This window comes from Haemaphysalis longicornis, unplaced genomic scaffold (genome assembly GCF_048455015.1).
Source record: "Haemaphysalis longicornis isolate Haplotype H1 unplaced genomic scaffold, Haemaphysalis longicornis Haplotype H1 scaffold_10, whole genome shotgun sequence".
Classification (NCBI taxonomy): Eukaryota; Metazoa; Arthropoda; class Arachnida; order Ixodida; family Ixodidae; genus Haemaphysalis; species Haemaphysalis longicornis.
In genome coordinates this window covers 109299668-109369249 of record NW_027526204.1, presented here as the reverse complement: position 1 = coordinate 109369249, position 69582 = coordinate 109299668, and the positions used below count along the sequence as shown (strand labels likewise).

The following is a 69582-nucleotide window of genomic DNA, read 5'->3' as shown; positions in this document are numbered from 1 at the left end:
GCACTTTGCACACCCTGCTGGGGCCGGCGTATAGCGTCAGGCTGTGGTTCAGGTCCAGCACAAGCAGCATGCCGAGCGAGGGTAGGTACTGCACGTCGAGTGCCGGTATCGACTCGCACGCGGAAAGGACGGGCCGTGCACTGGGACTGACTTGGGTGCAGCTGACGAGCTTCAGTGTCTTGAGGCCCTGGAGGTGGTAGCAGAGGTAGCTCTTCCCGACCATGTCTCGCATCACGAACGCCTTGCAAGCTCGCTCGGCCGCAGGCTGCGGCTCGCACCACAGTTGGTCGAGGCAAATGTCCGGGACGAGTGGCAGACACGGTGCGGCGGGCACTTCGGTCGCCAAAGTGGTTTCGCAGTTGGAGTTGAACAGCCCTGAGCGCGACGGCGACTGTGATCGACTTAACAGAGCCATGTGCCCCAGGGGCGACTGACTCCGGTGAATCGGGCTTGACATCAGCTTCAACGCGGCGTTCGAGCTGCGCGATAGATGTGGCGAGCTGCAAGAAGCGGGCGTCGACAGCGACGAGCTGTGGAAGACGCTCGGCGTTCTGTCGACGTCGCCCTGGCCCCCGATGCCGTCGAAGAACTGGTCCTCCTCGGCGGTGGTACGCCGAACCTCCCACACACTGTGCGCCCCGTGGCTTCGGTTGTACATGACCAACAGCGACGGCATTTCGCTCACGTGCACGACTTCGGAGTCGGCGCTGGGCTGCAGATAATCGAGCTTTGGTATGTGGCCGTGCACGCTGGTTCGCGTCACCGCGGGGATCACTTCGTCCAGGGGGTGAAGAAGGCTGAACAGAACGCACGTAGCCGCGTTCTCTTCCAACGGTACGCAGGAGGCATACCGGGCGTCCGCGAGTGGCGACCGACGTTCGATGAGTAAACCGTATCGCATGGGCCACAGCCGCGAGACGATGAACGGAACAGACCTCGAGTAGTCTTCTCCCGAGCGCGAAAAGCAGCGCAACGTCCCCGAACCTTCTTCGAAGAGGCAGACGCACGAGACCGCCGTCTCGTCCGGCTCATCATCGGTGCTGCCGGTGAGGCGCCTAGCCTTGTAGTCGGCCGTGAGAAAGTTGCACCACAGGGCGTCCTGGATCCGCCCGCCGATGCTGAAAGTCCGCAAAACTGCTCGAACATCGCCGCCGTTGGACTTGCTCCACACGGCGGTGTCGCCCGACGCGTAGAGCTCCTCTTCGCCGTCGGAGTCGTCGTCCTGGGACGGGCTCTCGCGAAGCTTCCAAAACGGCGCAGTCCTTTGCTGGAAGCTGTCCTCGTCGCGTTTGCCGACGCCTAAGGACACACCTCGAAGCGCTTCCGAGAGCTCGGCGGCGTTCGCGCCCGCACGCGCGTCGCTGTCACCACTCGCGTCGTTGTGGCGCCGGATGTTCCCGGGATGATGGACCAGGTACTCGGAGCCGTATGGCACAAACTCCAGGGGCTCCCCTGTAGCAATCATAGCCGCCGGATCATCCAGACTTGCGCTTACTGAGTTTGGCGGTCGCAATACTTAAATTTTTGCCACCGAGCAGCGCCGGAGCCACACGTTCAAAGCCGGGCGCGACGCACACCATCGACGCCGTAATTTATGATGATGATGATGTCTGACTGTTAGAGCTTGAGCTGGCTGATGTTGGCTTTACTTACAATCAAATTGGCCGCTGTTGGATACATGCTTTCCGGACAAAAGCGTTCCTTCTGGTGAAAAATTTTGTTTACAAGCTAGCAATCCGTTATTAAAAGCACTGTGGTTCCTTGAATTAGTTCGCCGAGCACCATGAGCAATTTGAATACTTGCGATTGTAGCGCCCCTAAACGGATTTCCCAGCTTTTTCTTCAGATTTTATGTATCGATGGTTTCGACATAGAGAAATAAAAAATTAGAAGAGTGGACACACGGGCTTATCGCGGCCGAGTGGCCTGACTCGCGCGCCGTCCGGCAGTCGGCGCAAGTGGTAAAAAACTCAGTATTTAAAATTAAGATAACACACAATATTATACTTTTAAAATTTTGTTACACATTAGACTACACATTTTTCTTTGTGTAATAAGTTGAATGGCTGTCAATGTAAATTTTTGTGGCTTCTTTGCACCAAGCCTGGCCAAGCCGCCAAGCCGCAAGCGCAAGCCGCCATTTGGCTCTTTGGGCAGCGTTTGCACGTGCGTTTCTGCAGCCTCGTGCTAACCTCTGTTGTTGAGGAGGAAACACCTAGCGCTTTATTTGCAACATCGGTTTTGCATCCTGACCGAAAGGTAAGACTTTCTTTTTTAAAGTGCTGGTGTGGCGTATCATATTTACGTTTCCTTGTACTGCAAACGCTGCGAGCACTGCGTAACCTCAGGGAATCAGCATAGCTAGTGCTGCGTCTTTAGGATAAGCGCTTTGGAAACGCCCCGGAAAGGCGTAAGACACCATTTTTTAGCTGGACGTAATGGTATTTTAGGCTGGTTGTGCCGTTTTATCTAGCGCTGAGGGATGCCAGCGGTACGCGCTGGTCGTCGCACGTAGCGTTTACGTGCCGCAAACGACGGCGGTGAGTTGCGGAAGTGGCCGGCCGGCCGGCGGTCCGTAGGCGAAGCAGGCGTTGTGCGCTCTCGCTGCACTGAATTACGTGAGCCGCAGGCTGCGTTGTATTATACTAGCTAGCCATTGCTAGCTTGGCCAACTGTTATTGCTATTGTGGCCGTGATGCGCTGCAAAGCCGTCCGGGCTAACGTACACGGCGAAGTAGCCGTATCTGCATTAATTTGGCTTATCTGGGCATAACCAGCAGCCGTACACTCATCGGAAGTTTTACACATGGGTACATACCAAGCTGACTGCGTACAAAGCGAACCCGCTCGCCGACGCCGATAACGCGCGCTCGTCGCTTCGCTTTGGCGCGCCAGGTACGGTAAAAACGCGTCTTTCGTCGGCAGATAACAGCTTTGCTCGAGGCGGGGTGAGTGCGCAGTGCATTGAAACCTTCAAATTTGGTCTTCGTTCTACATCGTATATCAATTCCGGTATCGCAGGCATTGCATACAACTGTTCCCCACTTGCCGTTTTTTCAAGCGTTTGCTCTCTTTTCTCTGGTCATATTTTGGCTAGTTTCATTAAACGCGTATTGCGCAGATTGCACCTATTCAGTCGGAACTGTGTGTTTCTTGTCATATCTTTTTAAGGCACGGCCTTTGGCGGTCAGTAGTACTCAGTACGACGCTCACTGCTGCTTGCCATGGTGCCCACACAGTGCCCAAATATAATTTCGCCAGGTGCCAGTTCTCGGGATGCGTTTCTTTCGCGAGCCCGTGGGGCAACAGGTTTGTTTAACGTTCAGCTCGCTCTCGCTCTTCGTCCTGATTTTACAAAAAAAAGACAAAGGGATTCAGGCTATGTGAGCAGCGTTATCATTCTTGTTAACCCAAACAATAGGTGAATTGCATTAAGAATGTGCCTGACCAGTGTTGCGAAATTACAAAGACCCATATTTTAAGTGTTGCTAATAGCTTGACCGCATGATTGCTGAATAGAATAAGAGAACTTGTGTTTTAAATAGGTGGCATGCACTGGAGGCAATACTTGAATACTAGTTGCAGTGAAATTTGCAGACTATTCGCATATCATCTGTCATTGCAAGCAGTTTGTGTACTATATCACCTATCACCTGTGCAGGTCTACAGGTGCCCTCAAGACAGAGCCAACCAGCCAGCTGCATTCGTCATACCAAACATGGTGCAAGCACTTCATGAATCGTGCCCTCACAGGACTCACAAAAGTGGCCGTGCCAACTGTTCTCCCAGAGTTATTCAGTTGTATTGATGACTGCCTGAATGCTTCTTGCTACCTTATTGATGCTTCTGATGGATACCGCAACTGTATTCCATCTATTGAACCTTTTCATTAGCACCTAAAATCTAACGCGTCTCGGCACTCAATAAGGCGTGACCACTGAAAAGACTATCGTTGACTCAAGGAACAAACGGTTTTTTATAACTGACATGCCTCATATCATTAAAACCACTAACAACAGCGTATACAGTCTCCAAACTCCACTCGCAAGTTATTGTTGCTGCTAGTTCTAATATTGTGAAAACAGTACATTCACAAAAACCCTTTCACATTATGAAGACTGCCAGGGTAAGAGGTCATGCTAAATGTCGTTTGTCACCATACGTGCTGCCTGTTGTCGGACTGGCCTAGATGAAGAGAACCATGTTGGGACCTACGTTGTCAAATGCTTATGGGATTCTGTAATGTGCCACCATTGTCTCATACACGAGAAGCATATACTGCTTCCCTGTTTCTTATATAAGACTGTTCGTATTGACAGCGGAAGGCACGAATTTGTGTGCCTTAATCGAGCCTGGAACCTGTCGGTTGACTACGTGCACGTACCTTAAATATCCCCGCCTGGCCCTTTGCCTTTACTGGGAAGGCAACGCTTTCGGAAGGTAACCCGGCTTCTTGGGAAAATGCACCCTTGCAAGGAACCAATAGGAAGGTGATTTTTTTCCTCTTAACCTTTTGCGTGTGCATCTCCACATAAATGGGATTTCTGTTCAATTACTGCTACTGATTTGAAGTTGCCCCGAGGCAATAGATCTCATTAGCGTTCATCAAATAAGCGAGACCATCAAAGCCAAAGTTATTCCCTTCTTTCACATCCTAACTGGAGAAATTGCCAGACTAAGAAAATTATCTGCGGAGATAGTGGTTGTAAACAGTTGCAAGTATCCGAGTGTCTAGATTATGTTATGGTTGATATTTTTGTATGACTGCAACAGCGCACAGAGTCTGAGGGTGTCGTAGATACAAGTAAACCTGTGGATGGCTGAGTTTCTGGGTTTTCTGCATTTTCAATTACCGTGGAGAAAAAATCCTTTGTGTGGTTGTGATACCTTTACTTGTGCATTTTTTTTTTCATTCCTGGAAACGAATTTTCCCCTCACTACTGTGTATTGTCTCTGTTGTGTATTACTCACTGTTTATTATTATATGTGTGTTGCAAAGAATGATGACAATTTGAACTTGTTCCGTTTAGTGCCATGCAATAAATATTTCTTCATTTATGGTGTGTCTTTTATGTGGCTCGGCAACATGTGAACACTCGACAGAATTCTTAACCAAGTGTGAGTGGTACTGTAAATTGCAATTTCACGTTTTGAGAAAAAGGTTTTTTTTTTAGTAAAAGCATACGGGCACTAAGCCTGAGAATGATATATTCAAATAAACACTAATTATTGCATGAAAGCGTCCGAATACCGTACCGATGCCCGTCACTGTGAGCAGCGCTTTCCAGTCCTTCAAACTACCCGCCAAAATCGGTGTCCGCGAAACCGAAACCGGAAGTGAACGTACGGAAGTATGGTTAGAAGTTTGGCTCTCCGTCCGCTCGGTGCGCTACACTACAGTACAGTCATTCGGCCGCAGGGCTCTATGGGAGTGTCCACTCTTACCAGTATTTCTTTCTCTATGGTTTCGACCACTGTCCTTGTTATGTGACTGCGACTGTGTGGTCCTGGAGGCTGTGGCCAAACCGAGCTGCAAAATTTGTTGCGTGTGTGCGCAACATCCTGCCTGTTCTGTGTGTGTACCGTTTGCGGCAACTCAGATCGGTTTCTGAATACTGCAACCGTTCGTGGACATGTGCTTGTTACGCCGGTAAACGTGCAGCAACTTCGCCGTGAGGTGAACCCGCGCAGCAAGCTCCGTCATGAGTGCCGGTTTAACACCGAGCAAGAGCACGGTATACGTGAGCAATCTTCCCTTCAAGCTCACCAACAATGACTTACACAAGCTGTTTGAGAAGTACGGAAAAGTTGCTAAGTAAGTATGTACCGCGCCGCGTGCATTGCGTACATAAAAAGGCTGTGGCAACTAACCTTTTCTCCGCAATGCGACCTATGTGGACAAATCTCAAGTTCTTGGCAAAGAAACAATTGAAGTCTTTTTACAATAACGTCCCGCAACGTGATTCTGCACTCCTAGTGTGTATGTATGCAAAGCATAGCCTCCCTGGCATTACAGTGTAGCTGGTTCAGCCCTTCGCGCCTTGTGCGTCATTCTGCAGCGGTAGGTGAAGCAACAGTATTGGGCATCCTCGATTTACCAGTCCTAGACGATCCGCGGGCAGTCCGAGGACTGCGTTCGGCGCGGAAGTCCCATAGGAATACATCGGAAAATTGAGCGCCGGATCGCGTCTCGGGCAGCCCGCGGACGATCCGGGACTTAAATCGAGGAGGACCATTATTTCAACGTCGCTCAGGTGATGCAGTTGACAGACCTTGAATGCGCAGGGCAATGAAGCGGGTGACGGAAAGCCTTTTAAATGAGCGTTAGGTAAACGTGAAAGTGTTGGCTACCTGTCGGGGAACTTTTGTGGATTTTAATGTTTGATGTCCCCTTCGAGTTCAGGCAGCCCACAAATGTTTTTCTGTTGTGCATTTTTAGAACCTAACATGGTGATTGTACCTGTAACTAAGATCTTACTGCAATGTAGAAGAATAATCGCCCAGTGTACCTACATACCTTTGGTACTCTACTCATTCTTACTGTGGTGCTCTTACTAGTACTCAGTCTTGTTACTCAAAAAACCACACCCATGGCATTTGCTCCTGTCATGGTGAGCTGACAGCGTGCATGGGGAATCCTGGGCATTATTGGCTGGACCTGTTTGCATCACGGCACCTACAGCACTGTGCGAAGTTTATGAAATGGAGTAAAGGTAGCGTGCACTGGGCCTTCAATTGCTTGGCAGCACTACTCCGGTGCCAGACCTCCATGTTTGCCGTTGTGCTCACGTGCAGCGTGGCAGTTTCGTATGCACTGATTTCCCCTTGTAGCCGTTCTATGTCAGTGTTGCCCGCCTTCTAAAAAATGATATGTGTTCGTTCAGGCTTCATTTATATACATACTTTACTACAGCATTGCGAAGTCCTTGTGGGCTTGTCAACACCGCATTGAACACTGACAACCTGTCTTTCCCTGTGTTGCATACAGCGGTGGTCTTAGCAATACCAGAGAGCGACAGCGACCAATCCACTGCAGGTTTATCTATCCATAACATGGCATCACTCACATTTAACAAATGTACAGCACGGCTCGAGGGTTTTGTAGACCGAGCCGATGTCAAAACTCAACACAGACGCTCTCTCGGTACGATGTGGGGAGGGCCTATCCGTAGTCCACATACTCATACAATGCAAGGCACTTGACACAACACGACACAAACACTTCAGAGAACTCTACAGACAACATATTCCCCTACACCCATCGTTGTTTCTGGGTGACGATGCCATGGTTTCTGTGAAACGCGTGCTTAAGTATTTGTCAGATGTCAAGTTTTTAAACCTCATCTCCTATCATGCATAATCAAATCTGGCCCTATACACCAGCCATCACCATTATCTTTATTGATCTTACTATGTCCAGTTTACACGTTTTATACCTACCTTTTGTGGTAATCACTTCTTTTCATTAAATAACTTCTCTGGCGCTCTTTGCCCTCGTCGGCCTTGCGCCATTAATTGCCAACCATCATCATCAATACGATGGTCAGGTAGGGATAGGCTGGTGTACTACAAGGATATAATTTACCATTATAGGCTAAAAAGGGCAAGATACCCAGACAGGACACTGAGCAAATGGCAGTCGGTGTTGTGGCAACGGCAGCAGAGCGATTGTTTCCCCAATTTAATGGCTTACGGTCAATTGTTACCCGGGGCTCCGGTCACATAAACGCAAGGCATGTGGGGACAGGGCTGACTCTCCAAAGAAGTGACCCACAAAAAAGTAAAGTAGAACAGCCTTTACCCAACGTAAGAACAAAGGAGCAGTGAAAGACCCGGCTTGTCCAGATGGCCACGACCGCCGCCAGGGACCGAGGGCCTCTTGACTGATGGCTAAACAATAAATCTGGGCTAATAAAAGTTAATCAATCAATTAATCAATGTCCCGTGCAGTTCTGTAAAGCTTGCTACTGCCGTAGCAGCTTTAAACGCAAACATTCCACTGCTCATTGCAAGGCATGCATTTCTCTTAAAGTGAGGCGCATATTCGGCAGTTTTGCTTGCTGCCAATAGTTAACCGTGGCCATGACTTGTACTATCGTGATAAATTGAAATACAAACAACAGAGCGCGTGGCTTTCAGTACATGCAGTGCGTATGTGCAGTGCGAATAAGTTACGAGAGTTCGTGACCAACCTTGATATGGAAAGACCGTCGTATTTCCATCGTCTGTTGGGCACTCAGCACAAAATCAAAAATAAAGAAATATAACTGCATGCGCCATTTTCACTTATCGCAGAAAAAAAGTTGGGTAACGCTTGCGTGAGCGGCGCTGAATGCGGTGGGAAGACAAACCAAAATTCTCACACGCCGAACTACAGTGTTTCCATATCAAGGTTGGTCATGAACTCTCGTAACTTATTCGCACTGCACATACGCGGCCCATCGCCGGGATGCGTGGCATGTACTGAAAGCCATGTGCTCCATTGTTCATATTTCAATTTATGACGATGGTACGTAAGGTCCCTTTTTGCGAAACAAGAGCTTGAGAAAATTAGCTTCTTGCGCTGCCTGTGTGCAGAAACACAGCAAGCTGCGCCTCAGTGCTGTGCACTCTTATGCCTTAAGTAAATTTCAAGTATGCGAAAGCCGTGCCAGCTGCGGAAGTCTTGATTCAAGTGCTCGAGTAAATGTCACACAAAAGCATTCAGATCGAAGCATAAAACTGCAGCTCCTTAGGGCCACCACGGAGTTGATTGACAAGTGCATACCATTTTGTGGACAGGTTAGAGTGTCAATCTGGGTGAGTACAACCACACTCGGGCACAGGGGACTTGGGTTTTTTTCCCCGCCGACCAACTATGTCACTACTGTCACCAAATTTGTTGTCTGTTGAGTGTGACAATTAAACTCAGACCTCAGCACAAAAATTTGGTGTGGGAATTTACAAACAGGTCGGTCAGAGTCATTTTCTTTCAAAGCAGAACATGTATACGGGAAAGTGCATTAGATTTTGATGAGGGTGTGGCAAGCGGCAGCATGCGTAGCTGCTAAACAAGCCTTCGAGTGAAAGCTAGCTTTGAAGTAAAGCCAGCCATGGTCAGCTGGTGCAAATGCTTGTTACCAAGGCCACCACAAAGTCGCCGTTTCGGAATTCTAAATTGCGGCAAAGGGAGGCTGGTGCAGACTGTAGGCAGACGTGGAAAGACAACCAGAAAGGATCCATCACTTGTGACGTCAGTACTGCACGTGCAGAGCTAGTGAACCCTCTGTTCAATAACGGACGGGAAGGTGCGAAGGGGGCCGTGGCATTGCGTGAAAGTTTAATAAACAGGTACTGGCCGACAACTCTTGCTCATCTCATAATGCGCTTTGAAACGTTATTTGTCATTTTCTTTTAAAGCGATAGTCTTCCTTGGGCTACTTAATCGCAGAAATGTTGGTCTGTCTGTCTGTGACGCGATTCAGCCACCCGGCCAAAGTGAAACTCAATCTGCGCAATAGTCTTATATACCGACAGCCAAACCTAAACGCTTAAGTCTGGGGGCAATCTTCGTACTTGTCAACATTTGTGAGCAAGAACAAAACATTACGCTAATCTGAGGCTGAAAATCAATTCGTAAGTGATATTTGCAGTGTTCCTTTGTAAAAAAAATTCATGGATGCTTGGTTTTTGCTGAAATAACTACAACAAAAAAATTTATTCCGTCGCCTGCTGTTGTCCGCGCCACTATAGCTTCTGGCGGCGTCTTAAGGAATCAAACGGCAACAGTAATGAAAGGTTCCACTGGATAGGTTCCACATTCTGCTTGGAATGCTCGTGGAGTAGGGCAACGAAATTTATAAACGTTGGAGTACGGTGCCTCGATTAATTCATGCGCGTCTCCGCCGTACAGCACCGCAGGCACCCGATTTGGAGCAGTGGAACACGGTAAATTTAAATTGACTTGAGCAGACCTCTAGTGTGTTATCTTGGGAGGAGCGAGATGGGAGAGGAACAGCATGAGAGCTGAGCGAGAAAGAGAAGGGAGGCATTTGCTTGCCAGGGGCGCCAGTCGACTATCATCTTTCGCCGACATTTGCACCGAAAGGAGCAGATACGTGGCCATTTTTTTTTCTTCAAATGAACCTTTCTGTTGCGCTTTGTGTAGTGGGAGTAAACCCCTTTGTGTCGTCTCAATCTCGCGCTGCAGGGTGACCGTGATGAAGGACAAGCAGACGTGGAAGAGCAAGGGGGTGGCCTTTGTGCTGTTCGCCGACAGCGAGTCCGCCACCAAGTGTGCCAGCGCCCTGGACCAGCAGGAGCTCATGGGTCGCACCCTGCGGGCAAGCATCGCCAAGTACAACGGCCGGGCGCCCGAGTTCATACGCCGCAAGGAGTACAAGGACAAGTCGCGCTGCTTCGAGTGCGGTGTAAGCGAGACGTTTGGGAAAGCAGTGCAAGAAACGCCTGATTCTGTCTTGGTGCCTGTGTATGCTATTTCTAAGTCTGAGGGTAGGGGATCAAGTTCTATCACGTTTAGAAGCCATGATAGCAAATTGAATTTCGTATTGTGTTTTGCCTTGCCCGGGTTTTATATTGGACGGTGAACATTACATCCAAGGCAGTGCACATACGTGATACAAATTCAGGAATAAGGTCTATTTAGTGGTGCAGGAGACACGTTTGGGGTAATGAACTTGGTCCAAGCGGCAGATCAAATCACCCCCGACAATAGAAGTCTCAGATCTGGTTTTCAGTTAGAAATGATATACGTAATAGAGTTTTCCTTCAGACGCATTAGCACTCCAGCTGATATTGCACCCCTGAGCCTGGAGTGTGCATGTGTTTGTGTGTGTAGGTACATTTGTAGTAGTTGTGCAGTTTTTTATTTATTTGCTAAGTGCCTACAACCAGCGTGATGGCTTCAGTGGGGTTCATGAAAGAAGCCAAGTAAAGGGATATATGTACGACAGAGAAAGAAGAGCAAAAAAGCAAATTAATGCCAATGGAACAAACACTACACGGGTGATGAACACATGCTTCTGCAACACAAAGGAATACACTCGGTCTTGGGGGACATTTTTTGCAGCTTGAAAAAAAAGTATGCAACCTATTCATAGTATTACAGTGTGTGGCCTATCCATACATGTGACACACAACCTATCCATAGTGTGACTGGCAGAGTGTGACGACAGTCAGATATTTAGATCAGGTGCCTCCAGTGAGCTGTAGAGGAGTTCTGCTCTCTGGGCAGGACTTTTATAATTAATGGGAGAATGAAATAGTGATGAGGAACATGATCATGTGGGGACACGAAAATTGATGGAAGTGAGCAAATCGGCACAGTCAATGACACCATGAATGAGCTTGTGGAGAAAGGACATGTTGACGATTGCTCTTCTCTCACTTAGTCTGCCTAATCCAGTGTGGTGAAATATTCTGTCGTAGGTGTAATCTATTCTCCCGAAGAAGAAAGGCTCATAATAAGTTCGAACAAATCTAATCTGGACTCATTCCAGATACAGTGACAAGTAGTGAGGAACGGGGTTCTATACCACTGAGCAGGACTGTAGCCAAGCACAATGGCACAAATGAGCGACAAATAACGGGTAGGATCAGTGAACTCTTTCAGGGTGCAGGTTATGATACCTGGTAACTTCATTGCCTAATTGCCTGTTCTTTCAATGTGGGGTTTTAAACTTAGCAAGGCATTAATCTGCACCCCCAGGTCGGGGACTGGGGATCACTGTACAGCGTATTCAAAAATTGAATTTGCACATGTCGATGATGGTAGTAAATCAAGTTGATGCAAAGCCCGTGTGCTGAACACCATGTTGATACGGTGTTACCAAATTTGCGCTATTCTAACGCGCACCTTTTTTCACGAAAAGTAGCCTTAAGATTTGTGCGCGCGTTACAATCGGGCTCAAATCCAAAATCGGCTTTCAATGTTCCCCGCTTTAGCTTTAATTAAGGCTCGCAGGAGCTAGATAAGCAACTTCATGAATCACCAGGGATTTTTAATGCCACAGTTGCAAACATCAAATAAAACTTGTTCCGTCAGGCACGTGGTGTCGTGTTTGACATCAGCATGCTAGAAGTGGCGTCAAGTTATTTTTTGGAATTTTCATAAGTAAACTCACCTGTGCGCTACAATAGGGGGCACGTTAAAATCGTGCAATTGCGGCAATGTCACACCATAGAAGACGGCACTCGCCATCCCTATCTATAGGCCGGAAGATCTTTATGTTATCAGCAAAGAGGGGCATTTCAGAGTGTTGCATGCATTCAGCCAGATCATTAATAAAAATCAAAAAGAACAGCGGGGGGCCCAGGTTGCTTCCCTGGGGCACAGTTTGTCATAGAAGGACAAGGATGTCATCACTGAAAATCTCGGAGCCTGAGGTTTGGCCCGTGTTGCAGAGATTTCCGTCTTCTTCATGCAGGAGGAAGGCCACCTGAGTTACCGGTGTCCGCGGAACTCGTTTGGTGATCGTGAGGCACCGCAAAAGAAGAAGAAAGCACGGAGAAAGGGCCAACAGTGAGCCTCACCTTGTTGTTGTTTGCTCGTTGCTGGGCGTCACAGATGTGTCTGTGCACGGTGCTTTAGAAGGCACTGCGCAGAAAAGCCATCCTGAATGCAGTCAACCTAAATACTGCTTGATTATATATAGGCTTTCATCATCATTATCATTACGATGCACCTAAGTACAGCACGCTTGTTTAAAAAGATCAAAACAGCAGGTTCAGCTAACATCTAGTGATTTTCGCCAGCTTTTTGTGTCTGTAGCCAAGTCGGTGTGGCCCCCAGCTTACCTGACTTTATTGTATTCTGAAGCAACAAACTTAACTGATGAAAGCACATGTAAAACTTACATTAAGCTGCACTGTCTTTTAGATAGTACTACAGTTAAACCTGGATGTAACAAAGTTGACAACAATTCACGAATTTTTATTACATGCAGGTTTGAGTTAAGGCTCGCATGAGTGCAGCAGAAAGGAAACCAAGATGCTAAACATTAGTGATGGTGAACTCATCCTTCAAGATTTATTTCATAGTGAGACATGGCATGATTTGCTCCTGCTGCTTTCCCACGAGCTTAGTCACTGCCCGGCCCTCCAGAGAAGCAATGTCACTTGCCCCCATATTCAGAAACATAACTTAAGTATCACTTTTGCCTTTTGAGACTTTTCGGTGCCCTTTAACGTGTTTCAAGAACCAAACTTATGCCGAAAGGGCGGCTTTTTGTGAACTTCACGCTCTTTTCCGCACTCAAAATTGGCGAGAGGGTGCTATAGCTGTTATACTGTACCGGCGGCTACGTTCTTCTTTCTCGCCGGCGGAGATGGCATTCAAAATTGCGAGCTTGCCTCAGAAAGGCAAAAGTGTTTATTTTCTGGCAGCAGAACTCGCCACTGACGAACCGACATCACAGATAGCAGTGGCACGGCCGTGGCAGTGGAGACGCGCGCTGAGTTAGGCCTAGCACCTCACGGCACCACGCTTACATGTGGAAACGCACTGGTGCAGATGAAATTCGCTGCATTTCTCCAGCTGATTTTTCAGAAAAAGTGCAAGAAACAATGGGGAATTGAAGAACTTCGTTAAATATGGGAATTCATTACATGGAGGTTTCTTACGTCCAGGTTTAATTGTACACGGTGGACAGTGGTCAGCATTAGGAAAGAGCGTGACAATTTGAAAAAGCTCTTCAGGCAGCATTGCTTGGACTCTCTCCTCGGCTTGTTTCAGGCCAAAAGAACAGGAAGCCGCTGCTGCCTCAGAGAGTGAGAACGAAGAAGGGGAGGACCCAGCCCTGGAGTCACTCGATGCTGCAATCAAGTATGAGGTATGCCAGCAGGAAGTAAGAGGGGAAACGGGAACGTAGTTTGTCTCTTTCTCTGCTTCTTTCTTGGAGTTGTCTGTACTCCAAAGAGGTGTACATCATGCACTTGATGATGCAAATATTTGAAGTACTAAATATCGGTTTTAAACAGGAAATAATTTAATTGCTCTTTTTTTTTAAATAATGGACGGATACTGGTTTAGAAAGGTTGGTTTTCTATAGCAAGGCAGAAATGAGCTTAACGGGAGGCACTGGTCTTGAGGACCGCAAATTTGAAAAAAAAAATTAAATTTCTGTATTGACTTTATTTGCAGTCCACAGGCAGGTCCTGAAGAATGTACCTGCAAGATGTCATAGCTGTATCATAAGTATTCACGAAGCTGTTGCCCTTTGAAGTCGCTTAAATGACCATTTTTGTCTATGTTTGCAAACTTCATGCCCTGTTTTTTCAGAACCAGTTTTTTTTCCCACAAGGTGAGCTGTCGGGTACAATATCTGGGGATGTACTGTTTCGGTTTGCATCATGTTTGCTGCATTCGAAAGCTTATGAACTGAACAGTGCAATAGAACCACAAGAGTATAGAATTTCTTTTTTCCTGGCACAAGATTTTGTGCAGTTGGTTTTACGAAAACATTGGTAATTGATGACCTGACATTTACGAAGTTTACAGCATTTGCAGAAACAATGCTAAAATTGCTGCTGTGGTATAGTTGCACTCCCTGGTCCTTCTGGAGTAGAAGGGATGAAAGCTATTCGAGTATTTCATAGGTAAACAATGAAAAAATGGCCCGAAACGGAGTGGCTTATCATGTTGCACAACACTAAGCTTACATCACATAGACGAAAACTGACTGTATATTTGTGCTCAGGATCTTAAAATGCACTTAATGTGTAAATCTCATGCACATAGGTTAAAAAATAACAGAAATGTCCTTAAGACCAGTGTCCCCCTTTAAAAGCAGAAGTGTTAGTTGGTTAGATTTGCTTAAAGAAAGCTTATGTGTGCGCACTGTAGAGGAGCCGTTGCTGAGCTGATTTATTTTAGTGTGGTTTTTATATTCTGCTACCAGAGTTAACCCCCCCCCCCTCCCTCTCTCTCAGCAACAACAGCGGGAACGCGACCCCAGCAGTCAGCGACCTCGGCCCGAGTCCTCTTCGGAAAGTCGACGCCGAATACGCCAGAGTGCTTACTTCAGTGACGAAGAGGAATTGGATGAAGACAATGCCTGATTCTTGTGGACTGCCCATGTTCTGGTCCACAGGTGTCGCGTTTCGTAGTGTATATAAGCGTAGGGGTTGCCCCTCATTTTGTAGACACAGATGAGAATTCATGCGGGAAAATCGAGAGAAGCTGAACTGCTCATCCTTTTTTTCCACTTTTGTTGATCATGTGTTGTCCCATGTAAATTACCTTTCTTGGCGCGACTGGGTACATACTTTCTTGCTGCCCTCTGTTTTTGTTCTCTTAGCGAGGTCAAAGTCAAACCTGTCTCGTCAGCATTCATGCACTGTGAGAGGTACCTCATTGTTTTGGGCTTCTACATACTTTAAACCCGGAAATGACGAAAGTCTTATTTTTGTTAGAGTACTCCTTGTTGATAGTGCTCCTGAGCATGAAATTTATTTTATAATTTGTACAGCTTGGCTCACATCCTTGGGGAAGTCCGACTCATTAAATCATTCACGTTACAATAAATGGATGTCCTTGTCATTCATGACATGTGCCACAATATGTAAATATCTTTCTGTTAAATAAACTACTGTGTGAGCACGCAGTGTTACTCTGTGGTGGGAGATAGTGTGTTTCCAGTGCTCTCGGCTGCTTAAGAAAAAGTCTAAACAAAATATATGCGAAATCTATGTGTCACCTGCATTGTGTTTAAGTGGTTTGTTTGTTTATTGTTTATTGACAGAAACGATGTTCAATAGCGGTCTGTCTTGGTGCCAAGGCAAGAGGCGGCATTGAAAGCCACCTGACTGGGCCTTCGGCACCAGACAGTACACGCTGCAGACAACATGAGCGCGACATACTTCAAACCAGATTGCTGGATCTCAAACGCTCAAAACACACTAAATCATCAAACATCAAACATTGCATCGAATCAATCATTACATCGAATAAAATATAAAATGTTCAAACGCATTGCAGATTATCAAGCGCATACAATAAAAAAAACACATACAGAGTGTCAAACACGAGTGTCAAACACGATAAGGCAATATAAGTGAAAAAGAAATGACAGAATTTGTGGTCAACACATACATCACCAACATGTCACATAACCATTAAGGCCAAAAGAAGAACATGTTCTTTAGGACTGAAAAACAAAATATACAAAAAAGTCACGATTGTTCGAGGAAATAAGTTTTACTAAGTTTTCTGAAGACAAGCAAGGAGGGAGAACTGTCTATTGTATCCAGAAATGCTGGATAACAATTCAGAAGGTTCGGAATTTGCCATTTTAATAATTGCATGCCGTATTTAGTTCTCGTCTTAATTTTGACAAAGCCTTTATTTCTGAAATTATATGGTGTCTCCGTGTTTGTATATGTGTCAAAGAAGAGCTCACGATTTGCTTTGAATTCAAGAAAAACCATTTCCAGCAAACGCTGTTTGTACAACATTTCTATATGAAGGATCCGGTTCTGGGAAAAGTATGGAAATGTGTGATCATGACTAGATAGATTTTGAATGAATCGTATACCTTTTTTCTGCATTATATATAGTCGTTCCAAATTATACTTCAATGTAACCCCCCAGACTAATAAACAATATTGTATACGGGAATGCACTGTACTAAAATAAAGTTGCCGTTTTATTCATATTGGTAACAACGTCCGAAATCTATTTAGCATACCAAGTGATTTAGCAATGATACCTTTTATAAAGTTCACGTGACTTGTCCACCGAAGATTTTCATGAAATAGTACCCCTAAAAACTTGTATTCTGAAGTCTGTTCTAGCGGGCATGATTTAAACGTTATAGATGTATTAAGAAGACAATGTACTTGGTTTTCTTAGCATTCAATAAGAGCCTATTCGCGTCTAACCAGCAGGACAAATTTTGAAGCCATAGATTGACAGTAGGAATGAGAGAGGAAAGGTTATTAGACGTGAAAAAAACATTCGTAACTTCGGCGTAAAGGACAATGTCTGAGGTCAGTGGGATGTTGACAATATCGTTTATATACAGTAAGAATAGTGTTGGTCCTAATATAGATCCTTGCGGAACTCCGTAATTTATTAATTCCGTATCCGACTGCAGATTATTAATCACAACGAACTGTCTATGATTAGTCAGGTAGCTATGCAGTAACTGAAGTGGAACTCCTCTTATTCCATAGTACGGTAACTTTGCAAACAGTATTGGATGTTTAATAGAATCAAAAGCTTTGTTAAAATCTAAAAAGATACCTATTGTGTACAGTTGATTTTCTATATTAGTTGCAATTTTCTCTCTAATGCTTAATAATGCTGATTCAGTAGATTTACCTTGCTGAAACCCATACTGATATTTGGTTATTACTAGGTTGTGTTTACAAAGATGCTGAGTAATTCTAGTATTTATAATTACTCAGCATCTTTGTAAACACAACCTAATAACCGAATATCAGTATGGGTTTCGGCAAGGTAAATCTACTGAATCAGCATTATTAAGCATTAGAGAGAAAATTGCAACTAATATAGAAAATCAACTGTACACAATAGGTATCTTTTTAGATTTTAACAAAGCTTTTGATTCTATTAAACATCCAATACTGTTTGCAAAGTTACCGTACTATGGAATAAGAGGAGTCGCCACAAAACCAAAGTTGTACCAGGTAGTCGCCACAAAACCAAAGTTGTACCAAACCAAGTCTGCATCTTGTCATACCGTGAAAGGCAAGTGTATGCCTGACACCCTGTGTGCTTTGACCAACTTAACCGGCCTCAAAATCTTCACAATATGTACTACGAGAAAGCGTGCCCTCTGCTGAATGAACAATATTAGGGAGTTGTAGCCTTCAAGCAGTGACTTACCAATTACAATGGTAATTATCCAGGCAAGCTTCCCGGCCTGTCACTGGTAAAAGTTCACGCACTTTTGGTGGTACCAGAGCGACTGAAAAAGCTATGTAGTGGCTCTAGTCGGGCCTGCAGTTCTGCTGTTCCAAGAGTTCAGGTGTTCCATGGCCTACAAGTTACGTCCAGTGTTATAATCGCTGGCATGGAATCTTCAACTCCATTCGTGTTTAAGTACCGCGTAATGAAGCTGCTTGTTCCTTACCTCTGGTGATAAATACTTGAGCTGATAGAAGGCCTGATACCTACTGCCTTGGTAATGCAACTGGCTGAATTGTTGGATGTAGGTGCTGTTGCAATGAGTCTGAAGATGCAAAAACCCGGCTGGGAATTATAAAGGGGCATTTGATGTGGAAGGTCGAGGAAATCTACGAGTGTCTGCAAGTGAGACTGATCCTTCTGTGCCACAACTAGGTTAATGTTAGCCCTACATTTAAGGTATATGGCACAGCTAATTTAATTTTCTTTTTAAATGCAGAGCATTTCAGTAACTCACGATGTCACCCGCGTTGTCCCGTCGTAGTCCGCACCGTTGTTGTCCGCACCCCTCCCCCTACACTATATAAAAGAAAATACTATCCGGCGCCAGGTTTCGATCCCTCGACCCTGCGGGCGGAACGCAATGTACATGGTGCTCTACCCACTGCGCCACAAAGCCGACACAGAACGGGACGCTACGAACGCGCCTTATATCATTGACTCATTCAAATTACTGCTGACGAGCGCTCTCTCGTCAGCAATTGCCACAAGTGCAACAACATTAACGTAACGCAAACTACTTAACGTCATGCGCCCTTGGAAATGCTCTGCATTTGATCGTGCCCCTCGCAAGGGGGATGTTTCACTGCGTCTTCCTACTGGCCAGCACACTCGTCGCGTTGCCATCTGTCGGATGTTGTGCGAACCCTTTGCGGCTGATGGCGCGCGATTTGAAACGACATTTTTTGGTTAGGTTCTTCCCGTTCTTTCTCTGCCAGCTCAGTTTTGGATTACAAAAATTTGGTTTCCCCTTACGTGCTGCTTCCCCCTGGAAAAATCTTTCTGGCATCCAAGAAAACAGGAGTTCATGGGATGTGCACTGCTTGATTACAGCATTTTCAGGTCTTTATTACTGGGTCTCCTGGATTCGCAAGTCTTGTACAGTCCACAGACTTGCCCAGTCCACAGTCTTGTACAGACTACCGAAATGACAAAGGGGGTGAGTGTGGATGCGCTCACGCTGACCAGCATTTGTGAGATACCTACATGGACATACGGAAAGAATCAACGTCTGGAGGCCTTCGTAGGACTGGAGGTCCCATATGAGCACGGAGGAAAAATGAATGCTGGGTTGGTTCTCGGGCAGTCTGCAACTGACAGTCAGTTGGCCGCCGTGCATATCTTTTTTGCACCACAAATCCCCGTGACTGAATGTTGGTGCAAGCACTTGGTGACTGAATGTTGGTGCAAGCACAGCCTGCCTGCAGCAGTCACTAGCCCGCCAGCTGCTGCAAACAACCTTGCTGGGTCCTCGGCATCATTACCATGGTGGTCATCAAAGTCTCTTCCATCATTGATTGACGGGCAAAAAACGCTGGAATTGCATGGAACCGGCAAGTTTTATATTATCTGTCTGCCGTGTCCTGTAGTTACACATTTTCTCTTCCCAACCGCTGATGGTTGGCCAATCCCCTAACTGGGTATGTGCCATATGCTAATTAACATCATCATTGGCATGCTAACACGTTGCATATATTATTTGCAGCTGGTTGTTGGAAATTATTATCTTCATTATCATCATCATTATTACTATTATTATTATTAATTACTATTTATTGAGAAGGGGTGGCTCAAGGTCTAGTCGGGGTACGGGCAAGCGGTAAAAAAGGTGAGGACGTCTACAGACGTCTATATTCTCGTGTATTTCCGTGGTACCTGCAAAGATGAAGACGGCCAATCCAACCACCGAGCAGTGTATTTTTTTGCCCACCAGCTTACCGCTAACGCCGCTCGATCGAATGACTTGGATTGTTTACTCGCTCCATCAAACAAAAACAGCTCGACTCGACAAAATATAGAGCCGGACAACGAACACGAGCGATGGAAAACAATTAGGCTGCCTGCAACACACATTCGCGGGGGGAAACGGAAAAGATAAATTCTGACACGGTTACAAGCCGTCGCTCTCGTTATTTGTCCTGCGCGGGCAATAATCTTTTGGTCACGTGACGTCTGACGTCACGATTTCCATGACGCACCGCAGTCACGTGATGCAAACGCTGCTCTGCTGGAAAAGCGACCCTCCGTGGTCGCCCGCACGTCAGTGCATCCTGCCCATGATCGACAGGCTCGGATGGCCGCCTACAACGCAGTGCCGTGACCAAAAACATCGGCTTTCCACCTCGATGTCAACAACCGGCGCCAACATCAGCGCTCGCTGAAAGCCCACGGCTGCTCACGGGACGCGACGATCGACGTCCGGCCAGCCGAGATCTCCAGTCGGCTTCGCGGTAGGCCTACTTCGAACTTGAGTCCTGCCGATTTTTTGCTACGTTCTTTCGCGGGCGACACGCATGATTCACTCCCGTGACCTCACCGAGACCCCGTAGTAATCGGATCACGAAAGCGCGGCTCCATCAAGACGATGAGGCCACCCGTTCTCTGTACGAAACTGCATGCCTGGGGGGCTGTCATTCGCAACGCCCATTTACCGTCTTCCGCTGCGACGGTCGGGCGCTGTTTCCCGTGCGCGTGTTCGCGAATGATGTGGTAAGGGAAAGTCCTTGGCGGATTCCTCCAAATCGGCATCACGCCCCTGACACTTGCAAGACGCGGCAGCCATGAGCTATCGCTGTTCGGAGATAATAGTTTCGCCGGTGATCACCATCTGGGGTGCAGAAATGGTGGTCGGATCTCTTGCTCGCCTCCACTCAGATAGACAAAAAATATCCCATCACGCGCCCAGATACCCTTACCCGGTTGCCGCAGATTTGCATTGTTGGCGCAAATAGGTAATGAAATTTCGCCCCTGTGTAGTGCCCGTTGACGAGCTCGATCAAGCACGGATTAAACCCGATCGAGCAACAGCTGCCGGCATCGGGTGACTATTGTTTCCGGAGCTGCTCGTGTTGAACCAACTGCCAGTCTTGCGCTGCATCTATCTGTTACGTAATAAATGCTAATCTGGAACACGGGGCCTAGCCATCAAAACGAAGTAGGAGCTCTGTTGCCCCGGCCTTTTGTCTGAGCTTCGTAGAAGTGTATCTCCACATTGAACACTGCTACTGTCATGCCGTGTTCTGCACCCGTCGTAATGTTTAATTGTAACGACTTGTCGAATCGGGAAATGCAACTCAAATCGGTCATGCTTTTCTGCGTGAAGCCAAGTGTTGATTCATGCTGCATTGTCTCCTGTTTTTCTTTCTTTTTTTTTCGTTTTTCTGCCAGTATAGGAACATATCTAGAAGACCAGCTACTGAAATTCCAGGCAGGTACACCCGTCCGCCGTCACAATGACTGGGAGGTACGCAAATTACAACGCTGGAACTGCGAATGCAGGTGTGTGTGCGCCCCAATTATTTCTCTGCCCGTTTGTCGTTCTGGCTCCAACTCCACTGGTTGGAATGCTGAGTGCGTGTCTCACTCGCAGGTTCGTCAAACACTGATTTCCAGAGCCTGGCCCAGACGATAGGAACCAACGTCCAGAAGATCAGTCAAAATGGTGAGCGGCTACGTTTTAGCAGAGACTTGGTTGCATCCATTTTTGTGGTGTGGTGTGGTTTCACCGTGAAAAACGAGTAGATGCACCACTACATGAATCTGCTCGCCTCTGTTTTTTTCCTCCCCAGTGGGGTCTATGAAAAAAATGGTCCAACAGCTGGGAACTTCACAGGACTCCGAGAGCCTGCGATCACAGCTGTAAGTGCTTGCGTTTCTTAAGTTTGCTTGGGGACATGCAACTTGCATGGTGCCTACGTTATAAGTTCAGACAAAAAGAGAACCGAATACTGATTCGTTTGGGTGTTGACTTTCATATATAGAGCTTCATGTGCTATATAATGTAGTACTTGAATATTCTTTCAGCTTCACCCTCTCTCTTCTCACGATATGCCCGCCGCGGTGGCTCAGTCGCTAAGGCGTTGTACTGCTGAGCACGAGGCCGCGGGTTCGATTCCCAGTCGCAGCAGCCACTTTTCTGATGGAGGCTAAAAGCATGAATGCCCGTGTGTACGAGATTTCGGCGCACGTTAAAAGTTCTCAGGTGGTCATCAATCTTCTCGCTACATAGACAACTTTGTACCGAGTACCAATGAAAAAGGAGGGGAGAGGGGGGTGCTGCAAGCTTTCCTTTTTCCTGGAATTCAATGGCTCCTAAGCTTGGATTAAAAAATGGTTGATTTGTCTTCGGGTTTGAAAATACGTTGAATAATGTTGTGCACGCACCAATAGAAAGTTAGATTTTCTGGTGCAGTCTCAGTGTTACACTAGATAGTAGAAAGGTAGAGCTGTTGTATTCTGTTTGCCTGGCCTTCAGCACTGGTGTAGTGCAATGAATGTTCAGCAGGGTGTGTTAGCAGAGGTCAATCAACTCGCCTCTGTGCTGCTTTCCCCATTTTTCCGAGCAGCCTGAGTCACGAAGAAAAAGTAAAGTAAACATGTTGCGCAACTTTTGTGTTTGGGTGTAATAGACGCGACAATAGGTGTGCGAGTGACAGGTTGTTGCTGGGCTGTGACAAACTGCCCGCTCCTTACCTTTTGTAAACTGTGATTCCAAACTCGTTCCATGCATATTCTAGGTGTCGTGTATGCTTAAAGGGGCCATGCAGACAAAACACAAGTGTGGTTCATTTGAAAGATGGCCTCGTTAGAATCATACTGACACCACTATTAATGCACACTTCGCTCAAATAAACCATGTGATTAGGAAAAACGGGAATGGCCATGTAGCTCATTTCCCGCAACAGAACCAATGATAACGTATGTGCCCAGCTGTGCGATTGGCTGAGGCCGGCAAAAAAACGCAAATTAGGCAGGACTTATAAGCTTGCCAAACGAGCTATCTGCGCTTAAATGTATTGCATGTTCATTTTACAGCAGTAAGAATAGTGGACGAAAAAATGAGTTATGATCACGTAAACATTGCAGTGCCGAAGCGCACTGCTGTTGGTACTGGGCGCACCATGCTTGTTTTAGCTGCACAACAGGCCGCTGCTCTGGAGTTGTCTTACATGACACTGGCCGATTGGCATAAGCGAAGTTTTTTACATGACGCTGTTTGTCCAGCATACCCCATGTTCCACGAAACGATTACTTTCCACCGTAATGAAAACAAGCAAGGTGCAAATACGGTCAAAAACAAAGCAACGGCAGACAACGGTCCGGAGCTGAGTATGGTAGCGCCATCTGGGACGACTGACAACAAGCAAGGCTGCACAGCCCTATGATGCACTGGAAGTTCATATGAATACCCGCTCTGTGACTTCATGGCAGACGTCGCCAAAACACACAATTTAGTGGGAGAATCAAAATTTTAACCTAAACTGATTAATTTCTCATTGAATAGGGCATTGTTTGCTGCCAGACAGGCGCTGGGGGCACTATAAAAGACGGAATCTTTCGAATAAAAGAAACGTGTGTTTTGTCTGCATGGCCTTTTTAAACAAGGTGATTTGGAAATGTGGCTCAATGAATATTTAGCACATGTGCCAGAGAAAATACGCAAGGGTCACAATACCAAATGCACTAGAAAGCTAGTTATATGCATGAAAACATACACATGTTCTACCTTAGCAAATGGCTGGAATTTGTCAGTTTTCAGAAGCCACAAACATGTCTACAGAGCACCTCAGGTGCTTTAAGTACTTGCTGTTTTGTTGAGTCGCTCATTTGTAGCTTGACCAAGCAGTGAAATTTTTTTGCAGGTAATGGGCTCCTGTATCCACTTGACTAATTCTACTGGCCAACTAGTTAGGTTGAAGCATTGTAATTTGCAGAATTGCATATATCGCAATGAAAGGGTAGCGCGGACTGTGAGCAGCATGTCAACGGACCCTCATTACGTGAAAAACTTGATTGCAATTTTGCCCTTGCACTTTGCACTTGGTCACTTCACTTGCTCAGCAACTGGTCACTTTACAAGCACTGCGTGTTTCGGTTGACCAGAAAATTAATCCAGTACAGAGGGATTGGATAAATGAATGAATAGCTGAAAAACAGTCTTGGGCTTGTTCAATTTCAGCAGTAGGACCATGCATAGCAGCCCTTCCACTAAATGCTACCGCTCATAAACAAAAAAGTTAGTAATGTTGCGATGTTCCATTTTGCAACGTTGTTCTGTGCGTAGATGTCCATGTTTTTATTGCCTTCGAGGCAGCGCCTACGCTGCCCAGAGGCCCGAGTGCACCACCTGTTTAGGCTTAGTGTTAGGCCTAACCCCCCTTCTCCTCGACAGGCACCAGATCCAGCAGTACACGAACCAGCTGGCCAAGGACACCAATGGGCAGCTGAAGCAGCTGGCGGCCATGCCCCAGGGGGAGCAGGGGGCCGGCCGGCTGCTGCGCGAGAAGCTCACCAACGACTTCTCCGAGGCGCTGCACCACTTCCAGCTCATGCAGCGCACCGAGGCCGACAAGGAGAAGGACTCGGTCAAGCGCGCCCGCGCCGCCTCGGGCATCGGGGTACGATGTACTTCTTCGCTCGCTCTTTTTCTCCTCCTCCTCCTGCACAAACGGAGGTTCTGAAGGCAACCTTATTTAATTAGAAAGAATGGGACTGTGGTATAGCCTAGAGCCACTAGATGAGGTTTCAGAGTATCGGCACTCTTTTCTGTCTTTGTTCTATGCCGCCGACAGCGGCCATTGGTTGAACCGCGCCACGTGACATTTGTTTACTTCGGAAGACCCATGGGCGCTGACATTTTGGTGCCTCTGTGTTGCCGCGTGCGCGTGCTGCCCTGTACTGGGCTGTTTCAACCGGTGGAAAGGTGGAAAACGCCTGCATCGCTTCTTGCTAAGAAAGAACGACAGTGGCCTAGCGTAACTTATAGCCAGTTAAAAAGCGTAGCTTAATTAGTGGGTCTAGCGTAACCTACAGCCCCTAAATGAGCTACGCTAGCGTAACCGAGCCTGTCCCCAACGCACCGGCGCACTGTCCCTAAATCTTTGAAAAGTGAACACAGCTGACATGGTTGCCAAGCGGTGCCCGGACCAATCCGCCTCTTTCACAACCCCACTGCGCATGCGCAATCCCCTAGCGGCCAAGTCCCTAAGCAGTCCAGTAGGGGCAGCAGACGACATTCCCCACAGCTCCCGCACAAGCGGAAAGGGGTCGTGGTTGTATTTACATCGTTTGATTTTTTGTGTGTGCTCGTTGTGCGCGGAACAATGCCCACAACTTGTGCTACGTTCCGCTGTAACTCGGAGTGCCGAAAAGGGAACGGTGTCGGCTTCTATCGCTTCCCGTCGGCCGCACGCGATCGGCTACGGCGGCTTGCGTCGCTCGCGTCGGCTCGGCATCCTGGCGGATATTTGATCGCTGCTATCTGTGCAACTGCGAATGACAACCCGCAACACAACTTTTCACTACACTATCATCCCCTTTCTCGCATGTGGAACTCTATTTAAGTTATAACTGCCGTTTGAGTGATCGGTGACCGAAACATCTGCGTAGCCTGTTTCGATGCTTCCGCGCAGGTATCGCCATCTCTCGGCCGCTCGGCGCACCGCGCGCCGCGGCGACCGGTCAGCGTATAGGCTTGCATCACGGCAGATATATCTGATCGCCGCTTTTAAAATAAGCCCTGACAACAATCCCTAGCACAATTTTTCACCACACTAACACCTACTTTCTCGCATGTAGAACTTTTTAGCGATCAGATTGATTCAGAAGAGCAGCGACAAGCGCGGTTGCTACCGTTGCTACCGTGGTCTGCGCCGGTTCGAGCCGCTGAGTGTGCCGAGCTGGCAGGCGCGGCCGGCGTGTGCGCGGACTGTTTCCGAAGGCAGAAAACGCTTCAAGATTGCTTGATTTATCCATTTCTTGCGAACAAACGCGCAGAATCTACAAATTCAGCTCAGCGATCATCGTAGTTGACCATGGAGCAAAAACAGTGGGCGGAGCGACGCCGACGACGCATCTCATGTGCGCATCGGGCCGTCTCAAATTCACGCGTACGACTAGTCGTGGCGACAGTCGTAACGATCAGTCGCATGCGAATCGCGTGTACCAATCGTACATGTGTCCAGCGAACTGCCGGCCTTTGTTGAGTTGGCGATCGCACTTCATGCCAGACGACTCCAAGTACTGCTCGCTCTGCTACTCGGACGGCACACGGATCTGTCCCGAGATTTCTCTGCCAGCCCTCATTCAGTGATAAGAAGCCGCCTGGTATTATGTGATGACCAGGGGCTGTCGTCTTAAGGCGTTATAACACAACACAGAAGAAAAACTTCGGCTGCTTCTCGCCGTAATGTGGGATTGCCGTGCATACAACGAGAACGCAGCCGGAGGAAACGCCAGCAAACCCTACAGCTTCAACTTCCGCTAGGCACGCTAGGTGGCAGCACACCGCAATGAAAGAGGCGGATTCCGCCCGCCAACGTCAGCCGCAATAGGTCGCATAAAGCTGGCCACTCTGGCGTCGGGCACCAAAATGGCTGCCGCCATTCGTCGGTGTCGTTCCTGTTAAGCGTAGCTTATTTAGTGGCTCTAGTATAGCCCACTCAGCTCCGTTTCAGCCACAGAGGATGTTGTTTTTTTTCTTTAATGCAGACGCCATGAAAACTTCCAAAGCTTCCGTAAAAATGCTACAAACTTCCAAAGCTTTCATGAAAACGCTACACAACGTCAGCAGTGATGCAATAGAGGGAACGCGAAAACTGTGTAGTTATCAGTGGGCTAACTGCACGTTAGCATTCAAGTGACACGATTGCGCAAAACTACCGTGTAAGTCGGAATATAGGTCCCGGTTTTTCCCTAAGAAGTGTGGAATATGTCGGGTTTTTGGGGGCAACCTAGCCAGTACTCCGGCGTAGGCCACCACACCAGCTCCTGGCGTGTCAACCAGGTGGGCCCCCGCACCTACGGTGGTCCAGCGAGGTTTGCCGCTTCGAGAACGCGGTAGACAGTGGTGCCGAAGCACAGCCGTTTATTTGGGAACTCCCGAAGCATGCGAACACAAAGCCTGACGGCGTTCACGAAACACTCCGTCCTGGTCGTGGTTGCGAACGGGAGGCAGACACTCACGGCCCGCGACAACAGTTCCCACCTGAGATACTTGGTCCGCCACAGCAGTCGTTCCGCCAATGTCACCCTGACCGGACCTCCGATCAGACTCCCTCTGTCTTGTGCACACATGCTCGCACAGCCAGCGCACCTTTCCAGCACACGAACCAGTTGTGCCATCTCTTGGGGGCGCCGACGAACCAGTGGAGCGCCGGACCGGTTTTAGCGCAACTCGTCTCTACCCGCACGCACCAGCTCGGGATTGCGGGTCGCGGTTGTCCACGATTCCCACAAAAGTTTGCCAAAAAGTCACCCCTTGACGTAATATACTGGTCATTGGCTTAATTTTTTTCTAATTTCTCAGCCGCAAGATAAGGGGGTCGACCTATATTCCGACTTATACGGTAGGAGCTGACTACAATCAGTCATGTTTCTTGGTCGGTGGCTGACGATCGTGCAAACAAGTCCCTGTGACGACGTAGGGACCTGGCAAGAAAATGGCTCACCAGTTGCTACTGCTTCATCCGTTTACTTTAATATCTCTGTCATTTGTTTTGAAGTTTAAGGTAAAATTGGTGTCATTGTTGTGGAGTCAAAGTGGCCGTTTTAACAAACCAAACTTCTATTTTGTCTTCATGGCCCCTTCAAAGGGATACCTCTAGAGATTTGTCACTCTTACTTGGGGCGGCTGCATTCGGTACTTTGATTTGTATAACTTGTTATTAGCAACTTAAAAGTAGAAACCCAGATCCCTAGGTTATTTGTAGAACCAAGGAGAAAAGGGAACACTAGGTGCTCGTAATTGTCACCCAGTGATCTTGAAATGTCTTGAGGTGAGGTGTTGTGATGAAGGCCGGGGTCATCAGAGGGATGATATTCTGTTGCAGAAATGAAATATGAAGACACCCATGCACTCAGCACTTTGGTGCACGACGATGGACCCCAAGGTGGTCTACAGATCCAAGGCCCTTGCTATGGTGTGCCTTGTAGTTCTCATCATCTTAGTGCAGTGCGGACAGGACTAAGAAACGGGAAAGACGGGACAAATCGTCCCGTGTATCGCATTCCTTAGTCCTTTCCGCATTGCGCTGTGACGATGAAGTTATACCACATCACTCGATTCTCTACACTGCTAGAGTTTTTATCGTATAGCTTTTGTTGGAACCCAGTGCACAAAAACAATCCACGTCGTGTAACAGTTTTGCAGCGAGTTTTATTTCTTGCACCCAAGAAACTGCATTAACATACGCAAGGAGTAAGCATATATTCAGTTTGTGGTCAACAAATGTGAAAGAGGGCTTTTGTAAGTGTTGGAAAGTTGGGGTTCCTTTCCAATCTCTTGGCCTCGCATCTTTAAGGTTTCTGCTCATTTTCATTGTTTTATTTTTTTACCACCTCATGAAATAAGAGCACGGGACATACCCAACTTAACACGTGCTGTCGGGAGCAGAAGTCCAGATTCCATGTGAGCGGCCGCCGAAATGCATTGCAGCGCCACCATGCGAAGCTGCATCTGCTGCCGATACACTGGTTGTGGGCCCTATTTTAACCGCAGGCATCTTCGCTGGCTCACTCGAGCTGATATGCTATTAGTAGACAGAAGGACAATGTTGCTTCACTGGTGCATGTCGCGTCTTTTCAGAGCGTTCTGGCCAAGCCAGGCTCAGTGGTGTAATTAGCGCAGAGAGATTCATTGAACGAGTGCGCCTTTTTTATTACTGCTTATCACGAACTCCAACAAAGACCGAGCATGTATTAGTTCACTCTGGAGCACCAGATTATCTGGGAAGCACAGTGATGGTAGGAAGGAGTAACGAAAAACAAAACAAAAACACAGCCAAGCATTAATGCAACCACAGATAGCAACAGCAAACGAGCATGCGTGCAGTTAGAATAGGTCGCGCTGCCGGTACATTGTCAACAAGTGGGCTTTGGTGGGTTGTGGCCGTGATGCATTTCGGCCACCGCTCCTGTGGAATCCAGACGTCTGCTCCAGACAGTACATGGGGGAGCTGTTAAGAAGACTGTTTTGGCCGAAAGTGCTGGTGACTGTTTTTGGTTGTGATGCTTTAACGGGTGTGGCCCACGTTGTCACCTGTCGACGATGCTGGTTCTGCTCCGTTTTTCACTCTGCTGTGTTCCCTTCTCCACTCGTGCAGTTGGAGTCGAGCAGCCGGGGCGGAGCAGGCAACCTGATCGAGTTGGCCTCGCCAGTGCAGCCGACGCAGCAGCAGGCGCAAAGCTATGCCCAGATGGATGAACAAGTCAACCTGGAGATGCTGCGCGAGAGGGAGCAGGCCATTCGCAAGCTCGAGGTGAGCCGACAATTGAATTGAAGTTCCACAACGATTGAGCCGCAACTGAATTTCTGACAATTTAATAGTAGTTCCACGACAACTGCGCCGCTATTGAAGTTCTGACAGTTGAATTGTAGTTCCACAACAGTTGAGCAGCAATTGAAGTTCTGACAATTAAATTTTAGTTCTATGACAAGACAATTGAGCCGCAATTGAAGTTCTGACAATTGCAACCTCAACACCACCCTAGCTTGGCAACTGTAGCTGCCTAAATAAATGTGCACCTAGCGGATGTGCCGCAGCCTTTGAGTTAGAAATGTGTGTTAGAGCCAAGTTCTGAGGCTTGCATGCCTGTTTAATTTGAGCATGCCGATTGCGGAATTATGAATTCAGTAAGTAGGAAAGTATTTGCGAGATGTTCTCCTTGATTGGTTATGCCATCACGGGTGTCTGCTGATTCGTAGGATCAAAGAGAAGGAAAAATACATAAAAAAATCCTGGCCCATCTCCACTAACGTGAAACCTGGGGAGGGGCGAAGCATGCAGTGTATAAGTGTGTTCTTGGCACCATGGTGTTTTCGCCAATGGAGATGAAACCGTTTTGGGGGTAGATGTATACAGCTTTGGCTGTGAACGTCTCTCGTCTTTGAAGCAAGCACAAAGTGTTCTAGTACGAGGCATAAATGAGTGTCCCGGTGTTTTCTTAGCACGCATTACTTTCTAGCGCGAAACGTAAACGAGTTTCCCTGGTGTTTTAGTACCAAGACTACACAAGACGACGATTACGACGAGAGGAGATGTCAACAGCCCGAGCCTCTGAGGGGCTTCGCCCCATAAGGATGATGGTGATAGCGAGAGGGCACGGTCAGCAGGTGGACCATCATAAGAAGTGCCTAGGTGTCCTTGTAGTTTCTGATTGCTGTGTGCTTGTTTGAGGTGACAGTTGCCGAGACAACTAGAAGCAACCGTCCTATTCTTGTTTTGTGTCCCTTCAAATCTGTCTTTCTCCCGTGTGCCCGCAGAATGACATTGTGGACGTGAACGCAATATTCAAGGACCTAGCGACGATGGTTCACGACCAGGGAGACATGATTGGTAAGGCTTTGCGGTGTTGGTACGTCCTGTAACGGTGCATAATTCTGAAGCAGATCTAGCCAGGTTTCCACCAACCTTGAAAACCGGGAATTCTCAGGGATTTTGAATACTGTGGAAAAACTCGGGGAGAACTGAGGGAAGTTGTGCTTCTATCAGGGAAAATTAGCTGTACTTTATAAAGGGAGTGAAATTCACGGTAATGCTGGCTCAAGTAACAGCGAGTCAAAAGTGGACAGCCCTCCAGAGCCGTCGCTGATGGCGCAGTCTGAAGTCACTGGTTCCAGTCAGAACTCTCTTCGTACAGCTTGCAAGAGTCCGGCCCCCCCTCCCCCTCCCCAACCCTTGTATGCTCCCCTTGTGTTCTGGCGTGTTTCCCAGGCTCCTGAAAGGCAGAAGAAAACGTTGTACGCCGTGATAGCTTGTTGTGGCAGCTTAAAGGGGTCATGAAGACAAAACAAAAGTTTGGTTCATTCGAAAGATTGCCTCATTAGAGTCATGCTGGCGCCACTTTTAACACACACTTAACTCAAATAAGCTATATAATTAGGAAAAAAGGGAATGGCCATGCGACCCACTAGCTCATTTCCTGCAACAGAACCTATGATGTCATGTGCCCAGTTATGCGATTGGCGGAGGCCAGCGAAAGCAAACGCAAATTAGGCAGGGCTTATAAATAAGCTTGCTGCATGAGCTATTTGCGCTTAAATTTAGGGCACATTCTTTTTATAGCAGTAAGAATGGGGGGGATAAACAGTGGAAGTTATGAAAGCACACTTAAACATAGATGTACCGATGCATACTGTTGTTGGTACTGCGCGCACTATGCTTGTTTTAGCTGCATAGCAGTCCGCCGCTTTCGAGTTGTCTTACACGCACTGGCCGATTGGCGTAAGCGACGTCTTACGTGACCCTGTTTGTCGAGAATATTCCATGTTTCATGAAACGATTACTTTCTACACTAACAAAAACAAGGCAGGTGCAAATACGATCAAAAAACAAAGCAACGGCAGACAGTGGTCCATGCATGAGTATGGTAACGCCATCTGGGAAGACTGACTGCAAGCAGCGCTAAAGCCAAATCATGCAGTGCAAGTTCGTTTGTACGCGCGTGCTTATCACTTCATTGCTGACGTCCCGAAAACGCATGATTTGGCGGGAGAATAAAAATTTTAGCCTAAATTGATTAATTTCTCAGTGAATACGGCATCATTTGCTGCCATACAAGCTCTAGGAGCTCTATAAAATATTAAATCTTTCGAATAAAACTAACTTGTATTTTGTAAGTATCGAATGTAGACATTGTACTCTGTTTTTAAGAGTTACTTTTAACAGCAAGCCGGCACTATATTCTCCTGCGTAGGAAGATGGCATGTTTCGGTTCCGTAGCTTTCGCTGCGCGCCTAAAGCGCTTTACGTGGAGCCGCCATAGCGGTGTATAGTTTAGGTGTTCCTGATTTCCAGTGTGAATACCAAATAAACTCTTCCTGCTCATCCTGCGCTGTGTTTTGATGCTAGAAGTATGGCGGCGTTAAAGGGCACCTAACGTGACAGCTGTTGAAGATGCAGGTGTCCCTCATCCAAACTAAAAGGAACTTTTTGAAGCAGCGAAATACAGCACTGAGGCATTGAGTGCGAGCTGAGAACATGGCAGTATAGTTTTACCATTCTTTCTTCGATATTTCATTCACTGTGGATTTTACTACCACTCTTTTGTGTTTATTTTTGAATGAGATTAAAGCTACTCATTAGCATTCAAACTTTATGATGTCATATTTTGTTTTATAACAGGCTTTTTTAGAGGGGACAGCAACTGGTGAAGTGATGTCAGCCTGTGTTGACGTGAAACAGAGTTCTGTGTCACTTGGGGAATTTATCAAAAGACTCGGGGAAAGCGTGGAAAACTCGGGGTATTTGAAAATGTCAACTTGGTAGACACCCTGCTAGCACATTTTGTGGGAGATCACTTTGTCGGTTCATCTCCATTTCTTGTCATTGAAGTCATCATCCTGTACATGGCTATCCTCAGTGCAATCCAGTTAATGTCCATCTCCATTTCTTGTCATAGTTCACATTCTATACACTGCTATCGTCGGTGCAATCCAGTTAGTCAAATGTGCCGTGAAGAGCCTGAAGTTTCTTGGCAGTAAAGCAGTGTTTGGTGAGTCCTTGCACTTGCCAAATGTTGTGCAGGTTGAAAGGAGAGGTTCAGCAGGTCACCAGAAATCGAGCTGCAACTCTTTCTGATAGGAGTGGTAGAGAAAGCTTTTAGCGCGTTTACAGTGGAACCCCGATAACATGACTGATGACTTGTATCAGAGCTCGAAGACATCCAGAGGTGACTGAATGCACCGTCCACCAATCTCTCCTCCCTCCCACCCTACAGACAGCATCGAGGCGAACGTGGAAAGCGCAGCTGTGCAGGTTGAAGAGGGCGTTCAGCAGGTCGCCAAGGCAAGACAGTACCAGGTACGCTTTATTTAACTGTTGTGGTGTGTGCATCGCTGTTTCCCCGAGGTTTCCCCGACCGCGGCGGCCGCTTTTCTGATGGAGGCGAAAAGCAAAAACGCCCGTGTGTACGAGATTTCGGCGCACGTTAAAGATCCCCAGGTGGTCAAAATTAATCCGGAGCCCTCCACTACGGCGTGCCTCATCGCCTGTGTTGCGTCGGCGCGTTAAACCCTAGAATCAATCAATCTGTGGGGTGCTCCAGGCACAAAGGTGTCTTGTTGCTTGGCCAAGAGGCGCGTCGCTGGCGAGTGGCATACCAAGGTCAGAGCTAACTACATAAGCGACACCTTAGATTCTTAGTAACTGAGAGAACAGGCTGGGTTTTGTTCAACAGTGGATGGTATTCGTGCCGAATACCTGGTGGTGGAGCAATTCTTGGGATGTAATAAACTGCTTATAGATTGCAAAACAGCATTTGCTTCATTAGACGCTGCTGCAGTACTGAAAGCATTGAGGGATGAGGGGGTAGAGGTGACTTGCATGCGGCTCTTCGAGAAGTTTGCAAGGTATATGCGGGTACGGTAACCCTTCACAAGAAGAGGGATTAGGGGACATCAGTTCTATGGAAGTATTTGTGGCATGCCTAAAGGAAGCTTGATTGAGAGAAGTCGTGTGGCATGCCTAAAGGGGGGCATTTAGGAAGCTTGATTGAGAGAAGTAGGGGGTGGGAGTAACTGGAGAGTGTTATTGAGATTTGCGGGTGACATCATCTTGTTCAGTGAATAAGGAAGGCATGCTGAGGATGCTTCAGGAAGTGTACTCGGTAGGCTCAGTGGTAGGGTTAAGGAAAGACGGGAAAGATTAAAAGAAATGTTAGAGAGACATGCAGATACTAGGCGGGCGAATTCAACGGTCTCGGACAAAATGTCAGTGCCGATCCAAACCGCGAGAGGGAAATCAGAGGTAGAATTAGTGTGGGCTGGAGAGCATTTGGCAAGCACTCCAGAGCAATGAGCAGTAGGCTAGCTCTGTTACTAATAAATAAAAAAAAGTGTGTACAGTTAAACCCCGCTACAATGAACTCCACTTCATCGAATTTCCATTGCTGTGAGATATTTCCATTTCCCTGTCAGTTAACCATAGAAGTCAGTGCATCAAAGTCCTCGCCACAACGAGCCATTTGTCAGGCTTGTTTTCACTTCAACGAAATTTTAGCTCAGAGGAGCTGGGCTTGAAAATTTATTTTAAGGTGAAATAACGGTAGCATTTCGGCTGGCGTACCCGCAAATTTTCCCGCCATTTTTCTCGCGGAGCTACCATGGTTGCCAGACCACGAATGCCCTCCCCGCTAAAAGAGCGGCTGCAGGTTGTCGCCAGTTTATGGTCGCGGATCTGTCAGTCCGCTCTGGTTGCAAACCCCTGCGCGCTCGCGCCGCGGGCTCTGGCGCGGGCCCGGGTTCATTTTTTTTCCCGCTTTGTCCCCAGGGGAGGTACTACAAACGTATTGGGGCCCGTAAAGGCCGCGGATCTGTCAGTCCGCTCTGGTTGCAAACCCCTGCTCGCTCGCTCCGCGGCTCGGGCTCTGGCCTGGGTTTTCCCGCAATGTCACCCAATTTTCCCGCAATTTCCAGCAGCATTTACGGTCGTTTCTCGCGGCCTTTACGGGCCCCATACGTTTGTAGTACCTCCCCTAGGGACGAAGCGAAAAAAGAACGAACCCGGGCCAGAGCCAGAGCCGTGGCGGGAACGAGCAAGGGTTTGCAACCAGAGCGGACTGACGGGCCCGAGCCAGAGCCCGCGGCGCGAGCGCGCAGGGGTTTGTAACCAGAGCGGACTGAAACTGGCGACCACCTGCAGCCGCTGTTTTAGCGGGAAGGGTATTCCTGGTCTGGCAACCATGGTAGCCCCGCAAAAAAATGGTGGGAAAATTTGCGGGTATGCCAGCCGAAATGCTACCGAAATAACCATACCGCCAGCCATCTGTAACTCGTCATACATTCAGGGTGCTTGGTTTCACCGAAATTGTGCGCCCACACCTCCACCCATAAACAAAAACAAATTCATAGATGGACGCCATTGTTTGCTGGTGATAACAATGTGGCTGGCTGTCTTTACACGAGGTGCTGTACCAGTTTGCAAGCCAAAGCTACAGCCAATCCGTATCCAGTTGAAATTGCGTGAATGTGCCTTGCTGGCACTGTGCCGTGATGTATGCGTTGAGCAGCTGTCATCACGGTTTCCCTTCTACATATCGCTCTTCAAAGTCGGAAGCAAGAATGGTTTTTGTGTTTAGTCTTGAACCTGCATCATCCCATCTTCATCGCGAGTGCGGGCTCGTGATACGTACTTGCCTGCCAAAGTCAGATGCCCCTCCCCCGTTCCCAGTCAGAGAATAAGATGGCAGGCGTGGCTTCTGCCACAAGCAAGAGGGGGGGGGGGGGGGGGGGGGGGGCTTCCGACCACCTAGCAGCTATCTGCGAGTAATCAGCTCTGTAGATATGCTTTGTTGTACACCATTATTTTTTGTGACTGCATTTCTTCTGCGGGTAACCCACTCTACGTGCGGGTTAAAAGCAGATGACTGTTGGTAGGTTTGTTAACCAAGTAAACACGACGTGCCTACCTAACTTCAGGTCGCTCCTTTCACCTCAACGAATTTCTGCTTCAATAAAATGTTTTGCATGTCCCGTCAGTTTCGTCGTAGCGGGATTTGACTACAACCAATACGTTCTCCTCAGGATGACAGCAACTTCGGGGCATTGTTAAACACCTTGGAGGAACACTTTGATCAGCTCAATGAGCAGTGGAAAGCAAAGCGTTATGACAGGGGCAATGCTTAAAAAACCGAAACGAGGCTCTTGGATGTGGGAACAAACTTGGGCGGAAGACTTCCTACGCGAAATTAAGAGAAAGAAATGGAGTTGGGCTGGGTGACAGTGTGGAGAAGCAACAACCAGTGGACCTTCAGGGGAGTGGAGTGGCTATTGAGAGACTGGACTGGGAGGAGGAGGAGGAGGCTGGTAACTCGATGGAGGGATAAAATGGAGATTTTTGTGGGCCGAGAAGGGCAGTGCAGGATGGGAGTTGCAAGTCGGTGGGAGAGGTGTCTGTCCTGTAGTGAACATAAAAGTAGGCCAACGGTGGGGATGTAAAGGTGAATGATGCATCTAGATGACGAGCAGTTGCTGTCGAGACAGGCAGCATTAGTGCGATATTCGCTGCAAAGACCGAGACCACGGAGCAAGAATAAAATAGGAGGGGAAACGGAGCTTCCTGGGGCAACGCGGTAACGTCACAAACACTTGGCGATCGTCAAGCTTCCGGCATCTGGCGGCAAGCGAAGGAACTGCGCGGTCATCGCCACGGCCGGCGCGCGTTCTGTTCGCGCTCGCCCAGTCCAACGCGGACGCGGGCATAGCGTCGGCATTTCGCCCGGCCGCTGAAACATTCCGTGGCCGAAGCGAGAGTGGGCCTATTTGATTTTCCACTTCTGGCTGCCGGGGCTGCCCGTGGGCTGCCAGAGGCGAGAGCCGGTCATTCGTTTTTCTCGGGCAGCCAAAAATGTCACTTCGGGCGGCGCCAGAACGTCTTCGATTTTTCTGGGTCGGCTACTTCTGGCAACCCGCAAGCTGCCAGAACCGCCCGGGCGTTCGTGGTCTGGCGGCGAGCGGGCACTGATCTGGCAGATAGCAGACGACGCTGCTAGCAGACGACAAAAGGAGAGCCGCACGGCTAGTTTGAAAATAAAATCGGGAATATTTTTCGTTCTTTCTGATTTGATGGTTTGGAGTTTATTTATTTAATCTGAAAAATCACTTTTGCGCACATTTCAATTAATTTTTCGCATTAAAACAGCCGTTTTTTTTAACGGGAAGTGAGGTGACATATGATGCGCGCCTAAACGGTCATTTGCGGTTCGTCTTCTGGCAGACATGGAATGCCTATTTCAGCTCGTGGGTGAGGACGGCGTAGCAATTCTAGATAAAAGCATGTCTGTGTTTATTACTTCATGTAAGGGGTTCTAAGCGAGTACATTGGTTGTCCGTGTGTCATGAACGAAAGTTTTCGTTTATTCTTCCGGAAAGAAAAAAAGGGCTCTCCCGCGCAGCACTCTGGCGTCGTGGGCGCTGCCAGGAAAGCCGGCAAACACGTCGATGAACGCCATGTCCGCATTGTAGATCCCTTGGAGTACGATGGAGTGAAACTTCTTGCGATTGTAACTCCCTTCGTACTCCGAGGGTGTACGAATACGCAGTCATAAATCGGGCCGATCATGTCCGGCAGTCCTACGCTTCCTCGACATAAACGAGAGTGTGGAACGCCCGCTTGTTGAGCTTTCGTTATGTTCAGTCGGGCCAGATTTCCCATCCGCTGATAGAAATAAACAAATCCGTTTACTCGGTAGACTGCGGCGTGAACAGATGACTCGCTCACGTCGAATTCGCGATCATGCACATGGTACGCTGTGTACCGATGTACGACAGGCAAATGAAAACTGTTGTCTGGCCAGGCATTTTGGGGCGTCCTCGCAGTCCTTCAGGGTAGAATTCGGAGTGGTGAAATTCGGCGACTAGGGCTGCCACTGCACGCCGCGACAGGCGAAACAGTCTCCTGGACTCGAACTCCAGGTAGGTCGGCACAACGTTCTCCACGTAGAGACGTACGCGGTGCCGTTCTTCCCACTGCACCATCGCGATGAGGACGACGCACACATTAAAAACGTTGGTTCGCAATCGCACTCTTCATCTTCAAGATGACGGCGGTCCGCAAAGAACGCGTCGTGGAGAGCAGGGAGCGCACTTCTTGCGTCGTACGCCATTTTGCCACTGAAACTGTAGCAGATGACCGAAAAAAAAAAGTTGCTCCGCAGCGCTTGTCGCAGCTGGGATTTCTCGGTCCCGGCTTCCGGTGTATCCCGAGGCGCTTGAACAACGTAATTATTACGCAACTTCCTATCCGCCGGCTAGCTTCTGGCAGCCCGCGGGCTGCCAGAACAATCGAACAGGCCCACTGCGCTCTTCTGCTCTTCCGTTGGCTGAAGAACCCGCCTTCGCGATTAATTTTCTGTCAAATTTAAACCGGCCGGTACGAGCGAATAACAGGGGCATTTTCTTTTAATGCGTAAGCAATCTTGCGCGAGCAGCAAGCCCGAAATACAAACCTGTAAACGCAAAAAAAAAATCGTGAAACCACCGACTACGTAACAACCTATATCGTGCAAAATCCCACAATTGATGATGTTACACTTTCAGTAACTGTAAGGGCGTAAACGTAGATTACTGGTCGAAGGGAAAACAAGCTAAAAATAGGCAAAGCGCCGCAGCCGTGCTCACGAGTTATTGGGCAGTGCAGACTTTTTATATAATTTTGGACCGCTGGGTGGTGTTTAATTTCTTGTCAATGGTGTTCCGACCGCGGCTAACGTTATACATTACTAGAAGCCCATCGAACGTTTGTAGTTTAATGGCTGTGGACAGAGTTGTCTGTGTACTGTGTTAATTAATGGGCGGGACATACGTCAGGAATACGGTGAGCGTTGTCAGGCTCAGGGTGCTTTAGGAAGTGAATAGCCCCACATGTTGGCGTAAAAAAAAATCCTTTTAAAAAGGACACAGTGCAACAGTGTTTCTATAAAAAATGAATTTATTGAACTTCACCACGGCACCGAACTTAACACATCTGCTTCTGTGCGCTGAATTTTTTTTTTTAATTTAGGACTTTGAACCCCCATAAGTGTGGGGAAATAAATATTTGCATAAAGAATATAAGCAAGCGTTGTTTGTAGAAACATTCCACCGCTCGTCACCTAAACCTACATGCTCTGAATGAAACAAATTTGTAACAGAATCATAAACAAGTACGACCAGAGAGATAAGAGCATGCACAGGGAACACTCATTTCGTGCAGAGCCTTGATTGTTTCTTTTGTTCGTGTGACGGCTTCGCAGAGTTCCTGGCTTCATTGAGGCAGTGTTGTCTCATGCGCATAGCGACGTAATACCTCAATATCTTGGCTATAGCCTCATTCTTGTGCTCATCGCATGGGAAGGACACAGCCGATATATGTTGGATATACTAGACTCCTATGGTGACTGCGACGAAACGATGGCGTACCGTGAGGACAAATTTGAAATACGGGATGCAAACCGTTGCAAAATCGCATCGCATTTGCTAATGACATTGTTCAAACGTTGCCATTGTATACACGTACCGGCAGACGCGCAAACCTAGTGCACTTTGTTTAACACCGGTACGCCGCCTTCGTCAAAGGACCGCGGACACACCGGCGTCTTAACGTCAATTGTAATCGCGCGAAATGCGATGGAACCGCAGACAATCCGCCATTATCGCACTGAGCAGATGATCAACTGACGCCTGAACAAGCGAAAGCGCCAACGAGACCCGGAGTGGCCTTTACATGTGTCGTCTGCTCGCCTTTCTGTCGTCTGCTATGTGCACCTCCTCAGCCGCGAGAACAGTTTGCGGCCGCCCTGAGCTGCTCCCTGGTGCAAATGAAATACGATTCAGCGATTCAGCAGCTCCGGTAGTGGTGGGCGGAGCCAACGCGGCGCTGCTCCTGCAAATAAAATACGGAGCAGCTTGGCGCTGCTCAAAGCTGCTTTGAGCAGGCAAAAAACAAAAGAGACCAAGTGCCAGCACCACCGCCGTTGCGGGACGGTGACACGAACGCGCGCGCGCCCGCTACGTACGTGGTAAACGCGCGTCCCATGCCCGCGTCGCGCAGCAGCTCGAGCTTGCGGCGAACGCTGCAAACAATAGTATTGCTTTTAATACATTCAACCAGGTGCCGCTGTAAAATTGTTCGCCGCCGCAGCTGCGTAGCTCCGTAGGTCGCCCTAGTTATCATTGTGACATTATCTGGTCGCTCTATCGCGCCGGCCGCAATGGGCGTTTCCTCTCCTATATATTCTTGCTCCGTGACCGAGACGCACGGCTTAGCAGCAGTTAATAAGGGGGGCAAAAGGGTACTTCTTGGTGGCTAAATTCGAGTGTTTCGTAACCTTGGTAAGGAAAAGGGATTACGAGGCTCACATGAGTGTGCAAAGTTTTGGGTGGTGGTTGGGGGACATGGACTGCATCGTCAAGAGTATACAATGAAACATCTTTGCAATGTGGAAATACTCTTGCAGCGTTGTTCCAATCAATTGAGACTAGTGAAGGATGCCAGAATAGAAAGGGGGAGCAGATAAACTTGGAAATGTGTTGTCGTTAGGCGCGCACTGAACAATGCTTAACTGTTGTTCACATGGAACCCTTCTCCTCTTCAGCCCTCATGGGTTTCACGCTCAAAACAAATGTTCTCACTTGACGGTAGCCCTAAAATTTCTCCCTGTTCCGCCACTTGGAGAATGCCTTTCAACCAGACCAACTTTCACCACTGTATCCACATTTTCTTTTTTTTTTTCATTAAGTTCTATTGCCCGCTGCTCACTGTTTAAGGTGCAAGTTGGGGAAGGGGGACATGACTGTTAAAACAGCTTCTGTTACTTATGCATTGAATTTCACCAGTTTCATGGCACGGTTGTTTCTTTCGAATCTAAAACTGAATTCAGTTTACAAGTGCCCTCCTGGAGTTATAAATGCTTCGTAGTGATGAATTGATGCCATTACGACAAAACTACTTGTGTTATTCAGTTCTAGTCAGCTTGGGTTGGTGATACTGTGGCACTGGCACCAATTTTTTCTTAAGTGAACCCGTGAGGCAAAAAGCTTTTGTTTTTCTTTCTTTTTGGTTGCGGGGTGTCATGATTTATGTCCACAGAACACGTGGAAGAAAGTTTTGGTGGCACGTCTGTGTGTCCTGTCTGTTTTGCAAGTGATTATGACTCCAGTCCAGCTAGCTCAATTTTACGTACTTGCGGCATCACGACTTGTTTATTTATTTAGGTGTATGTGTATATATATATACATATATATATATATCGCTGTCTCTTTCTTTCTTTCTCTATCTCTTTCTTCAAACCCTCAAGCGCCAAGGCATTGTAGGGGGGAGTGGGTAGAACAGTACAGTGGAGGTTGTAGTGCTACAGCAAAGTTAAACAACATTTCTAGCCAGGAGATACAAAACAAAGCAAATTATCAATTTAAATAACGTGCTCTACGCAGATATACCCAAAACTGTGTCGAAATACAAAATAAGCATTCAAGAATTCACCAAAAACAGCTCATTACACATGCAATAGAGTTACGGTAACCGCACCATACAAAACTGCGCAGGAATATTGCATTACATAAAGTGTTTGAATATGCGCTAGCATTTCAGTGATTTATTGATGACTGTTGGGGCTAAAAAAACAACTAAACTGCTTCCTTCTGCACAACATCTGTAAATATTTGAAGGAATTTATCCCTGACTATCTCGTAGTCTTAAGAGGAATTTCAAAGTGCAGTTGCACTTGTAACTGAAAATGTATAATAGGTACACCTGAAGCATTGTTTTGTTTTGCTTGTTTCACAATTTGATGTATTTGCCGACCTGGTTGGTTTACGTATGGTACATGAGTTCTGAAATGAGTCATAATTGCTAGGTGCGTTTTTTTTTTTTCTTTAACTTTTCTTGCACTTGTAGCAACTCAAGTGCATGGTGATAACGCGTGACACCAAGTGTGCTCTGTCGATATAGCTATCTCCTCATTGTTTCTGCTAGAAGTGATAGCCAGCTTGTACAGTTGAGCTTTTGCAGTACTGCCTTCCTTTCTTTGTCTTCATTTTTAAGTGAAACAAAGGCCAGGAAGTTTACACAATCGGCATGTTTGCACATCGAATCGGCTTTGGATTTGCCTGGCACTCCGTCTAGCTTTTTTTTTTTTTTTCTTGTAGAAGAAGAGGCTTATCAGCTTTGTTCTTTCAATCTTGGTCTCAAACATTGGTCATCTGGTGGCACTGAATGCGTGCGAGTGGTTTTTGGTGTTCAGAGTTCGTTACTTGAAACTGTAACAATTTGAGTTTCATCTAATTTGCGTGTGCATCCGTATGTGTAAAGATTGGCCAATTGGAATGCATAGTTCAAATTATATCTAAACATATTTTGGGGGTGGGTGAAAAATCCTCATTGTTGGGGCCTCAGTAGCTCAGCCCCATTCCCAGTTGCAGTGCTGTTCCTTGGAGGTTAAAAAAAGAAAACACCCAAGGTGGTCTAAATTATTTCGTAGCCCTCCAATATGCTGTCCCTGCCTAGCCCAAGCTTGCCGTCCAGTGCAAAAAATCCAGTTCAAACTTTTTGAACTAAAAACTCCCGAATAGCAACTCTTTGACATCATTTGGGTCAAACATTGGTGAGATTTTCTTTCATAGTTGAGCTACGGTCATTGCACTTCATGATTGCTCTAAACCACCATCATTGGTTCACATGCATTGCAATGTAGGTGGTTACATTTTCATTTAGGCATTTAATGCACAGCATTTATATTGTCACGTAGCCAAAGACGACGCAGCTGTCTTAGAAGAAAAGCAACTTTATTGGACCAAACTGCGCTCCCCTAACAACTCGAGGAATACACAGGCGGCGAAGCAGCATTCAACAAAGTGATGTGTGTAGGAGAGTGTCGGCGAATCTAAATCAGTGGCGTCTGCTCGGCGGGCATTTACCTTTCAGCGTGATTGACAGTCAGCAATGGAACGAAAGATGATAGGTGTAACATTAAGGGACAAGAAGAGAGCGGAGTGGGTAAAAGAACAAACGCGTGTTAAGAACATACTAGTAGAAATTAAGAAGAAGAAATTGACGTGGGCAGGGCATGTAATGCAAAGGCAATATAACCGTTCGTCATTACGGGTAACAGAGTGGATGCCTAGAGAAGGCAAGCGTTGCAGGGGGTGGCAGAAAGTTAGACGGGAAGATGAGATCAAGAAGTTTGCGGGGATAAATTGGTCGCAGTTAGCAGAGGACCGGGGTAATTGGAGATTAATCGGACAGGCCTTTGCCCTGCAGTGGGTGTAGATAGGCTGGTGGTGGTGATGATGATGGTGATACTGGGGATCAAGGAAGATTATTCTGGTCTAGTAATGACAGGGCAATAGACTCCCTATCAAATGAGGCAACCTATGCGGCATTAAAAAAAAAAGTGTTTGTTCTGTAAAGTGTCCTCACACTTTGCCTCCTCCTTGTATTCCCCCTCGAACACAGGAAAAAGCCCGGAAGAAGATGTTCTGCCTGTTTCTCATCGGAGTAATCGTGCTGGCTACCCTGATAACGATCATCGTAGTGTCGGTCAAGAAAAGCTAACGGGACCCAACCACAAATCCCCGGGAACCTGCTTGTCTGGTTACGCATCCACTACGACCACACACGACACGTGAAGAGAGAGAAAGAGAGAAAAAGAACGAAGAAACATCCCTTTTCCTCACATTGCATGTCTACAGATCTTCTCCTGCCGACGGCTTGGATCGGCTAATGACTTCGATAGTGCCTACGTTTGAGTCATTCACAGCCGGTTCAGAAACATTCCGCGCGGTCGGTTGGCAAAAGAGATCTGAGGGTGTCGTTGAGTTGGGTCTAGAAAGACTTGCTTAGGTGACATTGGGGTGCGATCTAGTTCCTGGTGTCCTGAGGGAAGCTGAAGCATGTTGCATAGAGGAAATAACTCCCAAGTCTGTCTACCTGCCAGCAAGCATGTTTATTTTGTCCTCTTGCTGTTTTTCATTTTATCTCCCCCCTCCCCCCCAATCCTCTGCCCTTTGGGTGCAATAGCCAGTGACGATGTACATAAAGCTAATATATTCTGGTTGCCCAATCTGCGAACGTGAGGTAAGGGTGGCGTTAAGTGGTCCTGTTAATAAATGGTATGCACAAAGTTGACTTCTGGCTCTTTATTTAACTGTTTGCAGAGCTGATGGCACAAATATTTCTTGCTTTATTATCCTTGCACACGAGTTTTTTTTTTTTTTTTTTTCGGTTAGATAGTTAGGTTTTACGGGCTTCTGACACATCTTTTAACTCCTGGTGGTACTACCGACGCATCTGGTAACGTTTTACTTGATGACTTGCTTTGCTTGTGGTGATTGTCACTGCAATACGAATTCGTGAGATAATGCATGATACTTTGCAAGCATTTGATAAATGTTTCAAACTTTGCCTGTTCGCCTTTGCATTGCAAAAAAAAGCAGTGCTTTTCAATGTTACTGCAGGTAATTTTACCTGTACATGTATTTAGCAGTGCCCTGTGGAGGAATTTGTGGGAGTTGTTGATACATTGCAAGTGAGGTAATGTTAAACAGTCCTGTTACCATTGGCAGAAAATTCCTCTCCGCAACCCTGGTGAGGAGGCGTGTTCTTTTTCTTGCTTCTACTAGGCACTTTTGTATTGTTGCGATGGGTACAGTGAGCATCAGCTGCACAAACTTGATATAGTAGGTGTCAAAGGCTTTTTTTTTTAGTTTTTGAAGCTCGGTGTTTGATATGTAGGGCCAGACAGTGCATTTAATTCAAAATAACTTGTGTGGTTATGTGCCCTTACAAATATTTTTTTTCAATTGTATAAAAAAAGTAAAATTAGCACCTATATAGAGCATTGAAGACATCTATTCAGGGTGCACAATGTACATTTTTGTGCTTAGTTTCTAGGGGAAAAAGACTAATTGCACCGAAGAATTACGAATACTAAATGGTTTTCATGTAATTTTCGTTCTGTACGTAGAATTCAAGACTACACCTCTTGTGAAAAGTGGTTTATTATTTTTTTTTTTTTTTGTGGCGGGGGGGGGGGGGGGGTTATGCTTATGCTGCAGAAGGTCAGCGGTCTGAAGTGAACTTATCGAATAAATCATACCTTACGGACCTGAACGCGCAACTGTGTTAAAAACACAACTGAATCTTAAAAGTTACGGTGCCTCTGTTGTACCACAAAATATTTCACCCCAAAATTTTGCATATTGCGCGTGCTTAATCACGCAGTCGTTCACACGCTCAGTCGAAGCGACGTACTCGAATTTGGCGCGTCATATCTCCAAAATTCTGACGAAAACTATTCAAGTGATGTGCTTGAGCGCATGCAAAGCATTCAAGTATCTTACCTCGTGGCAGGAGGAGGCGATAATTGCGTAAAGCGTTGCCCCAGCCAGCTGACGCGTGGACGACTGTACCCGTCCTAGTTTCGCGAAGCGCGAATAATCGGCAGCCCTCGCGCAAGTCGCTTGGCGCGCACGTTCATTGCGAGAAAGCAACTTGCCTCTTTTCTAGAGCGTACGGTTTAATTTCGGTTTCGTTCCGTTTTCGAAGCGCCGCGCAACAACCCCTAGCGAGCGAAGCGTCACGTGCTTTCCGCTACGTCACATCCGTCAACAAAAAGCACGCATCAACAAACTGGCTGAGAGGCAGCGCGCAGTTGACGGCAGCCTGACGGTACAGCGACCTGCGCCGAGACCACCGACCAGTTGTTGTGTTACTTCGGTTTCATTTTTTCACTCTTTTTTTTTTATAGTTCGTTCGGTGGCCGTCGGGTTTCTTTGTTACGAGTGAAGACTGGTTAGAAGCCGTGGGAGTCGTTCGTCACCCGCGGCCGAGAACGCCACGCAACAGACTCGGGTGTTCGTGTCGATATCGCCTCGTCGTCGACGCCAGGGCAGCGGAGGTTTTTCGGGGGTGCTTTCACGGCGCGATGCCGTTCATCGGCCGCGACTGGCGTTCCCCGGGCGAAGCCTGGGTGAAGACCGAAGAAGGCTGGGAGAAGAAGAAAATCCTCGAGTTCTACTGCTGTGCCGACGAAAGGTAAGAAATGTTTCACTACGCACGTGCGAAACCGCGCACTTCCACGAAGTCTTCGTGCTCCCGTCTGTCGCTGGGTCTCTGCCAAGGACGTGAAATAACGGGACGGGCAGCTCGTATTGATTCAGACGAACACAGAGGAGAGGGGAAGACATTTTTTTTTTCTCCCACAGCTTTTAATAACCTTTAGAATGCGGTAGCAGAATCGAAAGATGACCGATTCCCAGCTACGGCGTTTTGTTTGTCCCTTGGCGATAATCCAACGCTTGCCTAATCTTCGCAGTGTGCGCCTGTTCGCGCGAACACGCGCTACGAGCGAAACAGCTGTGAGGGAGAGGGGATGCTACAATGTATGGACCATCTTGTAGCGCGTTCGGTGCGCAGTTCGCGCACGGCTGCGATGACGAGTCTTGTGACAGACTGGGTCCGCGGAGACAAAGGGAGCGTTGCGACGGGAAGATGCAAACGTCTGCGCTCGAGCGTTGTCAGTGCGTGTCGAGGCTTGTTCAGCGCGCTCCTATGTCCAGCTGATCGGGCCAAAATGGCGGCCGTGGAGTGCCCGTTTCAGGAACCCGAACAGCGAGAATAGAAGCTCAGCAGCAACGCTTCAGCGCGGCTGCCCCTTTCTCTGGTCCGTTGCTGAGCTGTTGCTTAATGCGCGCTAATGTGGCGCCAGCGCGTTGGGCCGCGCGCTTCTGCTTATGCAAAAAGTAGGCCAGTTCCTCGTTCGTACAAGCAACGCAGCCCTCTAATTTTTTTTTTTTTTTTTTTCCGCGCTGGGCTTCCATCATATTTGACAAAGGCAGGCACGGTCTGCGACGTTCGACACGCTCGCTGTCGCAGGCAAGCCAGTGTAATTGCATTTTCTACCTTTTTTTATCGTACGGGAACGTAAATGTGGGGTCGTTTTCGTGCCCGCAGTGCGTTAGCTCGTTTTATTTTATTTTATTTTTTTTTTTTTTGGGGGGGGGGGGGGGGAGCATAGCTGTCTTGTGCGTGTTTTGAAGCTTCGTGTTGGGGCGGGCTTTCTGGCCTGTTTGCGCTTTCAACCGCGAGAGACGGGAAAGGCAGGGAGCGAAAAAGAAATACCGCCCGCGCGATTATTAGTTCTGCAGAACGCGCAGGCGGAGTCGCCTAGCAACCGCTATTTAACTCCGAACGCAGAGCGCGGCCCATTCTTGACATCAAGCATGGTAGAAGGAAGAAAAAAAAGAAATCCGTCTCAGCGAATCTTCTGGTCACGATATTGGAATCGTCTGCCGCCTGCTCTGGCAGTGGTTATTTTTTTGGCACATCACTCTAGTTCTTTGCTTATAGTTACCACTCGCTGAAGCCATGAGATTCCTTCTAGAGATCACTTTCAAATTCATTAATGTATTTTGGATAGTGGTCGCAGACTACTTTTCAAAAATAAAAATAGTTAATGTAGGTTTCCGCGCCAAACGCGCCCGTTGCAACGCTGCAAGAGTCAATGCAAAATGAACCGTCTGCATCATTTTTGTCGGACATTTCTATAAATACAGCGTTCTTTTCACGTCACACATGTGCGCAGAAACTTGTTTGCAGGAAAATAAAGGAATACCCGGAGCGCCGATGACGCGTCATTTATTTAAGAACGACTACCCGAAAATCGAGGTTTCGGCCGCCGCACGCGTCGTCTGCTACTGCGTACCGTCTGCCTTCTGCGAACGGGCACGCGTCAAGTCCACGTCCGTCTTTTTCGCTCTCACGGCGGCGTTTTCTTTCCTGTTTTTTTTTTTTCTGCAAATACTGCTCGCCACATCCGAGTTTGTTACCCGTTTCCGCGCGTTCCCAAGAGCGAGCTCTCCCGCGCCAAAAGAGAATTGAGCGGGAAGCGATCCAACGTACAGCTTGCGCGGGAAATGCAGAAAGAAAACGCGTCGTTAGCAAGGCCAGGGCGTTCGCTTCCTGGCTGGCCCAGTCGTATTCAACGGGCAGCACTGCAGCCAGTCGCTGACCTATTTAGTCGTGCACGCGGATTATTCCTCAGCGTTGCTTCCTTTCTTCAGTTTTTTTTTTTTCTCGCCCTACTGAGCACGCATCGGTTTTGAAAAACGCGATGTGTGTTCCGCTGGTGGCGGTCACGTACAACGCACTCGGCGATAGGAGCTACCGTTGGCAGTTCTTTCTACCCAAAGGGCGACGCGTGCGTTTTTGATTGCGCGAGCACTTAATTATTCCCCTTTCTCTTCGCGCGTCTCCTATTTCCGCGACGCCTATCCGAAGGCCTCCGCGACGAACGACCGCGGACGAATTGAAAGCCGCTGCTTAATCGCGTGCACGCCTCGAGGTCAACATGTCGCTCGCAGTTGGCTTTTTTTGCGTCTACCTCGAACGATCCTGTCGTTGCTAGGCGCGGGGCTGATATTATTTGCGGGGCCACGCGCAGGCTAGTTTCCGTTTCAGTTTCGCTTTGTGAGTTTCGCCGTGGCGAGTCTGTGAAAGGGACGTTCCGGTTTCTGAAAGCCCGGGCTGTCGGTGGGGGTATTCTGTTGCGTTATCTCCTGGTTCCTGTGTCGAGTTGAAGGTTTATTGTCGTTGCATCTTTGCTGCTGAATAATAAAAGATGAGATGTAGCTTTAATAGTATCCGGTTTGATGGCCTGAACAGAAACCTGTTGTTTCCCACACACATACACACAAAGCGTTTTGTGCGCCAAGCACAGTGTGCAATTATGCCCCCAAAACAAGTACATTATGCATTGGCTCAATGATTATCTGTATGTCTATGTGTTGCCACTTTAAAAAAAAAGTTGTGTGGATATCGTAATAATAAAAATGTTGCGATTTTTAATTGATAAGACCTGTGCGACGTATATGTATTTGTAAGTGCTGTTTAAAAATAGGATTTTGTGGACTTTGTGAAGCGTATCTTTTATCATGAAGCAATTTTTGTAGGAAAGTATGGGAGCTATGTAGATTTTGTCTTCACAGCCTGTCGCCACAAAGCAATATAGTGTTATGCAGAAGGTAGAATGTGATGCTAGACAAATATATTTAAGGAGCCAGTGATTGAAAATTTGCTGATCAAGTAGGACACCTTGCAGGCATGTTCCTTTGTACTCTCAGTTTGGAGCGTTAACAAAACTAGGTAGTAAGCTGACAAGCGTTTGCAACCTTCAAAACAGATAGAGGTAACATCAGTAAAACCTTGCCTTATATGTTCTCTAGCACAATAGAACATTCCACTTGATATGCATGCAAGCACAACAGTGGGGTGATTCTGAGCAAATTAGGCCTCCATGCTGGATTCCATAATGAAGGAGACTGGCTTCCATTACAGGATGACAAATTAAACGATGATTTACTTTAATTTTTTCATTTAATTCACCCAAATTTAGCCATATTTTTAAAGTATAGAGGTATGTATATTGATGTTGGTTGTGTTTATTGATTTGGCCAAATTTTAGCGGTTTTGCTGGGGTCAAATTAGTGCCTTAACCATCCGCCTCACAGTGCACCTGTACGGCTGCATTGAGGTGGATGTCAAAGTTTTCTTCGCACAGTAATAATTTTCTCACTGAGAAGCCTTCTCAACCAGTTAAAAAAAAGTCATATATTGACACAGAACTTTGCACCTTTCTGCACAACATAAATGTTAATGATTGAATGAGTGCTACTTAAACACGAAGATGAATGAAGACACACACAGGATGAAGCGCACTAGCAACTGAATTTTATTTTGAAAATACGAACATATATATGAGGAACAAGAATATGAATCTGCGTCATCACCAAAACATTGATAGCATCGGTACATTTGGAAAAAACGCATGAACGAAGAAAATGTGGAAGAGCGAGTAATCACCAAACAATCACGCTGGCACGTGTAGGGGAAACTAGAAAACCCAATCAAATCCCGTCCAAAAACGCGAACTCGATATCGGATAAGTGTACAGATGGCTGGCTGACACAAGAAGTTCCTCCCTTTGTAATGCGAAAAGCTTCTATGATCTCCCTTGTGGATCGCTTTGCGTGCTTATCAATGACGGCCGTGTCATCTAGTTTTGGTTTACACTTTTTTGTGCACCGTTTGCAGTGCATAGCTAGATGAGAGTACGGTGCCCCTTTTTCAAAGAACTTTGGTGTTCGCGAAGACGAACGTTGAGGCAATGACCCGTCTGGCCAACATACTCCTTCCCGCATGTAAACGGAATTCTGTAGATAGCATCTTTCCTGCACTCAACAAACTTTGTGCCATGTTTAATGCCACAGCCATCGTTCTTTGCGCCTTCGTTTTCTATCGCCCTTTGCACTGCTGGGCAAATTTTTGCCAACTTGTTTTTTTGCCGACATCACCACACACACTCCATATTGTGATGCCACTTTCTTTGTGATCTCCTTCTAAGCTTCTATGATCTCCCACAAGGGAGATTTGCGTTTCTGGACGAGATTTGATTGGGTTTTCTAGTTTCCACTACATGTGCCAGCTTGATAGCTTTCTGATATAGACATTTTCTTAGTTCATACGTTTTTTCCAAATGTACCGATGCTATCAACGTTTTGGTGATGACGCAGATTCATGTTCTTGTTCCTTGTATATATGTTCGTATTTTCAAAATAAAATCCAGTTGCTAGTGCGCTTCATCCTGTGTGTCTCTTCATTCGTCTTCGTGTCTAAGTAGCCCTTTTTCAATCATGAACATATACCAACTAGCCCAATTGGCAGTTCTTCTAAATAAATGTTAACTGGTGTTCTTGCCGACAGTCTCAAAAAAGTGCATAAAAATTGCATTGCATCAATGCAGAATATTGTATACTTCTGTATTGGTAGCATTTGAATGCTTACTTGTTGGCTCTTGGCTTTGGGTCATGGCACGAGGGGTAGGCATAGATATGGCATAAAAAAACCTGGCACCCGCCGCGGTGGCTCAGTGGCTAATGCGTTGCACTGTTGAGCACGAGGACGCAGGTTCGATTCCCGGAAGCGGCGACTGCTTTTCTGATGGAGGCGAAAAGCAAAAACACCCGTGTGTACGAGATTTCGGCGCACGTTAAAGATCCCCAGGTGGTCAAAATTAATCCGGAGTCCTCCATTACGGCGTGCGTCATCATCGCCTGCGTTGCGTCAGTGCGTAAAACTCTACAATCAATCAATAAAAAACCTGGCAGTCTTGTGAAATATCATGGGCACACTCTTTTGATGATTATATAGAAAACTAAAGGCTGGCAATAAGAGAGGCTTACTTAGCCAACTGGGTCATTCCATCATCGCATAGCACACTGAAAAAAAACGACAAAAAAGCATGATGGCTGAACGTGATGAGAGGTGGAGTAAATTCTATGGTCTATGCTGTTCTGTTTGACTATATACAAGTCATGAGTTTTTTGTTGTTGTTGTTGACCTAGGTGTGTAATATTGTGCTAAACTGCTCTGGACCCCGAGATACTTGAAGTGAGCTGGAATATTACTCTTCATTTGCAGCAGCATGGATCGTAAAAATGTAACGCCTTTTTTTTTTAAGCAAAGCTTATATGGTTAGTATTCTATGTGCTTTTCTCGTCTGTCAACAAAAACTGCCCAGGGAGGCTGCATGTGTCTCTGAGGTGCGAGGTGTTCTATAATGCAAGGTGCTGAACAAAGTTACTGATGCCCTGGTGTGTGCGCCGTTAGTACGCAGTCACTACCAAAGTTGCACGCCATTCAAAACATGATTGGAACCTCAAGTGTCCTCACTTGGATTTTGGGTAGGTTACTTCACTAGTGCTTTATCATTCATGAGTAGGCGCATTATTTTTAAGATCGAAACTTCAATTATACCAGCAAGCTTATACGTCCCATCACTTTGGATAGGTATTTTAAGCAGATTGGTGATCAAGGGTTACCATCTTCAAGATCAGTAGTCAAAATAAAAGTATGTGTGCGTGTATGTCATGTGTGTCTTTCTTAGGGATGACCACCGTCAGTGCTCAAGAATTATGAAATTTTCTCATACCCTTCGTTGAAATTCCGTGTCACTTCTACGTCATGTGCTTGGCTTCGCTGGTATCTTCACAGGGGGGAATGGCTGGTGATTTTCTTGCCTCTCCCCAGCCTGGAAGCCCTGGAGCAGCCTGCCGACTTCGACCTGCCGTCACCTCCCAACCTGTCCGGAGGGGACGCGGGGAGCGGAGACGAGTGCCTGGACACAGATACCAAGCAGCGCCGCCTCTCCCAACAGCCCTACTGCCAGATCACACTCAAGTGCACCCGCGAGGTGGGGAACTTTTTGTTCACTCTCAGCTGGGTGTTCCCAAGTGGGTTCCCTCATTGCATGCAGCCCCGCTTCTTGATTATATAATCAGATATGTGAGAGCATTTTGAAGGCCCTGCAGATTCTAAGAGTGAAAGAAAATTTGACACCAACCAGAACGAAGCCATGCAGCTGCGAAGGAAAGCTCTGCAGCTTTTCCGGAAAGCAGTGCAGTTGAAGAAGGTTCACTCTGGTCTGGGATGCAAACCTGGGATGGCAACCTATCTAGTGCAGATTGTCTACCAATTGAGCTACCCTAAATGGTAACCATTCGTAGTGAGTTGTCGATTGGTTTTATCTCTGCCATAAACTTCCGGCTGTGTATTTAGTTTTTGGAGAAACTTCCCCAGACAGCCCTTGGTCCGTGGTTGGAAACCTCACAGAAGGGCAATTTCTTTTTATTCAGCTGCAAAAATTTTTCTTCATAAAGCTGCATACTTTTCCTTTGTAGGGGTTGGCTGTGTGCAGGTGGATGTGAAATTTTCCTTTACAGAAACTTCACTTGGGGGCTTCCCCTAAACTGGTTGACTAACACTAGCCTTGACAGGAATCTCCCACGCTGCATCACCACTCTACTAAGTCATACCGTTTACTTTTCATCTCCTGTGAAGACAGTTCGTTGAGGAGCCATGGGCTGCATGACTTGCTGTTTCCATCCTCCTCCTAGGCAGTGACCAGGTGATGCCAGTAACCTTGGGGTCTATTTTTAAAGGGACACTGAAGGCAACCAACAAGTTTGTTTCAAATGAAAGTCTGACCTCCCTATAGCCATTTTGGTGTTGATTCGGTGCCGAAAAATGCGTTAATTGCTGCCCAAACAATGCATTTTCTATCATTTCCCTCACAGCAATTCCATGACGCAAAAAGCGGCTGCTGCAGCCACTGCAGTCCAGTGGAGTTACTAGCATAATACAGAAGCATTATCTTGCACAAGAAATTTTTTTTGGGCCTCCCAGTTATTTGCGTGCAAAACTTGTTGAGTACATGCTAAAATTTTCATTAACAGTTGGTTCAAGGGCTAGCCAGCTCATACCAAAGCTTCGTACGTATCCGGGAGCCCTGGTTTCGCACATTCACCCTGGCCCATTTCGGTGCCCTTGCAGCTGTATAATCGGGTCCTGTATAATTGGGTCCTGTATAATCGGGTCCTGTATAATCGGGTCCTGTATAATCGGGTCCTGTATAATCGGGTCCTTGCAGGTTGCCGGCTACAACACCATAAGCGAAGCATTCCGCAGGCTAGACTTCCGCAATGGCATCAAGGATGTGCGGCGCTTCAACTACATTTGCAAGGTCAGTGCGTGGGGGCTCATATACCTCACTGAACGTGGACATGACAGTGTGCATGTAACTGTTGTGGTAGAGGCCTTGTGTTAGCTCTGATGTGTGGTTGGGCCAGCCTTTTTTTTTTACCCCATGTTACCTCTGCAGTGCTGATGCCGAGTGCTTGTTTGCAGTGCTACGTGGATGGCATTATGGAAGGCTGACAAATCATTGCTTGGCTTGGCTATTTTTTAGAAAAGTTTGCCGTATTTGAAGTCGCAGCAGAGTGCACAGTTAGGACCATTGGTACTGGTTCACGTATTTGAATGTAAAAAAAAACAGTGAGACAGGGATATGATGAGACAGCACATGCACCGACCACCAGCTGAAATACAGGCTTTTAGAGGTTGTTGGTTCAGCAGCAATTCAAGTGCTCCTCAGCCCTTATTCGTATGACTCGCAAGGAGCTGTAGGGCCTTGTGTTCAAAGTCAGGCATTAAACAGAGAAATTTTTTTTTTAAATCTATAGAATGCAGGAGATCAAACATTGTAAGGCTTTATAATCGGGTCCTGGTTTGGGCAGCATATCTGCAGTTGTATGGAAGCTCTGAATGGACTATCATTACGTAGGGGCCCAGGTACATTGCTGATAAAGCGTTGAGGATCCATGGGCAGCATTCACTTCGACGAGCACAGCTGCCCTGTGCTCTTTTCTCTTGGGACTTTTATGTCGTATAACGTTCCAGCTTGTCGTAAGCTTGAGCCTAGTTGAATGCAGCTGATCAAAATATTGTTTGGTGATCTTGCAGCTGTATGTAAATATACTACTATTGGCACAAGCAGTGCTGCCTTATGCCTGCAATTTCATATAAACAACAGCCAACATGGTTGTCTCGTCTGACAGCCAAAACAAGTCGACACAAATGGCTTGACCACATGTGGACAGAATTACACCTGCTTTGTAGTCGTCCTAAAAAAGTAGGAGGGTTCTTGCGTGTTTGTGCCCATTGCCACTACTGCCCTGTATTTGTACAGTGGGACAATTCCACCAAATTGCTTGCAGCACAATCTGACTTTCACATTGTGTATTGGATAATTTTGGATTTTTTTTTATTTTGGTCGTCGTTACGCCTGAGTTGTTTTGAGTACTTGTGCGAGTACTTGTGCACATTTTATTAGAAAGGAGGGACTTTTTTCAGTGTGCACAAGGGAATCTGTAGTGCCCTAGAACCTTCCAAAGTCTGCAAAGCAGCGTGCAAAAAGTCTAACGGTAGACATCCAAGTTTTATATTTGGCGCGAGCACTGTGGAATGACTTAGAACCATTTTACAGCAAAAAAAAGACAGGGACCAAGTAGAGCTATTCAGTTGAAGCCTAGCGATTGCCCTGTTTGCTTCTCTCTAGGTCCCTGTCTTTTTTCCCTGTAAAATGGTTAAAGGAGCCATGAAGAGAAAATACAACTTCGTGTAATTTGAAAGAGCTAGGATTCAGCATCTCACTCAGCTCCATCACAGCCACAAAAGATATTTTTTTAACGAAAAAAAAAAGCAAGAAGTATTTAAAAAGTTTCAAATTTTGCGCCACAGTGACATGTTGGGAGCAAGAATGACGTCACACGGGCCAACGATAAAACATAATTTTCAGTGCGTTAACTGCACGTTAGCATTCAAGTGATGCGGTCAAATGGAACTACACTCAGTTACAACTCAAGAACGGCACCACCTCGTGTAGTGTATCACTCCGCCAAAGCGCCAGACCCGTGACGTCAGTGTGCGCGCGCGTTTTGAAAGGGGTTTGCTATGAATGCATGATATCGTCTGCCTTGTCTCACTCAGCTTATTTGTCGTCACTGGAGTCGTTTATAAGCATATTAAGTCCAAAAAATCACGGGAACGGCTCACACCATGTTCAAAATATTCCCAGTAACGCTCTACTTGCGCCGCGCGGAGAAACATCCGGATACGGTGATAAGGCACAGCGGCAACTTCCGGTGCCGTTCTTAAGTTGTCACCGAGTATAGAGGCCCCATTACAGACATCCAGTCATGTGTCGTCGCGACAGGTCCGTTAGGCGGCCGCCAATCGCACAAACAAGGTTTCGTGACATCATAGAAAAGTTGCGGGAAATTGGCTAGGGGGTCACGACTGCTTCACACATTTTCTTCAATATCTCCGTTATTTGTTCGAAGATTGCAATGATATTGGCATCATTGTTATCGGGACTAAGCTGTCTTTCTAATAAACCCAACTTGCATTTTGTCTTCATGGCTCCTTTAAAGGGACCCTGCAACACTCTTTGAGCAGTGCAAGTAAACCTGCGCGACGTTTAGATTACACTGCCAGGAATACCTGAGCCAAATATTACACATGCACGTGAAGCGGTGAGCGCGCAAATCGATGTGAAAGACGCGGAAAAACTAACCGCTCTCTCTTCAGTTGTCCTCATTATGCATGGCCTAAGGGACGTCACATAGGCCATGGCTGCCCGATCGGCTGTCACTGGTCAACTTCGCGGCTAGATTCTCCCATTTCCGTCGTCGTCATTGCTGTGTACGAACCTCTTCTATGCCTGAACCTGTAGGCACAGTTTTGCCGTTTATTTTGTGTTTTGAGTGCGCGCGGAGTTTGAGTGATGAGCTCAATACTTCCCTTTCAACGGGACCACTCGACTACAAATGTTTATTGCTTCAAAAACGCCCTACCAGCCCGAGCGCACACTTGCGAGCAGGCACCCATGCCTGCATTTTTGTGGCACCAGACCGGAAATAGGCCCCTCCGCGTTGCGGAGAAAAGGAGAAAACTACCCGGCATGTGATATATCGAAGGCCGCCGAAAAGAACGCCGCGAGCCGCCCCCTCTCCGGGAGAGAGCGCGCAGCTTTCGTCGCGTTGTGCGAGGTCGAGTTGAGAGGGAACGATTATGCGCGATTTCTCGTCGCGCGTAGTTTCGTTAATTGTGAACGGATTTTCATAATTCTTGCGGGGGGAGATTTCTGGGACAATAGACTTTATCCCAAAATACATTACTAGTAGTCGATGGCAAGTGTTGCAGGGTCCCTTTAAGTCAGTACCAAGTAGCCCAACTTTAGCCTTAACTATGGAATGAGCAGCATACTTGGTTTTGAGGTCACCAGCACCCTGGTGGCAACGTATGCATGGCATCATCTTGACATGCCATTCCGTTTCCCCCCCCCCCAGCTGCTGCACCTGATCATAACGGAGAACCTGACCACGCTGAGTGGGTGTGCGAGCCGCGTCCTGTTCACCATGCTGGAGGAGGTGGCCTCCCAGGTGGCCGACAGTCGCCAGAACACGCACATTCTCCAGGTGAGGAGAGAGAGAGGAGGCAGGGCTGCTGCCCCATTTATATATTTGGCTACAAGAAGAGCTTTCCCGTGTTCCTACGACCAGACATAGTATTAGTACATGCCAAAATGTGGCGGAGTTTGCTTACACCACCCAGCACAGCAGCGTGTGACGGAAATGTCTGTACGGTGCTGCTGCATGCCCACTGGCTGAATTCTGTGATAATATCAGGTTGCCGGGGTTAACCGCAGTTCGGTATTTTGGGCCTGGTGCGAATTACCGTATTTACACGATTGTGAGTCGACTCGAATGTAGGTCGACCCCTCCAAAATTGCATATCTAAAAAAAAAAAAAAAACACATTTCTTGCGAGATGACAACCATTAAAGCAACCAGTAGCGGCCAATGCCGAGCAATACCAAAACAAACATGGCAGCTGACAGAAGCGGCCGCGCGCGAGTTTTATTCGTGAGTGTGTTTTTCGCATTCAAAAAGTGTTTTGTTCGTCTCTAATAATCAAAATGAGTATTACCGAATCCCATGATTTAATGCACAGCGCTAACGTAGCCACAATCACATCACATTGTTCAGTACACTTCCGAATGCAATGGTGGGTGGTGAGTACGGTGGACAGAGGGCACAGATCGGGAATACCAACTTTCAAAGTCGGCATTACCTTTATTGACGCCAGAATGTATGCAAGGGTAAATTAACATGCTGTGCTTCGACCATAACCTTGGAAAAGAGGGTGCAAAGCTGTACCCAGCTCGTAGCACCCCTGATTTCTCATTTCCCTTGCTTGTACTAGTGTTACACAGCTCGATTTTGATTCTAAGTCGACCCCGCAGCATTCGATTGTGAAACTTGAAAAAAAGGTCGACCTACAATTGTGTAAATATGGTAGTCGCCAGTTGAAATGCTGGCTTGAGTAATGACTCTTGTGGGAGCGATCAAGGAGTATTGGCCACTTTGGCATTTGTGTTACATAGTGTTGTTGGATTTGGTGTCACCAGCATCTCCAAAGCACTGCGTATACTGAACGTTTTGTGGCTACATCTGATGGACACCGTGACTCGCTGTGCGCGAGGGATTGGTGTTAGCAGGCTTTGCGTGGTGCTTTTGGTCGAGAAGAGGTTGCTGCTTATGAGTATGTTTAAAGCAGTTGGGCTCCTGCAAGCGCTTAGTTCCATCGTATCACCAGTCGTGGAACACATTACAGTATGGAGGCAGGTGAAGGTTAAACGACAGAGCACGGGACAAGCATCGACTCTCAGCTGATTTTGTCCCATGTTCTGCCATTTAGTCTTTTTTTTTTTTTGCGAGCTCGTCATGTGGTGCAAGTGTAAACAACGCCATGCCACTGGACCAAGCTGGAGCTTAAACATCGCTACTGTTAATAGCGGCGCAGTTGCGGCAGTGAAGCCTATGAAAGTGAGCAAATGAACGAGCGAGCAAATGAATTCTCGCGTGGAGTCCAAAGCCAACGCTACGAATAACTCAAAGGAAATAACGCTGTGCGCCCGGAATGCAGTGATAGCTCTATGGCATAGATGCCAGTTTCAGAACGCGAGGGACCCAGGTCTCTCCCACCAAGGGATGCGTTTTTTTTTTTCTTTCCAGTTGGAGGTTTTCTGTTTACTTTGGGCAACTTGCGGCCGAGTTAAACAGCTCCGCTGTTAAAAAACCTGATAAAAAGGGCTTATCTGTGCTGTATCTCAAGTACATTCCGCTATTAGTCTTGTCCTTCCAGCATTGACATTATGAGGCTAAGTTTTCGTAACACTCAGCTTCCGTGAACAGTCTCAGTTTTCAGTAACACCCCCCAGAGAGAGAGAGCAGATGAGATGAAAAAAACGACAAATTCGGAAAACTAGGGGACAGAGCTTGATAGATGCCCACTGCATTGTAAATAGATTTACAAATTGTGTGTGCAGTTCGCACTGGTTTCAGCACGGTTTTCAGCAGTTTTCATTTTGTTGGGCATCTTTGTTGAAAATTTGCCCCGCTTTCCCAAACAGAAAGGGTAGGGCACATTTTGGGTGATACGTTATCCCAGAATAGATGAAGTTCTACTCCATACCAGTGTGTACTCGATCTGGACTTTGGCTCCATTTGTATACAAGAGGGGGAATTGTATACGAAAAGGGGGAACTGAGAGGGAGGATTGCCCCGGTCTCTCTACCACATCTCAATTTAGCCTGCATCTCCAGAGCTGTAGGTGGGGCTGGGTTTCCCCAAGTTTCCCAGCCCTGGGGAGTTCTGTTCCCTATTGGAGAGAAGGGGAGTGCTAGTTTGGGAATCGGAATCACCAAGTTGCCCGGTCTTGGGGAGTTCTGTTCCCTAAGCCATGCTCCCTCACCCCCTGCCCCCTTGAACAGCTCCTGCTGGAGGACCTAGAGCGGACGCTGCGCAAGTACCACTGCTGGGGCCGGCCCCTGGGCTCGAGCCAGTTGTGGGAGCAGCACCTGCAGACCCTGCAGCGCATCTGGGACGTGCAGCGCCACATCGACCTCTCCTCCCCCACGCCCCCCGACAACACAACCCCTTCCTTCCCGCACCTGCCCCCCGAGCTGCTCCGTGAGGTGCTCCTGCGGCTGGCCGACTACCGGTGAGCCTGGTGCCCTCCTCTTTCTCGGGCCTTGGGCCACTCACACTCGTGAGGTTCGAAGTGCGAGGGCATTGAGTCATTCAAGGGCTGCACAGAGTCTGCTGAAGTGAAAGTCTTGGGCGTTTCAAGAGTTGCACCCCTGTGGGGCAGGGCAGACTTTCGGCCTGTTGAGAGTACACATGGTTGTTGCTGCATTCGTTCTTGGGTGTACTTTACGAATTTCTCATTTTTAACCAAGCACCCCCAGGGAAAGAGAACGTGCATGTGGAATGAACCGACGGAACTCCCTGTGTGTTTAAAAACATATCTGTCGGAAATATGTTGGGCTACATTTCACTCTGTGCTTTTCTGATTACCTGCCTTAGTGGCATGCTAAACACAACAATGTCAGGTGTTTAATTTGTATTTAGGGGGCTGTCTCTTCTACGATGCGAGCGAAAAACAAAAACACTCGGGTGGAGGAGGTTGCAATGGGTGTTGGAGGGGCTGTGAAGATGAGATGTGCCTTTTTTTTTTTACTGCAAAGCTGTGTGTGGGGAGGATGGCAGGATATTTTTGTGCCCGAACAGGAATGGCCCCTGCCACACACATCCACTTATGTAGCATACATTTATGTGAGAATGGACAGGAATGAATGAGGGCTCTGCACACCATGCTAGGAATGCTGGCCTCCTTGAGTCCAAACTGGATGAACCACTTTCTGTCTCGCTAGGAGACTTCTGCATTGAGGTCACCCATAACTAACACTGGAGTGTTGATCACGTGAAGGTCTCAATGTTAGCTATGATTGCGTTTCGAGATATGTAATGATTCAAATTAAGACTCCACCTTTTAAAAAAATGTCTGCTCTATCCCCTCTGAAGTATTTGGGAGCTGAGGGTCTGAGGTACTTCACTGCAGCTTTGCTGGCCCTCTTGAATGGCACTTCAATTTTTATTTGATAATTATGGACATTGGTAACTCGCCTACCTTCATTCCAGCCCTGTAGGATATTGTTTTCACGGAAAAGGAAAAAAATTGAACATGTCGACTAACTTTCAAATTTTGCACTACATGATGTCAGTAGTGTCAGTCATTGGGAAAATAGCAAGAAGGAAGGAAGGGTAATACAGGGTATGAAAGGCAGGGAGGTTAACCAGGTTACAGTCCGGTTGGCTTCCCTACACATGGGAAGTGGGAAAGGAGGGATTTCAAGAGAAGGAAAGTGTACTGAAAAGGGGAGGGGGGGGTGTGTGAATAGAGCTGGAGGAGCAACAAAAGAAAAATTAAAGGTAATTACAAAAACAAAACCATGGGCGCTAATAAGGCCTAAAACAGAACAGATAAACTGACCAAATAACGAATGGAGAAAAGGCTGATTGTTGCCCTTTATTATTTTGATTGGTGCAAAAAATGAAAACACCGGTATACGACTTGATGTAGTCGAGGGTTTTACGGTATACCGTCTGGTCGGGAAACGTGCTTGAAATGGTTGTGTGAACAAGGGAGCCGTAGTGCTCCCGAAACATCATTTGTATATTTTGACGTTGGTCAGTGACCAGTAAACCATTTCAAATACGACTTGAAGCATGTTGAAAAAGCCAAGGTGGTCTCAGTACCAAGTTCTCCAGCCTGGGTGTAGCTACAATGTTTAGAATCCTGCTTCTCTGAGTGAAACTCTGCTCAAGAGAACCTCCACGTAGTTGAACTCCAATGCATGAGAGGGATTCCTGATGGTCCCTTCAGTTCTGTTTGGTGAGGTATGGCTGCAGCGTTAGCTGCTGGAGAGGTACCTCAGGCAGACATCTTTCGCTCTTGATAGATGAAGGTTCTGGTCTCACTAGAACACCACCTTGGATATTGGACTCATTACCGCATAGCCCTGTGGGCAAACTAAACAGAACTGCCGTGAGTGGAATGAAATTTCTGATGGGCAGGATGAGATTTCACCGGCCTGTCCAGGTTCCATTTGACAAGGTTTGATTTAAAACGTCGCACATCCTTTGTTCTAATGAATGAAACATCAGACTGGTTCTTTTATGTTGAGAAGAATCGTAGCGAGGTCCTCCCCTGACTAGGGACCTTCTCGTCCCCTTCGTCTAGGGACCTGTCGAGGAGCGGGGAGGCGCACCCGGTGCTGGCGGCCCTGCTGCAGGAAGAGCACGTGTGGCGCCGCCTGTGCCTGTTCCACTTCGGCCCCCAGCTGGTGGAGCAGTGGCGGCGCCAGGGGCCCCCCGAGGCCCTGGACGGGTCCCCGGGCTGGCAGCGGCTGTTCCACCGGCTCCGCAAGAAGCACGGCCTGCGCGAGGAGGAGTACGCCGACAGCCTGCTCCTCTGCCGACACTGCCGGTGCCTCTTCTGGAAGGTGGGCGGCCGGCTCCTCTTTGGTCGCCGCAGGGTGTCAAATTCCTCCTCTTTTGTGGAGGCTGGTGAGAGCAGAGAGTACGGTGACACAACACGCGAACATGTGCGGGGGCCTTCCCTTAAATGTTCGCTAATGCAAGTAGCAGATCGTTGTCGCGTTAGAGGAGCACTAGTCATTTTGTGGGGCCTGTGAGGAGAGGGGGATCGTTATTTCACTCCTCGAAGGGGGACTGTCATTCTACTCTGCTGTGGGCACATCCTCGTCGTATCTGGAGCAGGGCTGTTGTGATGTTACGCTGATGTCCATTTGCTGAGTGCCACTCCGCGTGCTGTTCCATCAGCGCGATAAATGAGATACAATTAAAGTGTGTTCTTCGCGTTGCATGCTGCTCATATTTCAGCCAGGGTATTTTTTCTGTTGAGTAAAAGAAGCCAACTGTGCAATATTATTAACGCCGAAAATTGGTGTCAGTGCTCCTTTAAAGCTTCCCCGCAAAGCCGATGGGTACGCATACACTAAAAATAATTCGATGGCCGAGTGTTCATTGCTCTTTGGGGGGCTAATGATGACACCACACAGAAAACTTGACCGAGTCTCCAAGCATAACTACGCATAAACTTAGCCGAACCAGAAATAAGGTAGGTGGGGTTGCCAGCTTCACTGTTAGCCCAGTCTCCGCGGCACTAGTACGGAGCTGGCCCAATTATTTAAAGAAAAGTACCAGCCTAGATACAAGTAAATACGGTAAGTAGTGCCTGTTCATTTTTTCACCGTCTCCTTCTATAACTTATCCTTGGATCTCGCACACTAGAAAGGAATACCCTATGAAGGACACCTCCCTGTGTGTTGTAGCTAATAAAGCCGCATGTGTCAAAACAGGGGAGGAATCAAGCCTTTCATATCCACTCACTACCTTACATCCGTGCTTAATTGAGCAAGTGGCTCAACAGAAGGACCGAACAGGTGCTGTGAATTGGCGCAACAAGATGAAAAACTTCTCAATTGATGACTTGGAACGTTTATTCGTAGCTCATTAGCCAGGTAAACAGTTTTGACGGGGTGTTATAAAAAAAGCTTGCCACAAAACATGATCATAGTGCACGGCGTGTGTTGGCGCGCTGACGAAGTCATTGTCCACGAGTGCCAACAAAAGGCCGTGCGCACCAGGTAATTATGGAGGTAATGCTGCCATGTGGACTTTGTCTCTATGGCATGCCAAGGAACTGAGGCACGCTGCGGTTTTGTCAATAACTCCTCCCACCTCTTCCCTTTCCCATCCCTTGCTCTACTCACTGGGTCTGCTTGATTTAGTCTCATTCACCGAGGACTCCCCGAGAAGCAGTCAGGCGCCCATTTTTCCCGTACATCTCTATGGCGTGGGGAATTCTCAGACAACCAAGCGGACTATCCGTGGTGATGTCCAAGGCTGTAACTTGAAGATTCCCACTGTCTTTCTGGCTGCTTGTCCCACCCCCGAGCGGAATAAATTTCCTCCACTGACCGTTGCTCGGAGTCGAGTCGTGACCGGTCGTTTCTTCTCTCTCTCAACGCAGTCCTTTGGCCACCCCTGCCTCAACTCTCCCCGCGAGGAGCCTGTGGACGATGGCGCCGTGACGCCGACCAGCATCATCCCAGTCTGCGTCCCTGTCACGCCCCAAGCCTTTCTCCAGTTCTTCTCGCTGTGAACGGTCTCCCCCTCCCAGTGCCAACAACGCTCTGCCTCCGAGAACCAAAGCCGCCGTTGGCAACTCTCTACCACGCCGGCAGCTTAAGACGAGTGCCGCCTCTGTGTCGGCACGAAAGATCTGTTCTTTACCTTCAAGGCAGCCTACTTGAGCCGTTATTGTCCTATTTTTTCTTTTCTTGGATCTACTTTGTCAGGACTCTTGTCATATTGTGCTGCATATGCCTGTGGAGATGGAGAGAGAGAGAGAGAGAGAGAGAGAGAGAGAGAGAGAGAGAGAGAGAGAGAGAGAGAGAGAGAGAGAGAGAGAGAGAGAGAGAGAGAGAGAGAGAGAGAGAGAGAGAGAGAGAGAGAGAGAGAGAGAGAGAGAGAGAGAGAGAGAGAGAGAGAGAGAGAGAGAGAGAGAGAGACGCATGTTTTTTGCAAGGTAGGTTGGAGGGGGGGACCGTCTTCGTCGCAATTTCACTTGCCGGTACTTGACTTTGATATCACAGTGGAATTGCATGGATCAAACTTAATGCGTGCACGAAATGGGAGTTTGACAAATTCACTTCAGTCTCCTCCTAGGCGACTATTACTACGAAAGAGTGAGAAAAATTTATTTTAATCGTAGAAGTGCGAAGTGCTGAGAGTGAACTTTGATTTGTGTTTGAGTTGGAGCGAAGAACACTGAACCTAGTATTGAAGTGCACGGGACCAACGGTTATTTTAAATGTGGACAATTTGGTTTTCCACGCATTGTTACAGCTTATAAAAGCACATTTTCGCAGAGCTGAAGCACAAAAGTGGCAGGAAATTTCAGGCAGACCTGATTTTTGAAATAACCTGCAACCAAAAATTGAAACCATTGAATAAGTTATTGAGGCTTATTTTCAAGTTGTTGTGGTCCGTAAGCTTCTTTTTTATCTAATTTGATGTCGGTATTATCTTTTTGGCTACATAGTTCGCAGATTCAGCCATCGGTAAGCACAAGATAAGAACGCTGGGGTCACAGCACTCTTACCAGCGTTTGTTGGCAGCTATATTTTTGCGTCCGTGGTCACAGCTGCTTTTAAAGAGCTGATGCATTTGAACGAACAAGGAAAATTAACCTATTTCATATTTTCATTTCCTATTGCAATTAAAAACTAAATGCCGCTCAAAATTTTAGGTGTTCTGGACTTTGGCGTTGTGCAAGAATGTTGACCGGTGAAATGGGATAGTGACGAAAGCGTTTCCTCCCTCCTTTATTTGTTTCCAAGCAAAGCTGCTGTTCGATCACCGGTGCTTTAGAGCTTGTAAATATGTAGGTAGCGAGGCATATTGAATATTTTCGATACAGAAATATTATTTCAGTATTTAAACTTCGAGAAAAAGAGAAAGTGAACATAAAAATATATTTATATGTTTGCTGTGCAGACCAGAAGGGATGTTTAGGAGATAGAGAAAGTTGGAGGAAGAAAAAAAAAGGACCGGCCTGTCAGTGATGTATGTGGATTGTAGCTGTTGACAGTTTGATTGTTGGTGTACGCGACTCCAGGTTTGAGAAATATCGTAGACTGTTGCATTCCCTTTTTTTTTTCGTACGCGCTGCATAGATGTTTGCTGTGACAATTCCTAAGGAAAGCTAGTAGAACCAAAGGTTGACCAGTCTGCAGCCAGTTCCAGTAATCACTTTGTCACACTTTTGTGTTTACATTAATGGCACAAGACAAAGTGAAACAAACCCCTGGAAAGACGTTTGTAAATGTGGGACGTCAAGAACTTTTGCCAGCGGTTATCGCTTCCGCAGTTGCTGTTTGTAAGAACATGCAATGCAGAGCTGAACAAAAAGACTCAAGTCGCTGTGACAGAAGCACGAGTTTATTTTCCATCCTCGCTGAATAAAGACAGAGTGGAGACGTAGTCCTTAGCCGCTGCCGGCTGCAGGTGCGAGAGAGCCAAGTTACAAGTTCAGCTATCTGAGCTCAGTCCTGCCTGTCGTTGTCCCAAAAGACAGCCGTGTCGAACTGCACACTTTCTTCATTTTTACTTACCATGAAACCGGCGTAGAGCTATCCCACTGTGATTGCGCACTTGATTGAAGGACCACAAGAAAGCTGTAGCGTGTCAGTGCTGTGCTAACCTCTGTTACGAACAGCTGCTATGCTTTTTGTTTCCAACTCTATAAGTTATTGTAGTTGTGTTACTCGGATATTGTTTGAAGTGGTTTTCTGCTGTACTTGAACACTATCCTAAAGCTTGTATGTATTTGTGAGCGTTTACACAAATTAGTGTGGCGTGTAGTGTACGTTTTCAGTTTCTGTTTGGCTTTTGACATCTGAGATGAATTAACGTGCAGTCCTTCAGTTATTGCTCTAGGTGTGTTCGACGTCGCTGGAATTGCAGCAAATAGTCGTCTTAGATGCGAGGCATATGGATTCCATTAAGGAGCAGATGTGGTGAAGTGAAACAAACACATCTTACCAAGTCTCGTGACGCAGAGAGGGGACACAATATGCAGAAGCGAAACTTTTTTTTTTTTTTTCAACGTGGCACTTTAACTGCGAGAATATCAGTTTTATTTTTAATGGAAAAAAGTGCAAAAGCCTTCAGTTCCTGCAAGAACAGAAAACGAAAGTAGACGTATGGGACAAACTTGTGGGCGCTTTCATTTTAAGCAGAATTCTAAAGTAGGAATCGTAGAATCCTAAGGCGTGCTGATATAATATAGATTTCAGGTTCTCGCTGGCTCTACGGTGCCGAAATTGGGCTAGCAGCTCCCGAATTTTTATAAACTTTCCCGGTGAGTTCTAACACAAATCTACAAAACGCGGCGCTTTTTAGCGTTTTCTGCGGTCCTGGCAGCAGCTGCCTAGTCAAGCACTGCGCTGTTGTCTTTTCATAAACAGCGCATTCCTTGTTAACAGTTCTATACCAACAAGACGTTAACATTGAGTTTGATCAGAAAAGCATAGATTTTTTCCAAAGTTTGTAGTTTTCTTCCCTTTTTAAAATCTCAGATGCACGGCAGGGTCGACCAGTTCCATCTTTTTTTGTGTGTTGTTTAGAAATGTTTCAGGAGAGTGTGGAGACTGTCAACATGATGTGTAGGGTCTGCGAAGAACAGTCTCGGTGCAACTGTGATTGAAAGATGTACATGTTTGTGTTGTAGAAAAGGCGGCTTCTAGATATGCATATTTTGTTCCACTGTAGCCCCTCTGTTCTCGTTGCATTTAGTTCGTAGTTTTTAGACTGTGGTATACTCGCTAAACGCATAAATATATATATATATATATGAATGTTGTTTTGTTTTTAGTCTTTACAATTATTTCTATAGTTGACTAACGCATACATAGAGTCGTCCTGTTGAAACGGTTCGAGGCTTTTGCCACCCTTCTAGCTCTGTACTGAGCGGAGCAGATATCAAAAGCAGTCGTTTAGAACTTAGTCCTCGGTAGGTGTGTGCAATTTTTAGCTGCAACGACTATCTTCTTTAGGGTATACTTTCAACTTTATTGCATACTTTTATGCTTTGTATAACGAAGTTTATTGACTGAATATACATACAACTTGGGTTTTTATTGCCGTAATACATGACTAATGTACTGTACTATCTGCTTGTACATTGCTGGTTTACTAGGTGTGATGCAGTGCCTATATGTGTACAGAAAATGAAATATGTACAGTCCGAACCGTATATATTTCTTTCAATGGAGCTTTCCTCGCCCCCCCTCCATGTATCTCCCGTGCGAAACGTGCACCTGTTCCGACCTCAAGACTTTATTTTGACAAGCCACATGTGATCTGTGTCGGTATAAGTGCGTATACTCAACAAATATATTTTGTTTTACGGTATTATGTTATTGCAAATAAAGCGTACTGCAACATCTCCATCTGTTTTAGGTGTTGATTTTGTTTCGAAGCATGGCTAAATGCCCCGCACATTCATACAAAAAGCTTCTGTTTAAATGCATGTGCATTTAGTACAGTCCAGCCCGCTTGCAATGAACACATGGGGAAATGGAAATCAGTTGGTTATATCCGTTTTTCGCTGTATCTGAAGATAAAATATATGTATACAAATGGTAACAGGTAATGGAAGGTTTGTTCTTTATAGCCGTTATTTCGTTAAAACCGGGTTCGCTACAATTTGGCTATATTCTGGTTGCAAATTTAAGCATATGCCTCCACAACGCTAGTAAAAGCTACTGCCAAAAAAAAAAATCATCTATTGATAAACTCGGTGTCATTGCTTCAATGCACCTGGCAGCTGCCTTCTTCAAGCGCGAGGCGCGGTTTTTCAGGCTGTTCTGTTCGGGCCATTCCGTTGTCCGAAATGTCGGTAGGCGCCCGTGTAGTAATTAAACAATTGGCGAATGGATGCGTCGATTAGGTTGCAGATACAACACCAACACCTGGTTTTCGGCAAGCAAACGAGAAAGAGCGGCTAAACCGTCTGGTGCTCCGTCAGCGGGAGCGGCGGAAGAGAGCAGTTTTCCAGGCGAGATGGGAGAGAGAGAGAAGGGAGAGGAGGAGGAGATCGGCGTCAGGGCGCGGTGGAGGAGCCAGAGCGTGGGCGGCTGAACGTGGGGGTTGGGGGGCCGCGAAAGGGCGACGCGCACTGCTTCCACTGGCAAGGGAAGGCGCCGGCATCTCAGACATCACGGCGCCTAACGGCACTCGTGCGAGCCCGCCGCACCCCTCTCCGCAGCCACAACTTTTCGTCGGAACTCCCAAACTCCATCCCTCCTCCTCTTCCTCCTCGCCGAACCATCCCCTGCGCCGTGCCCAACAGCTGCTTTTTTGTTTTCTCAAAAACCCCGTCGTCGTCGCGTCACCGGGGCGCAACAAGTCATAACAATTTTGCCCAGTACTGTGCTGGCCCTGCGCGTCGGCGATCGGAGCTGGCGAAAGCGGCCCGAGTGCTCTGATCTACCGCGCGGACCGCCGTCCATTGTTCGTGCCAAATGCTGACTGCGGAAACTGCGGTGAGTGCAGACATGCCGCGCGCTCCTTTCCCTCTCTCTCGCGCCGTACATCATGACGCGCGGTCGCTGTTTGAACCTGTCACCGCGTTGACAAAAGTTACAGCGCGGTTGCGGGCATATCCGATCGTTTCGAAGTGTGACAAAAAGAACGGGGTGTTTTGTCCCTTTTGCAACCTCGTACTACCGCTTCGAAAACGCCCACGCGTGGCATGCGCGATTTCCAACGTTCCTTTTAAAAATGAAAAGCAAGTGTGAAAACTTATTCTACGCCTTGAGATTCTAGTGAAAAAATTCACGTTGTCTAGCTTACCGAAATCTGTTGGACCACATTTTGCGCGCAGGTGCGTTGCGCCCTAGTTAAAAAGTGTATCATGCCGGCTCCTCTTCCAACGCTGTTCCGCCTGTGTAGGGTGAAGTCGCAAACCCTTTCATCAAGTTGTGCCTCTCAAACTAAATAATCTTCAACACACGATTTATTGTTGAAATGTAAACCGGATGGAACGGAAAAGTAGGTACTACGTGCTCTAACTACCGTATGAATCGCATTGCATTTGCGACCGATATCCGCTCCTGTCCTCCATAAACAAACTTCTAGCCAGGTTATGGATCCTTCATGCGTATTGCTTACAGCAACTGCATCACGACCGGCTGCGGGTAGGCGCTCTAACCAGTTGCTTAACCGCGATGAGCAAGCCGATAGAAAAACGTGCACGCGGAGGCACGGTAGCCGAGAGGCGCACAAAAAAAGAAGACATCCCGGTACTCCCACTCATCTTCGACTGGCCAACTTTCGTCTCCTATATATGGAGAGTTCGCCCCCTCCGAATGGGCGCGTCCCCTCCTGCGGACCGTTCCGATTTCGGTGTGCGTACGTCCGACCGTCCCCGTCGTGGTGGGATATCGCCGACGGCTACCAGTGCTCAGCTGATAAACGTCGACGTTGGCGGGTCTGTGCGCAACCACGCGTGCGACGGCGGATGCGGGCAGACACACGAAAAACACGACAATCACGACTGCTGTTGGTGAGCCTTGTCCGTGCGGTGCGGTGTTGTGGCATGTTGCAGAAATAGCCGGCAACTGTGACTGAACAGCTAGATTAAGGTGCAGGTTTCTCGATGAAACGTGGACTTTTTCATTCGCTTATCGTACGCCTTTTTTGATTGACTGAGCGGGATATCTGCAGTCCACTGCAAGATTGTTCAGTCAGCTAGCGGAACGTTCGACCAGAAATGAATCGGGCGATCTTTTCCGAGTTCTACCCCGTAGTTTCGGCCGAGGCGCTAGTGAACGCTTTATCTCAAGAAAGTTCGGAGCGCGCGTGAGAGCACCGTCGTCTCCTTTCTGACAGGCGCGACCGATAAAACGGCGCAGCGAGGCGGGGCCTGCAACGTCTTCAAAGATATCTCGCTGCTACGAGCAGTCATCCAGTCGGGAAAGGTCCTTTCACAACGATGCGAATGAATCGCGCACTTATCCCGCGATATTTCGGAATTTCATAACGGCAGTACGCACAGTATATCTTCG

At 47.3% G+C, this 69582-nt stretch overlaps 5 protein-coding genes and 1 long non-coding RNA gene across 8 annotated transcripts in view; 5 read left to right on the top strand and 1 right to left on the bottom strand.

Annotated features, from left to right (window-relative positions):
- Shtd (anaphase promoting complex subunit 1) overlaps positions 1 to 1612 on the bottom strand; it is a 5869-nt gene extending 4257 nt beyond the window's left edge. Inside the window, exon 1 of the mRNA XM_077690390.1 lies at positions 1 to 1612. This exon is cut by the window's left edge and continues 4257 nt beyond it. Coding sequence (XP_077546516.1) covers positions 1 to 1465 — 1465 coding nt within the window. The 5' untranslated portion in view covers positions 1466 to 1612.
- Positions 1613 to 2013: 401 nt separating this feature from the next.
- On the top strand, positions 2014 to 5058 carry LOC144159105 (uncharacterized). The gene is made up of 2 exons (XR_013320243.1): positions 2014 to 2259; positions 3662 to 5058. It is a non-coding gene; the product is annotated as an uncharacterized LOC144159105 (long non-coding RNA).
- Positions 5059 to 5474: 416 nt separating this feature from the next.
- On the top strand, positions 5475 to 15413 carry LOC144159104 (zinc finger CCHC-type and RNA-binding motif-containing protein 1-like). Its single transcript, XM_077690389.1, has 5 exons — positions 5475 to 5815; positions 10190 to 10409; positions 12426 to 12520; positions 13733 to 13829; positions 14929 to 15413. The coding sequence occupies exons 1-5, from the start codon at positions 5703 to 5705 to the stop codon at positions 15055 to 15057; spliced, it is 654 nt and encodes a 217-aa protein (XP_077546515.1). The 5' UTR covers positions 5475 to 5702; the 3' UTR covers positions 15058 to 15413.
- A 4729-nt stretch (positions 15414 to 20142) lies between these two features.
- LOC144159102 (syntaxin-12-like) lies at positions 20143 to 43749 on the top strand. Of its 2 annotated transcripts, none has more exons than XM_077690388.1 (9): positions 20143 to 20379; positions 21322 to 21427; positions 21519 to 21590; positions 21718 to 21787; positions 24321 to 24546; positions 29251 to 29406; positions 30411 to 30483; positions 32867 to 32949; positions 43078 to 43749. In XM_077690388.1, exons 2-9 carry the CDS (start codon positions 21382 to 21384, stop codon positions 43174 to 43176), a joined length of 825 nt encoding a protein of 274 aa, XP_077546514.1. In that variant the 5' UTR covers positions 20143 to 20379; positions 21322 to 21381; the 3' UTR covers positions 43177 to 43749. The 2 variants fall into 2 exon arrangements, with proteins under 2 accessions (XP_077546514.1, XP_077546513.1); XM_077690387.1 differs by having other exon boundaries at positions 21317 to 21427.
- Positions 43750 to 45237: 1488 nt separating this feature from the next.
- On the top strand, positions 45238 to 63390 carry LOC144159101 (F-box only protein 25). Its single transcript, XM_077690386.1, has 7 exons — positions 45238 to 45657; positions 51709 to 51871; positions 53108 to 53200; positions 56367 to 56495; positions 58852 to 59081; positions 61164 to 61425; positions 62979 to 63390. The coding sequence occupies exons 1-7, from the start codon at positions 45548 to 45550 to the stop codon at positions 63108 to 63110; spliced, it is 1119 nt and encodes a 372-aa protein (XP_077546512.1). The 5' UTR covers positions 45238 to 45547; the 3' UTR covers positions 63111 to 63390.
- A 4243-nt stretch (positions 63391 to 67633) lies between these two features.
- Lanb1 (laminin subunit beta-1) overlaps positions 67634 to 69582 on the top strand; it is a 54027-nt gene continuing 52078 nt past the window's right edge. Inside the window, exon 1 of one of the 2 annotated variants that reach the window (XM_077690383.1) lies at positions 67634 to 68058. The gene's annotated coding sequence lies outside the window, so the exon portion shown is untranslated. Of the gene's footprint in view, positions 68059 to 68893; positions 69081 to 69582 lie in introns of those variants that run through there. The other variant, XM_077690384.1, reaches the window with a different exon arrangement.

What these genes read in the sequence shown, in the direction of transcription:
- LOC144159104 (XM_077690389.1), top strand. Translation starts at nt 5,703, where the DNA reads ATGAGTGCCGGTTTAACACCGAGCAAGAGCACGGTATACGTGAGCAAT. An exon ending in AAGTACGGAAAAGTTGCTAA is followed by an intron (nt 5,816 to 10,189) that starts GTAAGTATGTAC and finishes CTCGCGCTGCAG; the next exon opens with GGTGACCGTGATGAAGGACA. An exon ending in ATGCTGCAATCAAGTATGAG is followed by an intron (nt 13,830 to 14,928) that starts GTATGCCAGCAG and finishes CCTCTCTCTCAG; the next exon opens with CAACAACAGCGGGAACGCGA.
- LOC144159102 (XM_077690388.1), top strand. Translation starts at nt 21,382, where the DNA reads ATGACTGGGAGGTACGCAAATTACAACGCTGGAACTGCGAATGCAG. An exon ending in CGCTGGAACTGCGAATGCAG is followed by an intron (nt 21,428 to 21,518) that starts GTGTGTGTGCGC and finishes TCTCACTCGCAG; the next exon opens with GTTCGTCAAACACTGATTTC. An exon ending in CGACCAGGGAGACATGATTG is followed by an intron (nt 30,484 to 32,866) that starts GTAAGGCTTTGC and finishes CCCACCCTACAG; the next exon opens with ACAGCATCGAGGCGAACGTG.
- LOC144159101 (XM_077690386.1), top strand. Translation starts at nt 45,548, where the DNA reads ATGCCGTTCATCGGCCGCGACTGGCGTTCCCCGGGCGAAGCCTGGGTG. An exon ending in TACTGCTGTGCCGACGAAAG is followed by an intron (nt 45,658 to 51,708) that starts GTAAGAAATGTT and finishes GCCTCTCCCCAG; the next exon opens with CCTGGAAGCCCTGGAGCAGC. An exon ending in AGAACACGCACATTCTCCAG is followed by an intron (nt 56,496 to 58,851) that starts GTGAGGAGAGAG and finishes CCCCTTGAACAG; the next exon opens with CTCCTGCTGGAGGACCTAGA.